This window comes from Abramis brama (assembly GCF_963993115.1).
Source record: "Abramis brama genome assembly, chromosome: 3".
Classification (NCBI taxonomy): domain Eukaryota; kingdom Metazoa; phylum Chordata; class Actinopteri; order Cypriniformes; family Leuciscidae; genus Abramis; species Abramis brama.
Window position 1 is genome coordinate 21,641,306 of NC_139965.1, and position 70,532 is coordinate 21,711,837.

At 37.1% G+C, this 70,532-nt stretch overlaps 7 protein-coding genes and 1 long non-coding RNA gene across 11 annotated transcripts in view; 6 read left to right on the top strand and 2 right to left on the bottom strand.

Moving 5' to 3' along the window:
- The first annotated feature begins 1,183 nt into the window (after positions 1–1,183).
- Positions 1,184–11,354, top strand: naa40 (N-alpha-acetyltransferase 40, NatD catalytic subunit). Its single transcript, XM_084109089.1, has 8 exons — positions 1,184–1,564; positions 4,002–4,097; positions 4,251–4,303; positions 4,422–4,517; positions 4,774–4,932; positions 9,833–9,916; positions 10,000–10,077; positions 10,302–11,354. Exons 1-8 carry the CDS (start codon positions 1,559–1,561, stop codon positions 10,444–10,446), a joined length of 717 nt encoding a protein of 238 aa, XP_083965215.1. The 5' UTR covers positions 1,184–1,558; the 3' UTR covers positions 10,447–11,354.
- A 798-nt stretch (positions 11,355–12,152) lies between these two features.
- Positions 12,153–17,569, top strand: b3gat3 (beta-1,3-glucuronyltransferase 3 (glucuronosyltransferase I)). The gene is made up of 6 exons (XM_084109084.1): positions 12,153–12,319; positions 12,444–12,635; positions 12,723–12,879; positions 14,184–14,538; positions 15,541–15,831; positions 16,585–17,569. Exons 2-6 carry the CDS (start codon positions 12,548–12,550, stop codon positions 16,681–16,683), a joined length of 990 nt encoding a protein of 329 aa, XP_083965210.1. The 5' UTR covers positions 12,153–12,319; positions 12,444–12,547; the 3' UTR covers positions 16,684–17,569.
- Positions 17,570–19,257: 1,688 nt separating this feature from the next.
- Positions 19,258–23,250, top strand: LOC311079553 (uncharacterized protein). 3 transcript variants are annotated; one of them, XM_084109086.1, is made up of 3 exons: positions 19,258–19,602; positions 20,719–21,372; positions 22,415–23,250. In XM_084109086.1, the coding sequence occupies exons 2-3, from the start codon at positions 20,752–20,754 to the stop codon at positions 22,565–22,567; spliced, it is 774 nt and encodes a 257-aa protein (XP_083965212.1). In that variant the 5' UTR covers positions 19,258–19,602; positions 20,719–20,751; the 3' UTR covers positions 22,568–23,250. The 3 variants fall into 3 exon arrangements, with proteins under 3 accessions (XP_083965212.1, XP_083965213.1, XP_083965214.1); XM_084109087.1 differs by lacking the exon at positions 19,258–19,602 and adding an exon at positions 20,279–20,589 and having other exon boundaries at positions 22,415–23,227; XM_084109088.1 differs by lacking the exon at positions 19,258–19,602 and adding an exon at positions 20,516–20,616 and having other exon boundaries at positions 22,415–23,227.
- Positions 23,251–24,968: 1,718 nt separating this feature from the next.
- LOC311079558 lies at positions 24,969–29,490 on the top strand. Of its 2 annotated transcripts, none has more exons than XR_014605421.1 (15): positions 24,969–25,016; positions 25,510–25,551; positions 26,160–26,206; positions 26,512–26,558; positions 26,741–26,787; positions 26,962–27,010; positions 27,201–27,249; positions 27,420–27,471; positions 27,660–27,686; positions 27,908–27,933; positions 28,169–28,231; positions 28,530–28,582; positions 28,811–28,924; positions 29,084–29,130; positions 29,224–29,490. It is a non-coding gene; the product is annotated as an uncharacterized lncRNA (long non-coding RNA). The 2 variants fall into 2 exon arrangements; XR_014605422.1 differs by having other exon boundaries at positions 28,530–28,578; positions 28,881–28,924.
- Positions 29,491–29,883: 393 nt separating this feature from the next.
- On the bottom strand, positions 29,884–31,528 carry arl2 (ADP-ribosylation factor-like 2). The gene is made up of 5 exons (XM_084109090.1): positions 31,300–31,528; positions 30,975–31,085; positions 30,593–30,755; positions 30,363–30,443; positions 29,884–30,259 (listed from the first exon to the last, which is right to left on the bottom strand). The coding sequence occupies exons 1-5, from the start codon at positions 31,362–31,364 to the stop codon at positions 30,125–30,127; spliced, it is 555 nt and encodes a 184-aa protein (XP_083965216.1). The 5' UTR covers positions 31,365–31,528; the 3' UTR covers positions 29,884–30,124.
- Positions 31,529–33,311: 1,783 nt separating this feature from the next.
- batf2 (basic leucine zipper ATF-like transcription factor 2) lies at positions 33,312–35,463 on the top strand. The gene is made up of 3 exons (XM_084109091.1): positions 33,312–33,958; positions 34,218–34,322; positions 35,116–35,463. Exons 1-3 carry the CDS (start codon positions 33,881–33,883, stop codon positions 35,452–35,454), a joined length of 522 nt encoding a protein of 173 aa, XP_083965217.1. The 5' UTR covers positions 33,312–33,880; the 3' UTR covers positions 35,455–35,463.
- Positions 35,464–39,759: 4,296 nt separating this feature from the next.
- ppp2r5b (protein phosphatase 2, regulatory subunit B', beta) lies at positions 39,760–66,007 on the top strand. The gene is made up of 13 exons (XM_084109082.1): positions 39,760–41,417; positions 48,287–48,483; positions 50,327–50,428; positions 50,581–50,673; positions 53,333–53,463; positions 53,571–53,630; positions 55,106–55,214; positions 60,103–60,156; positions 60,242–60,292; positions 60,894–61,013; positions 61,173–61,300; positions 61,399–61,500; positions 64,266–66,007. Exons 1-13 carry the CDS (start codon positions 41,222–41,224, stop codon positions 64,432–64,434), a joined length of 1,512 nt encoding a protein of 503 aa, XP_083965208.1. The 5' UTR covers positions 39,760–41,221; the 3' UTR covers positions 64,435–66,007.
- Positions 66,008–68,548: 2,541 nt separating this feature from the next.
- Positions 68,549–70,532, bottom strand: part of gpha2 (glycoprotein hormone subunit alpha 2) — a 2,822-nt gene continuing 838 nt past the window's right edge. Inside the window, exons 2-4 of the mRNA XM_084107356.1 lie at positions 70,116–70,245; positions 69,835–70,019; positions 68,549–69,537 (exon numbers count right to left, since the gene is read on the bottom strand). Of these exons, the coding sequence (XP_083963482.1) occupies positions 69,433–69,537; positions 69,835–70,019; positions 70,116–70,233 (408 nt within the window). The 5' untranslated portion in view covers positions 70,234–70,245 and the 3' untranslated portion in view covers positions 68,549–69,432. The remainder of the gene's footprint in view (positions 69,538–69,834; positions 70,020–70,115; positions 70,246–70,532) is intronic.

Below are 70,532 nucleotides of genomic sequence, written 5' to 3' on the forward strand. Positions count from 1 at the left end.
TATCCTAGATGTGTGAGGTTCAAAGTTTACTGTAGTGTTCGATGTATTGAAATGAATCACCACTGGTATTTAAACACGCACTCGATGCAGTTCAAGCCATGATAATTCTCCAAGGTGGAGACACACAGTAGCAGTTCCTCCACAGTAGCAACTTAAGTTGCTGCCCTGTATTGTCAACTAGTGCACCCTTGTGGACAAAATAGGTACTGTAGGGTCATTATAGGCCTCTGAAAATACTTCATTCCCTAATAAGGACAATGTTGGTCAGGTGGTGGATCACCTAAAAACATATATATCCATTATAATAAATATATTTATCATATAAATATGATTCCAAGCATTTCTCTAACATTAAAAGCTAATTCATTTCATTTATGACCCAATGTGGCCATTCCGAGCAAAAAATAAAAAATCATCAAACATAGAGACACCATGTTTCATTGTGACCCAATCTTGCATTGTTTTACTGATGCACTTTGCACATAGAACACACAAAACAGCAACTTTCACTACAAAATAGCACAAACTAGGATTCAGAGTTGGCATGGATTATGGAATTCCTTATGAATGAAGCCATGACAAAAAGAAATAATGAGGGTGACAGGCTGGTGCCAAAGGGTAATAAATGTTACACTCGAGTTTACAAAGACTCCAAGGAAACAAATGGGCCTACATCACTGATGTAGTTTTAGTTTTGGAGTGCCAGTATTACATGAAACAAAAGGATAGAGATGATGGATGCCAACAATAAATAAAGACACTTTCTATTTTTCTCCATTTGTAAATCAGGTTGTATTAGCAAGTCAAGATGTCACAGAACTGTCCTGTTCTACAGCTTATTCGGAATACTTTCTTCTTGATGTGATTGAATATATAATTATATATATATTCCAATAGAATATGCAAATGTGATTTAAAAACAACGTTTTATATAACTTGTGCACAATATTTATTTTGTGACTTTTTAAGTATCCTGTATCCCCTAATTTTTGAAAGAATGTTTTAGGTTGCAAAAAAAAAAACAGCATTCACGATAATCATCAAAGAAAACTGCCATTTATATCAATTACTTGTCATTAACAACAATTTATCTTTACAGCTCTAGGTTACTAAACACCTTTTTCAACATGAGGAAGCATGTGGAGAGAGCTTGACCCTTAACCCCAAACCCTATGTCGTCATTTCCCCAAGACTCAACGGCTAATGCCCAGTGTTGCTGAGAGGGAAAGAAAAGAGTGAAGAGAGGGAGGGAGGAAAGGAGAAGGAGATAAAGAAAGGGAGAGTAGAGCGCGGAAATTTCGTCCCCGCTTCTTGGCGCGAATCTGGCAGGAAAAAATAAAAGCGAACAGCCGTCGCTAGTTCCTATATATATATATATATATATAGTGTTTTTCAAGCTGCCAACCCTGCGAGCTCCTGTATTATATCAGACTAGCTCGCTCGTTAGCATTTTTAACATTCTTTACCACAGACCACATCTCATCTTCTGATCTCTAACTTCTTTAAAGCATTTTAGAGTGCAATAGTCGCGTCAAGGTGGTCGTATAAAATCTGCACAATGGGGGTGAGTTTGTATGTCCATGTTGTATGTTGTTAGCTTTGCTCTTTCTTGGGTTTTGATAAATGTGTGCGGCAATTTGAACAAAGACTGATGGAAGCAAATCATGATCCCCGGAAAGAGTGTATGTGAATGCATGTGTGTTGGGTGTGTGTGTGTGCTGGAGGTAAAAACCTGGAGCTCATGAATAACGAGGGGGTGGTGGTGAACATTTGGTGGTTTAAAGATGTTCTGGTCCCGATTAGATTCTTGTAGTGTCCATCTAAGTACACAAATGTCCACCTCAAATGGTTTCTGGTTCATTTCAGGTGCCTCGTCGACTGCGCCATTTCTTTAACACTAACGTTAAGCACAATAACACTGATACATGTAACACGGCAAACTGTTGCTGTTTTCATCAAACTGCCTGTATTATCAGTTTCCAACAGTCGATGCATCAAAGTCATAGTAGGAGCTGGTCAGATATGGTGTATTTGAGCTCCATGATACAGGCTTTTAATTCGCATGATGCCATTACCAACCGCGAGATCAAACCTTTCACGGCAGCGCTAGTGCTCGGTCCGTAGGGTTGGAATGATACATTTGTCTGGCACTGGCAGAAGTGAACTTTATGTACTGATCCCTCCATCGTCAAGCCCTTAGAAAACTATTATTAACCACGTTCATCTCCACGTGCTTTGTGTTCTCAGCACCTGTTTCCTGCTTCTCTTGCCATTACTATACTTTGAGCTAAAGAAAAGCTTGCTTTCTGCTCCTCGAGCTAGATATGTACTCTTCTTGATAATATAGATTGTAATTTTTTAAACAGGCTTTAAATCTTCACATTTACAGACATACCACTATCTTATGATGTCCACAAATGGGTCACTAACCTCCATGAAGTAACGTGGATAGAAACAAATGCAATTTGCTTGCGATGGATGCATATTGACCTGGATAAATATTTGTACAATATTTTGAGATTTTCAGCTTTTGTGAAATAATTATTTTTAAAGCTAAAATAAACTAAAACATTTTGTAAATTGCTAGCTAATATTTTTTATTAATGGGTAAATATGATAAAATAAGCATTTAATTCCAAATTTTTTGGACAAGTTCAAAATAACATTTCGAGAGTATCTTGTGCTTCAATGGAACATCTGACCATCTGTGCAAAATGTACTTGATTTGATGATCCATTTAGACTTCCATTTAATATCAGATTGTTTTAAGTTTTTCAAAAAGCCTACAAGTTCAGGACAAAAGATCCAAGATTATCAAATGTCTCAGATTTTGAGTCAAGTCACATTTTTCTATACTGTGCTTTATACAATAGTCTTTCAAAGCAGCTTCAATGTAATAAACGGGAAAATAACAGTCTTAAAGGGATAGTTCACCCAAAAATGATAATTCTGTCATTGATTACTCACCCTCATGTCTTTCCAATCCCATAAGACTTTCGTTCATCTTGGAACACAACATTTTGATGAAATCTGAGAGTTTCTGTCCCTTTGTTGACAGTTGCGCAACTACCAATTTTATGCTTCAAAAAGGTTCATAAAAAAGATTGTAAAGCTAATCCATATGAATTGAGCAGTTTAGTCTGAATTTTCTTTAGAGACTTGATCGCTTTATATGATGAACAGATTGAATTTAGGCTTTTATTCACATAAATATTCATCAAAGCACACATCAGTTGTGGTGAACGGAAGCTCAATCATGTTTGCTTGATGTGTGAGAACTGATGAGGTTCATTCTCGCGTTACGCAGCACGCTTGAGCTTCAGCTTTCCCGAAGTTTGTTCTCGCGTGTCAAGCAGGTTCAGATGAGCTTCTTTTTATGTTCGCTGATCAATGTTTATATGTGAATAAAAGACTTAATTAAATCTGTTCATCATATAAAGCGATCAATTCTCTTCAGGACTGAACCGCTCAATTCATATGGATTAGTTTTACGATCTCTTTATGAACTTTTTGAAACATCAAAGTGTCAGTTGCGTAACTGTCAACAGATTTTATTAAAGAGATCTTCATTTGTGTTCTGAAAATGAACGAAAGTCTTACAGGTTTGGAACAACATGAGGGAGAGAAATTAATGACAGAATTTTCATTTTTGGGTGAACTAACTCTTTTTAATGTTGTAAAATCAAGCAATTATGAAATTACTTCAATTTCAGCTGTAAAGCAGCTCTACAGAAAACAATAGTGCCATTATTTGGCTTAATTTAAACCAGTGTTGATTCAGTTCATTTCAGAACTCACTATATGTCTATTCATATTATTCCGACCATCAACCACCCTGCTCTCTAGAGTAGAATTATTAAAAACTTTATGAGATGTCTGTTTATATTTGCTCTGAAATTTCCCAGATTTGTTGTAATATGAAGTATGCATTTTTCAGATGGTTTTGTTCAGTCTTTATCTGAGGGTGGTGTTTGACAGTATGTCTTTCCGTTACCATTTAGAGAAAATCAAACCGAGCAAAGGAGAAAAAGCAGAGAAGACTTGAAGAACGGGCAGCTATGGATGCAGTGTGTGCTAAGGTGGAAGCAGCCAATAAGGTATGACGAATTGAGAACATCTAAAAGAAACATTTTCAAAATATGTGTGGACTTGCCTTAAAATTGTGTATGCAATGTTTGTTTGGGCTCTTGTGATAGAGAAATATTGATGCAATGTGTGTCCTATATTTTTTTTTTTTACTTTTTTAACAGCTTGAAGATCCTCTGTCTGCCATGCCAGTGTTCAAAAAGTATGACAGAAATGGGTATGTTGTCTTTGTTTTCCCCTTTACCAGATGTGTCTGCCTGTAAACTGGTGAACTAAAAATTTCATTTTTTTTTTTAATACTATACTAATATTGTGAATGTCTGAATCGGTCACAGGCTAAACCTGGTGATTGAGTGTAAACGGGTAGCTGCATTGAGTCCAGATACAGTGGAGTGGGCCTATGAGTTGACTAGAGCCAACATGCAGACGCTGTAGGTATTGAGCAAGTCAACATGTGGGGTAATCCAACATCCCATATTGTTACTGCCTTTGTTTATACTGCTTTAATTGTCAAATTTTTAGTGTCTGGCATCTTGAGCTTTCCCGTATAGCTTCTTAATGGATGCCTGTTAGCATTTTGTGTCCCTTTGACATTCAGTTTTGTGAGAAATGTCCCTGTGAACAAGTATATAAATGTACATGTGCTGCTTCTGCGAAATGTGAATTGTTGTTCCATTGTTTTGGCAGATATGAACAGAGTGAGTGGGGATGGAAGGAGAGAGAGAAAAGGGAGGAGATGAAGGACGAGAGAGCATGGTATCTCCTGGCCTTTGATGCTGACTCCACGCCTTTAGCATTTTCCCACTTTCGATTTGACGTGGAGTGTGGAGATGAGGTTTTATATTGGTAATGTTGCTTTAATTATTACTGATCACACGGGACAGCTATGAATTTCTCTTTGAGGATTATTAAAAGTCTGTCAGTTTATTAAGGGTACGTTTACATGACAGCGATGTACTAAAAACCGAAAAGTTTTTCCTTCGCGTTTTTCGCGTACAGACAACAACGTTGTCAAAACGATCCCTGTTCCCACGGTCCTCGAAAATTATTACATTTTGTATTCATGCCAGGCCAATAGTTGGCGACATCACTTTGTAAAGAAACACTTGGTGCCCATAGACTGAACAAGTCATACACACGTGCATGACGTCACGGTTTGCACAAATTTGCGTTTTTGTAGTTTACACTGAGACAGTAACGGTTATTGAAAACATTGAAACCAGTTTAAGGCCCCAAAACGCTGTTGTCATGTAAATAAACGACCAAAACGCACAAAAAGTTTTCTGTTTTTAGTTGAAATCGGTGTTGTGTAAACGGCCCCTCACAATGCACAATGTTTTAGTACAATTTTGGTTATTGGCTGATAGAGGTGGGAGTTGTTGTTGTTGTTGTTGTTGTTTTTTCAAACACGGAACGATTTGTCGCAGGAACTTTTTTCCCCCCAGACCTGTTGCTGTCTGCGTTTCCACCGCTGTCTAAAGTAACGTGAAGATTAGGCAAATTAGTCCGGTGACGCAGGACTGCGCGCTACTTTACTTCGCGCTTCCCACTGGATTTCATCCTCTGAATTTAAGCTTAATAAAGCCTGAACCTCGTCGTCGGTCCATCTGTCTTATTTTTTAAACTCCATTGTTTATTCGAATAGCAAACAACTGTTACTGCACGCACCGCAACAGATGGTGGTTGAAATAAAATGCTGCGTGGAGTCAACCAATCAAAATGCGGCATGAACTCAACCAATCACCATGTTCAGCGCCCAAGTCCCACCCCTGAAAGTTCCTGTACTTTGAAAAAGTACTACCTCGCAAGCAGAGACTTTCGTCGGAGGACATATTTACACGGAACTTCATTTAGACCCTGGTTCCTGTGGTTGAAACGCACCGATTACCACCCCAAAGTCCCTAGTTCCTGGGGAAAGTTTCTGCGGTGGAAACGCGGCTTAACGCTAACTTAGGACGTGTTTACACCTTTTTATTACACCCAGTATTAAGGTTGGTCAGATCAAAATAGACGAGGGAGACATATTCCCGTTTACACCAGGGGCCTCATTTATAAACGTTGCGTACACACAAAAGAAGGCGTACGTCGCTCTCTACGCAATAATTGGTATTTATAAAAAGCAAACTTGACGGGAAAATGTGCGGTCCTTTACGCGAACTCTGACCCAGGCGTACGCACAAAAACGGGTGAAATGAGAAATGGCGACACCGTCGGCAGATGGAAGAAACACGTGAAAGTGTGTGAAACTAGACCGTTGTGTAAAAGAAATGGCAATACTGCCTCTCATAAATAACATGAAGACTTCACAAAGCAAGTCTTACAATTAACAGCCTCCACGAACACCCGTTTGATCGATCTGCAGTGTAAAACAAACAAAATCAAACGAAGATTACAACAGAAATACAATTTAACACATATTTGCAAAAAGATATAAATATGTTCTGCAATAATATTAGCATGTTATGCAATTCATCCTCATAACACATCTGTAGCTTGTCAGATGCAATCAAATGGATGGTAATAAAATGCCATGATGCCATCACAATGCGTAATGACGCACAATGGCTGATCATGTGCTTCACGCTTGTGCGTGAGTGAAGTTACGTTTCTTGGTTTTCCTCTGTGTTTGCCATGATTTCGCAATCGATGAATATTAACTTGTGGGCGTTTCACGGACTAGTTATGGGCAACTATGGGCGTGACATGAAGCCGCAAAAGCTGCGCTACATTTAGAATTGATTGTGATTTATTAAGGGAAAACTGCGTAGGATGTGCGTGCGCACGGTTTTATAAATCCGAATATTTCTGTGCGTACGCACGTCCTATGTTTCATCCGTACGCCACTTCTGACGCAAATCCTACGCAAAGTTTTATAAATGAGGCCCCTGGTGTTTTAATCTCTTTTGTCCACTTTCAACCACTTCTGTCCTGATTTCTTCAAAGGGAGAGGTGTATGGGTGGTTTTCAGATCTTTCGATCTAATGGACAAAATTCGTTTTCGGAATGTCCAATGTAAATTTGTGGTGAAAAGTGGAACTGCAGCGTGCTGTAATTGAGATTTCAGGCTGCCCCAATTATTTTCACGTTACCTTGTGTGAACCTTGCTTCAGACCAAGACGCTATCATTCAGCTTCAGCTATGTGTCTGCATCAGGTTATTAAATAGTTGGCATGTCTGTTCATCCTATGTGGAGTAGCGTATCAAATGAATGAAAGTATAAACCCTTTAATTTAATCTTGCTCATGTGAATAGCCTTTATACACAGTAGTTCTGATGTTTGTTTTATGTTTGTTTTATGTTTGTTCTGAGAATAGACATTCCTCACTGGAATTCCTACATACCTTGCAATATTTTAAAACGACATTCAGACGCAATAAATACTACATTAAAGCAATTCTAAGATGGCATTCTATGCATTTGTTGTGTGTACTAAAGGCTGTCAATCATCATTAGAGCGCCACCCTCAGGCTGAATAACGCAAGGACATTAGAATTCTGCCAAAAGTGTGTCTGATGTGTTCAGCGATTAGGAAATAAAGCTTACAAAATGTTAATCATAAACTAGCGCTAAGACCAAGAATCTGCCCTACCTAAATTAAAGCGTAACTCTCGCCAAAATGCAACCTAGGGTCGAAAATACAGCACTTTCAAGATTGACTGTATTTTCGTTTTTGGTAAAATGGCCTTTTGAATGGGAGTGCTAGGGGCACTTCTATGATAGCATCAAAATCGCTATTTTTAAAACACTAAGAAGGCTCGACACAACATGAAACTTTGCTCGAAGTATCATCAGGGGCTCTACACGTGAACTCGAGCATTGAGAACATTGTTTGTGTACATAGTTTACTAAAAAAGGTTTTGAACAACTCACTGTAGCTGTTGTTGTTTCCGGCCGCCGGGATTTTGGCAGCCAAAAATAGTCGATCTCCGAATGCAAATGAACTGACTCCATAGGAGGAAATGTCATGAAGTTGTAATTTCAATGAAAAGCATGATAACTTAGCCACTTAGCTCATGGCAATATCTATTCAAATAATAATAATAAACAAGGGGTTTCATTCAATATATCAGTCTAAATAATGTAATCTTAGCTGACGTAAACTCTCGCGTGAAGCTTTGTTGGCGGATTACGTGAGTGAGGTTAGAATGCAGGAGCCTTGCAGGAGACAGGCGTTCATCGTTTTTTTTTTTGTGTAAATCAAGATGGTTTGTTTTTGTGCTTTTCCTGGGTGTAAGAAGATGAGAAGAAACATCCCAGAAACGTTTCACCGACTGCCGTTTCGGTGCACAAGGGATATGCTAAATATGTGGCTGCTTGTTTTGCAAGTAGACATCAACACGCCGACCGAGACGCTAAGACAGAAGGACTACAGAGTTTGTAGTGACCACTTTGACGATGGTGACTTCAGGGTGCCTACAACAAAAGGAATACCAAAGAAATCGTTTTTGAGGGAAAAAGGCTATTCCAAGAGCTGTAGGCCTACAAGTTGCTGCAGAAAGAGTGGAGGTAATGCACTTTTGGTTATATTCTATCGAAATGTTAGTGACGACAGCTTCTAGAAATGGGATGTGGTACGTGTGCGGGGGGGGGGGGGGGGGGGTCTTGTGAGTTGCACAGGTAGCCTAACCTGGATGTGTTACAATAGGAGTCATGTTGAAATGGGTGGGGGATGGGGGATGGCTGTACTTATTATTGCTCATGCTGAGCCCAACAATCTTGGACGACTGACCAAGATTCCCATGATGCCAATAAAGGACAGTAGTAATGTAATTTTGATTACCCAAAGCTCAGCATGTTGTAAAATTAAGTGGCTAAGTTATCATGCTTTTCATTGAAATTACAACTTCATGACATTTCCTCCTATGGAGTCAGTTCATTCGCATTCGGAGATCGACTATTTTTGACTGACAAAATCCCGGCGGCCGGAAACAACAACAGCTACAGTGAGTTGTTCAAAACCTTTCTTTTTAGTAAACTCTGTGTACACAAACAATGTTCTCACTACTCGAGTTCATGTGTAGAGCCCCTGATGATACTTCGAGCAAAGTTTCATGTTGTGTCGAGCCTTCTTAGTGTTTTAAAAATAGCGATTTTGATGCTATCATAGTAGTGCCCCTAGCACTCCCATTCAAAAGGCAATTTGACGGAAAATGAAAATGCAGTCAATCTTAAAAGTGGCGTTTCCATCCTAATTATGCTTTTAAACGAAAGTTTGCCTCGGTTAGATTCACAAAAAGACCCTAGGTTGAATTTTGGCGAGAGTTACGCTTTAACGGCCAGGAGCCGCTACTTTAGACCCCGTTTACACCTGTATTTAGCAACGTCCACTTGTGATCGGATTGATGAAAACTTTCTTAATACTAGGTGCAAACACTAATAACATTTTTTAGAAAATCTAAAAAAATTATATCCATTTTCCCGACAGTATATTATACTGTTATGCCAAAATTAACATCATTTAAAAGTATTGATTTCATTTTTTTGTTTTATTTAACATTTTAGACAAAATAGGATTGAATTAATCAGTTATTGTCCTTAACATGAAAACAATTATCAGCTTATTGATGTATTGTGCATGTCTGTCCATTTATCATTGCACATATTGTTTTTGTGAGTGTGTGGGAGGGCTTCTGTCTCGATTGTTATTTTTGCAACGTGCGACTTCACTGATTCTCTGAGTCATGTAAGACACATGACCTCAGTGATTGCTGTTTGTTTCTGACTGATTCGAATTATGTTTCCTCAGTTATGAAGTCCAACTGGAGAGTAAAGTCAGACGGAAAGGCCTGGGGAAATTTCTCATCCAAATCCTTCAGCTTATCGCCAACAGGTACCACAACAGACACAGCACTCCAAGAATTTATTCCTATGTAGCACTTTTACCAAAACTCATAATTCACTCTCTTTCCTCAGCACGCAAATGAAAAAGGTCATGCTGACTGTATTTAAACACAATCATGGGGCTTACCAGTTCTTTAGGGAGGCTTTACAGTAAGTCCTGTCCTTCTGGACTAAAACACATTCAACACTTCCTCACAATGAAATTCCTGTTCCTCCTCTGAATGCAGATTTTTATACAGGCCTCTGTGATAGACCAAACACTGGATGACAGCAGTTGCCATAGCAACAAGTGCCTAGCCAACTACTGAAAAAATCTGCAATGCTTATTCAGTGTTAAAATATGGATTCACCAATGGCTGCCCTCTTTCTTTCAGGTTTGAGATTGACGAAACGTCACCCAGTATGTCCGGTTGCTGTGGAGAAGATTGCTCCTATGAGATTCTGAGCCGGAGAACAAAATATGGCGACGTGTCGGGGCATGCGCATGGGGGCGGCCACTGTGGAGGCTGCTGCCATTAAAAGCAAGCCTTCATGTGTTCTTTCAGAGCTTCCTCATCCTCATTCCCCACATCCCATCACCCACAATCCCCTCTTAGAAAGCCCTTAAAACAGACTCTCCTGCCCATATTCATCAATGAAACCCCCTCTATGCTTGCTCTTGGTTTTTAACTTAAAAAAGCTCATCCAGCATTTCACGTAATAAGCGATAGTATGCTTTTCTCAGTTACATAAAGGTTTGAATGACAAAAAATAGCGGTAAAAGCCACTGTGAGCCAAATGTGACTTCTCTCACCTCAGGTATCAGCATGGTGAGGGTCATCCGAAAAAAGCCTGCTTTTTTCTTGTTGTTTTTTCAGAAAGTTTCCCTCACTCATCGTCCGTTGAGTGAATGCAGGTGTTGGTCACAGTGGTTATTACAGCCATTTTACTCTATACCACTTTTCAGGGTAAATGTATTTTAACTAAAAGTGGAAGTTTGCTTCTCACTTCAAGAATATGAAAACTACAGTCTGTACTGTTTATAATTCGTAATCACTTAGACTGTCTCAGGTCATTCAACAAAATGTTTTATAACAGCTATATTAGGGAACTGATGGATGAGGATTATGTTGATGTTTGATTTGATAAAGAGGTTGGCATGTTAGCTATGGTAGATATATACTTTCATTTTACTTTTTTATCATAACATTCTTTTATCATGTCATTACTGTATATTTCCATTTTTTTCTTCACTGTATATAATCTGTTTGCCATGTACATTTTATTTGCCTTCAAAAACATTGGAAAATGATATACAACACTTAACAGTTTGAGAGATGAGTGTTCCTGTCTTGTGCTCTCCTGTTGAACTGAAACGAAAGGTCATTCCAGCTTTGTTACGCGTTTGATTTGTATGCAACAAATAAAGGAATCTTGTTTGACTTCTTGATATTTGGTGGACTGATTTGTTTTACTGCGTTTCAAATGTGTCTTTAAAAAGCTGTTCTTAACTATTGATTTTAGTTGGGGGAAAACTGATAGACACTGTTATCAGCTGAGACTCTTAATAACCAAATCCCCACCCTCAGTTTTATTAAGAAAGGCTGCTTTGTTGTTTGAGTCCTTTGAACTTCAAGAGAGAAAAAGCATCCTCATGCTTATTTTAAGGAATGTTTGGTTATGGCACTATTTCAAATTTTACATTAGAAATTAAAAAATATATTTAAGTAACGGATTTGAGAAATATACTCTACCAATTCAAAAGTTTGGGGTGGATAAGATTTTTATGGTGGTTTTGAAAGAAGTCTCTTATGCTCATCTAGGCTGCATTTTTTTTGATAGCTACAATAAAACAGTAAGATGCATGTAAGTTCTTTCCGCCTGAATAAGCAATAAATGCTCATGTGAAAGTTGTTGGAATAAATTAAGAGTATTTTATTATTAAATAGAAATGTAATCAGCTAAGTCAGACCCTTGGATATCTTTTAATCACTACAATGACATTTCAAAATCAGTATATTCATGGTGGATATGATAATGATGAAATGCACTTTGTGTTTTAAAGGTTTTACCTTTTACATTTTTTCACAATAGATCATAATACAAAAAAAGTGAATCTGCTATTTCACTCACTGGAGTTTTTCTTATAAATGGATAAAGGTTTAACGTCCTTGGAACAAAAGTTAGAGGGCGGAACTATGGTTTATTTCCATGCTTCAGGAGATAATTTACCGTGTTACACATTCAGAGCGGAAGTTGTTGGTACTGCGCAGTGGATGAATGGGATCGCTGTACATCATATTGCGCTTGTCTAGTATGCATAGAGACGCACATCGCTGCCTGTAATACACAAAATGAAGCGACCGGAAAGGATTTATTCATCTCAACTTTACCTTAATGCACATCATTGAGCGTAATTTATTAAACTACATTAGTTGTTACCGTAAATTCATATATACTGAAATTGATATCTGATTTTATTTTCACTGGAAGTATTTGGGAAGCTGCAAACCATCTCTATTTTTTTTTTTCGCCAGCTGTAGTCTTGGTTGTTATGATGCATTCACATGGGCTGTCTTCATGATCACCGGTTTCATCGCCCTTTCTCCGTCAGTCTTGATTTCTGCATCAGCAGGTCATCATGAGAATGAGGCTGAAGCTGAAGACTGTGTTTGTCATGTACTTCATGGTGTCACTGCTAGGACTCATCTATGCGCTGATGCAGTTGGGTAAGACTGGAATCACTATCATCATTACCTTGTTCATTCGGCCTTGAATCAGCCATTGTTAACCATGACAGTGAATCTTCTCTGCAGGTCAGCGCTGTGACTGTAGAGATCATGGCATGTCTAAAGATCAGCAGATCTCTCATCTGCGAACGGAGCTTCAGAAGCTGCAGGAACACATAAAAACATCAGAGCTGAAGAAAACTGATGTGCCCAAAATTTATGTGATAACACCCACATATGCAAGGTATGTAGGCGGCTGTTTCAAGATTACAAGTATGCAGGCATGTCATTCATTCCTGTCAACTAGTTTTACTGAAGGACATATAAAAGCTGGCAAGGCATCAATAGAAGAGTGTTTTTGGGACTGTCAAGGTGTCTTTACACAGCCGAGTTAAGGCTGGTCTGTGCCTGCTCAAAATTCAGTGTAAAGACGCAATGCCGGATAAAAGCAAGACTAAATGATGCCTGCTCTGACCCACCTCAACCCCTAGTATTATACCGTTTATATACTGTTTATTCCGTTATTGCTGTGTAAAATGCATCAATGCCACCTCTGAGCAGCATTAAACAGTCTGTGGAAAGACACCTAACTACCACTTCAGAAGCACTTCTGTGCCACCTTTGCAGTGTAAATTTGGCACTACTATTTGAAATGCTACATCAGAGACGTCCTAAACTTTACCAACTATATGATGCTTACGCCATGACATAAAGAATCGTTTTGAACCGATTTTTTGCAACCTACTGTTAAAAAGAGCCAGTTATGGAAATGAGTCAGTGCTCATGTTCCACTGCTCATATTTTTCATAGCAAAAGTGCATTCTGTGTGAACAGCCCCTAAGCTTTGCAGTATGCAAATACTGTATACAGATACATGATGAACATTCTTAGGGAGCGTTCACACAGAACACGTTTTTTCATTCTTTTCCATTTTATTTCTATGTAAACATGCGCTAGACTGACGCGTTTGACCATTGTCGCTTTTGTGTCTCGTGTTTCTTTCAATACCTCGCTAATGACACGCATTCAAAAAACGTAGTGTTCAAGTTAAAAGAAGTTCAACTTTTTAAAAAACGTCTCTAGAACTTGCTGTTTTTACTTCACTACCCTGCATCTCACATTCTTGCAATCCACAAATGCGTTCTGAATGGCCCTTCATGCATTAAAGGGATAGTTCACCCCAAAATTTACATTTTGTCATTACTTATCCTCAAGTTGTTCCAAACCTGTATGAGTTTCTTTCTTCTGTTGAACACAAAATAATATATTTTAAAGCATGTCGGTAACCAGACAGTTGACGGCACCTATTGATTTCCATAGTAGGAAAAAAAAATTTTTGTGTTCAACAGAAGAAAGAAACTCATACAGGTTTGGAACAACTTGAGGGTGATTTTGGGGTGAGCTATCCCTTTAAAATATCTCCAAAATGAGTTTTAATGAAGTTTGCATGTTTTGTGGATAAGAATAAAAAAATCATTTGAGGAAAGTGTCACCCTAAACTGCACAGAATTTAATCTCTCTCTTTCTCCCTCTTCATCCTCTCTCCAGACTGGTGCAGAAAGCTGAGCTCACTCGTTTGTCTCTCACCTTCCTCCATGTTCCTCAGCTCCACTGGATCGTGGTGGAGGACGCTCCCCAGCCAACTCCGCTCGTCACAGACTTCCTGGCCGCATCTGGCCTGACCTACACCCACCTGCACAAGCTGACCCCCAAGGACAGGAAGCTCCAGGAAGGGGATCCCAGCTGGCTGAAGCCTCGGGGAGCTGAGCAGAGGAACGAGGGTTTACGCTGGCTCAGAGAGATGGGTGCTGCTGCTGAGGGAAAGGAAGCGGCTGCCCTCGAGGAGGCTGTGGTGTACTTTGCCGATGATGACAACACGTACAGCCTGCAGCTTTTTGAAGAGGTGAGGTGTTTTAATGGTTAAATATATACTACCGTTAAACAGTTTGGGGTCGGCAACAGTTTTCAATGTTTTTGACAGTCTGTTATGCTCACCAAGGTGATATTGTGAAATATTATTACAATTTAATAATACATGTTTTAAAATGTAATTAATTCCTGTGATGGTTAAGCTGGATTTTTCAGCATCATTACTCCAGTCTTCAGTGTCACATGATCCTAATATGCTGATTTAGTGCTCAAGAAACATTCTTATTATCATCAATGTTGAAAACAAACAGTGATTCATATTTTTTTTGGAAACTGTAATACATTTTTTCAAGGATTCTTTGGTTAACAAAGTTCAAAAGAAAAATGTATTTGAAATAGAAATCTTTTGTAACATAATAAAGATGTTTAATGCATCTGTACTGAATAAAAGTATTCATTTCTTTTAAAAAGAGATCGGGTTTCTCAAGTTTTGTCGGAATATCTAAACTATTTCTACTATAATTTTCTTTATAATGTTTTAAAAATATATATTTTTTAACAAACAAATAAATAAATAATGAACAAAAATTTGTATCACTACATAGTTCCTGTACTTCCATGTGTTATTTAAAAGATCGTAATGACGTTTTAATTAATTCTATTATTCTTATATGTAGAAAATGGTACTAATAAAGTTTTTATTAGTAGATTTAGATGCAAAACTTCTCCAGATGTGAAAGTTTGTTCCAGATTGTATTTTAATGGTTTGGAGAATTTCAATGACAGCTGAACTTGGGATCATCTCAAGTAATTTAATGGGTGTTTACAGGTTAAACCTCCAGGTGGAGCTGTGCTTCAGGTGTAAAAAGGTGTAACAGATGTTTTCTTTTGGAGTCTCAATTACACCAACCCTTCTCAAAACCATGTTGGGTCTGTACATAGTCTTTGCCTATGGACACAAGGCCTCCTGATTTGTTTTTTTGTTGTCTATATCATACTTCTTTTCCATTCACACTCTTCTTCCTATCATCCCCAGATGCGGTACACATACCGTGTCTCTGTGTGGCCCGTGGGTCTGGTGGGCGGGATGAAATTTGAGCGGCCCGTGGTGGAGGATGGGAAGGTTGTGCGTTTCCACACTGGCTGGCGCCCCAATCGCCCTTTCCCCATGGACATGGCTGGTTTTGCAGTGTCCCTGAGGTTGGTAATGACCAATCCCGAAGCACGGTTTGACGGTGATGCTCAGATGGGCTTCCTTGAAAGTAGTTTCCTCCAACACCTGGTTACTATGGACGACCTTGAACCCAAAGCAGACTTGTGCTCCAAGGTATATCCTTTATTCTGCACCTAGTGTTTGGAGATTAACCAGCATTGCTGCATATCATCTTATTTTATGGCTATTTTGTTTTTGAGGATTCTGTTTATTAGCTGTTATACATTTGTTTTTGTCATTTTTATCATTTTTTTCATTTCTGAATAGTATACATTTATTTGTATTTCTGTTTTAGTTTTAGTTTAGTAATTTTATCACTTATTTCAGTTAGCTGCCAAGGACACATTTCTAATTTTCATGTAGTTTACATTTTTCATCTAATATTTAGATTTAATTTGATTTAAATCAACAAAAAATAAAGTATTGGCTCCCTTTCAATTCATGAGTTCCTCACAGGAAGTTGAATAACAGTGCAACAGTTAGATTCCGGATATGTTTTTAAATAGTTCTAGTATATTTAGTAACTACATCATGGTCAGTCATGTGACATGCACAAACCTAAATGAGATTCAAGAGCAGAAGGGAAGAAATCCACTTTTGTTGGAATCAGGGTTGTACATATGTAAATAAATTAAGAATTCTTTTTAAATTCCAATTCAATTTCTGAATCCCATGACCTGCTTCTCTGAATTGTTATTCAGGGATTGACACTTTTTCCAATTCAAATTTATGTGTGGAGAATTCATTTTAAATTCCAACTCAAATTAAAAGTGAGCCAATTCTTAAAATCTGAATTTTTCCCAACCCCTTTTGGAATGGGTCAACTATTCCTTTACGTACTATTGAAATGATTTTCCTCTTGCTCAGGTGCTGGTGTGGCACACCCGAACTGAGAAGCCAAAGATGAAGAGGGAAGACGCTTTGCAGAAGCAAGGGTTGGGTTCAGATCCGGATGTGGAGGTGTGAGCACCACCTCCTCAGAACATGCCTGAACTTTACCAAACATCCACGCTTCCATTGTGCCAAACAGATTCTCTTATTTAAATGGCAAGAGGTAAATTGTAATGTACTGAAGACACTACTGTAAGTGTGATTTCTGGGCCGCACACCAAAGACATGAGGTGATGAGTGCAGGGGAATGCAGGGACACAAAGAAACCTGCAGCTTAAAAGGAAAAGGATTGTTATAATTCATCATGCACCCCATAAACCATCCTAATCACCTGTTCACTTGAACAATATTTAAAGGGAATTGTACATATGGTATCAATCATTAAGATGATGAGCTTGTATTTATAGATTAGAAATGTGAGGTTTGCTTGAAATATATTTATTATAATATGAACTCATTATGTCTATGCTGTCCATGTCTTTGTCTCTTTAGGTGTACTTGTCTTATGTCTTGATAATAAAGACTTTTTTCACTGAAAAGTGGAGGATATATATAAAAAGGTCAGATATGGTGTCTATTTATGCCATTAATAATCTCTTGAATCACAATGGTGTGATTATCTTTAATCCAGTGGCATGTTGTATACGTGGCAATGGTAAAGCTTCAGGAGACATGGTGTAAAGTACAGATGATGTCACTTGACCCTGTGAAACAACGAAGAGTGAAAACAGTTAAAGAATGTGATAACATTTCAATCATACTGGTGGTGATGTAAAAACTGTAGATAGCAGAATGAAGCAGATAAATTCAGTTTCTGAACAGTTCGTCATTCCATGTGCTGGGAAAGGTTTCTGTTCTGTGCTTTAGAGGTCTACCTGTTTTACTGAATCCAAATGTAAGAATGTAAATATGTCAATCAAGATGTGAAAATTTCTGAATTAAAGTATTGACTCCCTTCCAATTCATGAGTTGGTCACTTCACAGGAAGTTGAATATAGTGCAACAGTTTGGTCCCTTTCACTTTCTGTGTAGGGGAATTGATATTTAACGATAACTAATAAACTATTAAAGACAGTTCTACCCTAAACCACAAGGTTGTTCATCTATTGTATATGCTTTTGTTGAAGCAATCAGCCTGCATTATTTCAGCTTATTTTAAATATTCATGTTTAACAGCAGAATTCCTGGTGAAAAACTTCTTTACTGCAAAGAAATCTCCACAATCAAAGAGTCGCAACACGCAAACTGAACTCTTTAGCGCACACCAACTCCCATGAAGCACAGCAAATTATATAATAGTCTCCCTACATTCTTAAACTATCTAAATATTTGTATATATGCACATTTTGCAACATTTATTTCCAAATTCTTTTTAGTGATTTGTTCTAGAATTTTCTTTTGTTATGCTGGTTGAGAGTCTCTTCACATCCTGATAGCAATCACAAAGTTAAGTGGTGTAAATGTATTTATATGTATATATCTGGTCTGTGGAAGGCGTAGGACCATGAAATGTTTGTCCAATCATTGAATTCGGTCTAAATGCAAAGATGCAATGTCCTACCTCCCTGTCAATATATGTATTAAAATTGCCTACCCAACCTTTAATCAAAGTTCGCAATGTTATGATTCATCTCGTAGCTGATTTGGTTCATGGCTTATAACTCTTCAATGAAGACTCTGTCAAGCCATCATTCAAAGTTTATCTTGACTTAATTTAAGTTAATCTACCTCAAATTTCACTTCTGCATTCTGTTTGTGACTAGCAGTAGCAAACAGAATTAATTTGCTACTCAATTCATTTCTGAATGGTGAACAACCCTGATGTCAAAGCCCCTTGAAGCATCACGTGTTAGCTTGATGTTCAAGCACCACCTGTTATGTCATGACTCTCGCTGTAAACAAAAGAAGATATTTTTCTCAGGCATTTATCTCAGATGTTTTTGAAACAAATTCATCCTAAACTTTTTATGAGTTTGCTGTCTTTCACCAGCTTTATCATTATTTATGAATAATGTTTCCACGTGAGCCTCAGAAACCAGAAGGATTGAATAAGCAGGCAGTAAACTCCCTCTACAATGATTCAACAGTACTACAGCAACATGTGCCCTCTTAACCAAACACTCAAGTGAAATCACATCTGTGAAACAGCTGTTTCTCTATATATCCTCGGGGGTCATTACCACCGGGCAATGACGTTAACTCTTCTTCAGTTTTCTGTCTGTAAGCACAAAGATAGATGATTCTTCAAACGACTACTTTTAAAGAACACGAGATCCAAAGATAGATTTAGACATCACTCCGACGTACAATTATATGTGAATACCCAAGTCTACATGCACTTTCTTAAGTATTACCTTGTAGGAGTCACTTAGTCTTAAATGCCACACCTAATGTTTCCAGGCATATATTCATTCTCTTTCCATCAGTTACTTTTGTATTTTGAGGTCCCTTGGCCCTATTTTACTCAGTTTATTTATTTCAACATCATTTTTTGAGGGAAAAACATAAGCAAGAACATTTGGTAATATGTGTAATGAGTGTGTTCTTAGTGGATTAGTATTCCTTTTGGAAATGAAAATCCCTGACCGTGCATCATGTTCCCACCCAGTGAATAATCCCCAAAAACACATTTAAGAGTCCTGCTCAGGTGAGTCAGTACCTCTGATAATGGTTCTTGGCAACACTTATGCTTACAACTTTACAACTTATGGAGTAAAAGTTTGATACTGTTTGTGTATTTAGGTCTTAGTTGGCTGATACTTATTTTGTAGTTTTTGTAGGCTGCTTCCCTTCTTCAGTTCAAGGCTGCTTCCCTTCTTCAGTTAATTAAATGAAACAGAGAGAGAGAGAGAGAGAGAGAGGGAGGGAGGAATTAATGTGCTTGAATGATGACAGGTTCAGACAGTGTGACGATTGTGTGTGTCAGATTAAGGTGAGTTGTGCCCAGAACACAAAGAGCGAGTGAGAGAAGAGTCACGCGAACACAGCCAGCAGGTAAGTCGTTCAAACTTGAATGCGCTTGTGTTATGTGTATTTTTACTGCTGTTAATCAGTTTTTTCTGTCATTTTATGTATGTTTCTTTTTCTTTAAATGTATGAATGGGTTAAGCTTATTGTGAAGCAACCTTGAGCTTGGGATAGGGTGAATGATAGTTTACACATTAGAATAAGAAAAAGAAGAAATTTTATGTATAGGAAAATACAGATTTTTCTTTTTTATGTGTAAACTATAGTTTATAATACCAAATTATATACCCTGACATGGTTAAGTCTGAACGCTGAAGTTAGTCAGTTCCCTTTCTTCTAAACAGAAAAAGCTTTTAGTAAAAACAGCTTGACTTCAAATCTTCAAATCAGCATTGAGAATATGGGAAAATAGCACCTTTTCCAAAGAGTTGAAGTCTTCAGCACGGCCTGTAAATATTTGCTTGATTTATATATCAAGTATTGCATATATCTGGAAAACTGTTAGTTCCCATTTTTGACATACTGTATGTAAGTTAAAGGCTTTACTAAAAGTTTTCTGGTCAAATATTAATAGCTCTTTATCTCAGTCCATTTCTTTTGAATAGGCCTATATGAATAATATTAAAAACATGCAATAATGACTTTAAATCTCTGTGCAGTATGACATATTTGTGAGTGATATTGAGTCATCTGTCTTGGCACCAGCTGCAGTTCCAGCACAACCAACTGGAGTCAAAGTCAATGACAGACTTGAGCTCATCTTATCAAAAAGTCATAAAGCAGAGGGTAGTCTGTTGGTTTAGGAGACACACTGTCCCTAAATAGGAACTTACTGATACGCTGTATACACACAGAATGAACTTTGAACAGTGTGTCTATGATGACATGACTGATTAACACACATTACAGTGGGATGGAGGGGAAAGATAAACCTTAGGCCATGTAGACTTCATTTCGACAGTATCCTCGAGGAAGCCTGCTGCTCTTCTTCCTCTTCTTCTTTTGTTTGATTATGTAAGGAATGTTGTGGAACAATTTAATGTAAATTCTCCATGACAAATATTTGTCTGATCTCTTCCCAACATTTTCAACAGATGACCACGTCAAAGTCACATGTTTCCTTCTTCCTTCCTTCCTCTTTAGATTGCAAAGACTGGATTACCATCTCTCAAGACCATGACTATCGGCAAAAGCTCCAAAAAGAACAAGGCCCCTCGTTCTCCTCCTTTCCTGGACAAGGCTAATGGATTCTATGGGCGCTTGGATGAGATGTTTGGAGACGATGTACAGATGGCGGGAGAACCCACACCCACAGAAGAGCAGATAGGAGCCTTGAACAGGAGCAGCCAAGACAATGGGTCAGTTCCAGGCTGGATAGAAGAGGATGACCATGTGGTTGATTTCAACCAGGGTATGATGGATGATGATGGGACCACTTTACTGAAGAGAAAGCCCAGCAGACTAAGTCGCCGCTGGAGCAGGATGAGCTCCAGGAAGGCAAAATATGACAAATTTACATCAGACAAACAACTGGGTAATGAGACCAACAAATCCACCTCTGTAGATCTAAACCCAGAGGTGCCACCAGCAACCCAAACCCTGGAAAACAACGGAGTACCAGAATCAACACTGGTCCATTTCTCTATGAGGGAACACGCTGATGACCAGATTCTAATATCAGGAAAGAAAGAAGGAGACGGGGAAATGGATGACGCAAGAAAAGAAAAAACAGAAGGCAGATTGAAAGGAGAGGCAATGGAAATTGTAAAGAGAAACACTCTCAAGAATTATCGCAAGGTAAGATTTAGCTGTAGGCTATTGGGAACTTGCTCTGAATAAAGAACCGGTACTGAATGACGTTCGGGACGGGTTCGTTTCGTTAGCGGTTCTCACGTTCATTCTCCGATGCGGACGGAATACCGTAGGCTAATAAAATACCCTGACTGAGTTCTTGTTCAGCGGCGCCGCGACACCGGTTCTTTTTAGTGAATAAAAACATGCACGCAACCAGCGTAGTAGAGAGTGTAGCCTACATCGAACAAATGACTCTAATGAGTCGGTTCTTGTTATTGAATCAAACACAACAAGGTGAGACTTAAAGTTATGGTTAATGATTGGCTGTGCATAACAACGTGTAGCCTAGATAAATATATAAATCATGCGTTTGCTCACTATTTTATAAATATTAAAAAATATATGTTTCCATATTTTTGTTTGTTTGTTAGCCTATTGTTGTTAGACCCCAGTTAAGGCCACATATTGGATAGCTTTTTCCGTCACTCGAGTTGAGTAGGCAGGGTCATGGTTATTCTGAACCAATCTGGTTTGGAGAGTGAAAATGTTTTGGAGAGGCATCTGGGCTAAAGTTCCTTTTTCTGAATTGTGCTGAAATAAGCAGTCTGATCACCCCATGAATGTTTATATTTGCTTTAATAGCCTATAGCATGGTTATGGTCCACCCTAGCACTAATAGCTTCATGTATATCCGTCCCCCACCCCCCTGTTTTATTAGGCCTAGTCAGTTTCTTGATCCATCTGTTAACTTACGTCACTATCCGTTTTCTGTTTGCACCTGGTCAGAGGAAAGAAGCAAGCAATACAAGAACAAAAACTCTTTTCAGTCATATGCAAGGTGACCTTGTTTGGAGGAATGTCTGCAAATAACCAAACGAGCCTGTCACTTCATCTACATTCCATGTATTTTAGTTTAGCCAATAAGGGCACATTCTTTCATTCAGAGCAATGACCCAGTGAACAAACTTTTAAGATGCATGTTCATATTATATAAAGGATATTGTTTTCTGAGATAAATTGACTTGATCATTTATTTCACTTTTAGGCCGTGGACAGAGCTTTCCGTCGAGGATGGGAGACTTTCGTTGCCAATCTGTACAGTGTGACACTGACACCTATATCGTCAACCTCTTCTTCATCAACACCATCAGACAAAACTGAATTGAACAGGAATCGTGTTTTAGCAGAATTCATTTGAACAGAGTAACTTGTATATATTTTAAAATTAATGAGTAATTTCATTTATTAATTGAAATGTGCTCAAATATTTAATATGCATTGTTGTTCTTTGCATAAAACTGATCATTATGTAACCTGACATGAGAGGTCAATATTTGAACTTTTTATCAGTGTATGAATTTGTTATCACAGCACTAACTGAGGCATGTACCTGATCTTTGTTCCCTTGTTAGGAAACATGATGCATACTATTATTATCCATGGAAAGTTGTTTTCTGTGTGTGTGTGTGTGTGTGTGTGTGTGTGTGTGTGTGTGTGTGTGTGTGTGTGTGTGTGTGTGTGGATGCAATAATGTTTTTGAGCTGTGAACAGAAGCAGAGTTCCTGTACTTTGGCCATGAAAATGTATTCTTCAAGGCTATGTAACAAAGGGTTAACTCTTAAAACTAATCTGGGAGCTCAAAGATTAAAAAAAGAAAGCCATCAACAGGTACAACATCACTGGCAGTGAAGTATATAAATAACTGAGCTAAGAGATGGATTTTGTGATCTGTATGTATTTATCTCCTGTATCTTACCTACAGAACCCACAGTTTCATAATGTCACAGGCGTAAGTGAAATTAGTTTTTGTTGTTGTTGTTGTAATGTCTTGTTTTATTTGCATTGTGACATCAAATCAATGCTAATAAAAAAGGAAAAGTGAAAAAAAATCAACATGTGTTACTTGATTCTGTAAAAAAAGTATTGTTTTGAAAAGAGTAATATTATGCTATTCTATGGCAAAAGAGTCAAGAAAGAAATTTTTAACAATGTGGTTGATATGGCTAATTCATCACACTAGAAATGGAAGGTCAAATCGGATATGCCAGCAGCCATATCACCCTGTAGCCCAAGACTGGTTGCCCACTGAAGCCAAGCAGGGTCGAGCCTGGTCAGTACCTGGATAGGAGATTCCTGGGAAAACTAGGTTGGTATTGGAAGAGGTGTTAGTGAGGCCAGCAGGGAGGTTGCTCACCCTGTAGTCTGTGTGGGTCCTAATGCCCCAGTAAAGTGATGGGGACACTATACTGTAACAAGCACCATCCTTCGGATGAGACGTTAAACCGAGGCCCTGACTCTCTGTGGTCATTAAAAATCCCAAATTTGCCCTTTGGCCTCTGTCTATCATGGCCTCCGTCCTAATCATCCCCATATATTCTTACTGGCGTCATCACTTTGTCTCCTCTCCACCAGTAAGCTGGTATGTGGTTGGCGTTCTGGCGCAAAATGGCTGCCGTCGGTGGTGGTTGAGGAGATTCCCCTCTTCTATGTAAAGCGCTTTGAGTGCAGAGAAAAGCGCTATATAAATGTAACAAATAATTTTTTTTATTATTAAATAATAAATCAATTATTCTATTTAAAATTGAATTTTGACTATTTAGTTTAATTGAATAACTGTTGACAGACAAAGCAGAATCCCAGTAAAAGAGATTAATCTGAAAGGTAAAATTATTCTGTGACTATAGGCATATGCATATTTACATATTTAAATGGCAATATTTGAATTTAAGATATATGTCATAATAACATAATAACAATAAACATGCAAATGGAATGATTTCACTCAACTAACCTATAGGATTAAATGAAAGTGAAGTTGTCTGAAATCTAATTCAAGGAAATTCTGAATAATAACCCCATTAATTACAATAGTTATTACATTTAAAAATAACAACATGCCACTTTGGGCCTTCTGTGCCAGTTCTGGGGGGTCATCTTACCCCAAGGGTCTAATTTTATCTTTCTACTTTAAAATAAAGAACTATAACTGTTAGGCTACTCCACAAATCTAAAAACATTAATGTGTCCACAAATAGCTCATTAACAAATAGACACAAAAAACTTTGATATTCAATATAATACAATGTCATAGATCACTATTTTCCAGAGACACAAAATTAGATAATTTGAACTCAAAACTGTTTCGGCTATTCAGATTCAGGGAAAAAAAGGTAAGGTGGGGGAAGGCAGCTTCTCCATGTAACCTTACGCTTGTATCGCTGCAGATATGATGCCATCTAGTGGAAAATGTGAAGCTTGAAAAAAAAACCCCAGTTATGATTATCATCTACTTTACAAATTATAATGCAACAAAACGCACTAGTTCTACAACTTTACTTATGTGATACTCGTATACGTTCAAATAAGCAGCCTACATTGTTTTGCCTCTCAGTATATGCTGCTTTTATTATTTTGCTATTTAAAATGTGCATTATGTGCACTAGAATAAACAACTTTTGCATCTACATTTTGAGCAGTTACAGTTTATCCATTTTATTTATTTTAATGCACAAGCAAAAATGTATACTGGCGCTTTTAATATACTCAGTAACCTTATTGGTTGTTGTAAAATGGGCGTGAACTTTCGCGACTAGAATAAAAAGCGCCCAGACCTTCTTTTCGTCCATTTTGAAGCAGCTTCTTCATTGGTAAGGGATTTTACTGTTTTTTGTTAACTGAAGTGTAGTTATTTTATTTTTTTAAAACGCCTTTTTCTAAAGAGGGCCTAAATTATAAATAGTCACCTTTTCTTTGTTAGTAGTATGCATTTAAATGTTTATTTCTGTACAGTGGCCCTTAGCAGACAACTGCAGGGTGTTTGCAATCCATTAGCCCACGAGCCTCTGAATCTCATCTGAAACCATCCTGCCTCACTTATTGCAATTATTTGAAATGTTACTACTTTTTATAAAAGTTTACATGATACTGTATCGCAATTACGATATATTTACTGCTGGTCTGCTTTTCTTTTATGGCACGATCTCTCAATGATGATAACTTTCACAGACCTGTTCTGAAACCCTGTGAATGCACTCTTATATATCTGAAGAGAGATTTCGCTTGAGTTGTATTCGTAAATCTTGCGCGTTCTGGAAGTTTCATATGGGAACACGTGGCTCAACTACGTTTGTTCTTTTGCAGCAATGGCCACGGCGAGCATGAAGTCCCTGCCATCTTGGGAAGGTAAGTTATGTAGTAGGTGCACTTACTAAAGCAAAAATGGTAGAGATCGACAGATATTGACAATTTAATGAATTTTTGGCTAGTTTTTCATTTGAATGAATGAATGGCATTAAAGTTATGTAAAATATTACATTAAGGAGTTCTGCTTATGAGTGTAGTGAACTTAAATTATTGGATGGGTTTTAGAGCAAACTTTGACACTTGCACGTGGATCTGGTTGAGGAATTCAATTAAAACAAGTGTGAAATAACTAAAGTTGATCCCAAAAGATCAGTGCATGTTACTTGTTTTATAACTATGCATGTTTCTTGAGAATTTCATTTTAAGGAGAGCTAAAATATAAGTGTTCTAGGATACTATTAGTAGGGTTTATGCCCTATTTTTGTCTACCACACCCAAGTAACTGTGGCCTTTGTGCTGAGTGCATGAATTTTATGCATTCAGTGTTACTTTAGCTTATGAATTTTCTCTTCCTGAATTGCTTTGATTGTAACCACTCTCTAAGCGGAGTAGCATTGCACTCTATTACAGATTGTTAATTTTTTTTTTTTTTTGTATTTGTGAATGCAGGCTCTTGTATAATTAAATCTTTACATTTGTTTTTGCAGTTTCCATGCAGTCTGCTGGGATGAGGCAGAGGCCTGTTAAATTCAAGGTAAACCTTTCAGTACTGAAGTTCCTGTTTTTAAGGCTAAACCTTTTAAATGATGATTACAAAGACAAGCATATGTCTGAATTCCAATGATGTTTGCCTTTTTATTCTGACATAATGTGGGTGGCTTGTGCTCAGTTTAGTTACATCTACAAACTGTAGGCGTCCAGTAGTACTATTGTGACTCTGAATTTTCTCTTCCTGAGTAGTTCTGTAATATTTCTAAACTGAGTAGCAGGCGTCACACATTGCCAAGCGTTTCTTTTGTTAGTTTTCGTATTTGTGAATGTGGGCACTTGTTTTTGCAGTTTCCACGCAATCTGCTGGGATGAGGAAGAGGCCTGTTAAATTCAAAGTAAGTTTTCAAGTATTGAGGGTCCTTTTTTAGGATAAACACTTACATGATGATTTCAAAGACAAGCATATGTCTGAGTTCCAATGATGTCTGCCTTATTATTCTGACAATGTGGATGACTTTGCTCAGTCATCACCTACCCTATTGTAGCTTTAAAAATAATAAAAATAATTGTATTTTAGGATTGCCTGCACAAACTCTGTGTACGGTGTCCATGGATGCTGAATTGGTAAGTGGTTTTCCAAAATTCAATTTGTTTCACAATTCTGAAGTGATTAAGTATTTACAACGTAACAGGACGACAGATTTGTCATGGCATTCTAGTCACCAGAGTCTGATCAGACCATATGACATGCACCATATTTGCTTAATTCTGTGTTTACTGTGCCTGTTACCTGTCTAGGTGGTTCCACTTGTCCTGGTGGCCATAGTATGGTCAGAATGACATTCAGGTGAGCTTTCTTTTTGAAGTGGTGTTTGCTTAAATAGTCTGAGAGGATGAATGGTTTATACCGTTTAATATCTGGACGGCATTATTGCTCCATGGCATTATAGTCACCAAAGCCCTGATCGGAACAGGTTTAACATAATGGTTTTGTTTATTGTAAACTAAATATTAAGTCTCAACCTTTGGTTTATTAGGTGACGTCTGCACAAAATGGCCTTTCACCAAGGATTGTCATCTTTCAAGGTAATTTTATTGTTTATATATTTAGCATTTTGTGCAATCTCTGTGATGAAGATACTTAGCTCACTTTGAATCCATGTGAAAAGTAACGAACAACTGAGAGATTGATGGATTTTGTTACTGTTCTAATTTTGTGAACTTGCCAGACATAACCTCTCTTGTTTTCTCTTCAGGACTAATGTTTGTCCAAGACTAATTGCGTGGAGTCCTCTGGTGGTACTGTAGGTAAGGTTACTTCCTGCTCCCATGTGTTTATTAATATGCAGTCCCTCTGTAACTAATGATGATTTATTGGAATCTCGTTCGTCTGAAACCCTGTTGATAAATCTTTATTACTGATGTTACACTAAATGTTTTATCTATTTTGAGTGGTTTGTTCAAATGATGCTCAGGTTTGTTTTTGCTCCTGACAGGTTGCATGCCTGAAGTGGTCTCAACAGGTAAGATTGTGCTTCCTATATCAAATTTAACTTGCGTTAACTTGCACTTTTAATGCTCAATACCATCTGTAACCTATGATGATTCTTGCAGTCTCGTTCGTCTGAAGTCCTGCTGATAAACTTACATCTTGTACTGATGTTACAGAACTAGCACTTGTGTCTCTACACATGTGTAACTCGCCCATCTGAAGTTTTTTCTTTTCTTTTTTTTTCCCCCACAGATGGGTGGCACCTGATGTCCAAATGGGTAAGAATTCAGTCCCAAATATGTAATGTTACAAGCCTTTCATCCTTTTATGATGTAACTTGCGCAAGTCTTACGCCTTGACGATACCAGAACCTGAAAAGGTGAACCCACTGGTGTTGCCTTGGCAATAAGGGGATGATCTGTTGGGGTTACCAACAGTCTGAGAAGGACTAGTGTTAGTGTAGAGAAACGTCTTCCTTTTGTGAGATACTTACTTTAGTTTGATTCCATGCAGGACTACAGTGGCAGTTCTGTATCTACCCCCTGGAAGTTCTGGACCCACTTCACACTGAAGTTGGTATGTGCTTGTGTTTTTGACTTTAATTACATGTGAACTAGTAGGTGTGATGCGTAAGATTTACCGCCCCATTCTGATTTATCTGACTGAATGGTAGTCCTCTAACCTCAATTGGTTTCATTTTAAATTTGTTCTAAAATGTTAGGTACCTAAAATGCTTATTGGTATGCATTAGTATGGATGTGATGAGTGATTACCGCCCCAGTCTGAAAAGTCATGACAGATTGGTATACCCTCTGATCCATACTTCATGTCTATCTTTTTCCTTATGCTTTAATTGTTGCTACTGTCCTTCCAGGTTGCCCCAGATGTCACATTATAATGCTGGAGTTTTGTTGACCTTAAAGGTTTGTACTTTGTTTTATCTTTTATTGTCCGTTTTATTTTAAATGATGATTTCTTATCGCCCCAGTCTGATGTGTCATGACTGATTGATGACTCTGATAAATGTAATGATTCAAAGGTACTGATTTAAGTCGACTTGTACTGACACTTGTACTTTATTGTAACTTTTTTTTTTTTAAAATGATTTCTTATCGCCCCAGTCTGTGTCATGACTGATTGACTCTGATAAATCAGTACCTCTGAATCACTACATTTAGGTTGATTTTGTACTGACTTCCCCTCTCCCCTCTTTTCTCTTCCTCAGGTGGTTCCATGCCTGGCTAATTAAGGATGGTGTCCTTTGTACAGGTACCTAAAATTCATATTTGTACTCATTAGTATGGATGTGATGAGTGATTACCGCCCCAGTCTGAAAAGTCATGACAGATTGGTATACCCTCTGATCCATACTTCATGTTTCTTAATTATTATTTTTTTCTTGTGCTTTAATTGTTACTGTCCTTCCAGGTTGCCCCAGATGGCACGTGATTGCTGCTGGTGTTTTGACCTTCAAGGTTTGTATTTGCCTTTAAGTTTATTTTATTTTTTTTATTATAAATGGTTTTATTTATTACCCCAATGTACTGACATCCCCCTCCCTCTTCCAGGTCAGTTAAAAAGCATCTGGGAAGTTGAATTGTGGACGACAGCTTGATGTTAGCTCCTAAATCCTGAATATCTGAATTTGAAGTGATTGAATTTGATGTGATTTGAATGGCATGTTTAAGACTGAAAATATAAGTGGGTGACGTTTCCACTTTGTATACCACCTATAATTAAATCACTTTATTTTTTTATTTTTTTCTTGGAAATGTCCCCTCTACTTGTTGGCATGTATTAAGTGGTTTGCTAAATAAATGGATTTGCAAAATTAAGTCAATCTTTTGAATGTTTGTATCAGGTTATTTTCAGTAAACTAATTGGAAATTGACACTTTACAGTAAGGTTGTTCACAAATGCTTTAGGCAACATTAACCAGCAATAAACATACTATTTTTCATTAATTCATTGTTACTACACTGTTCATGATGGTGTATAAGGCTGTCTAATAGATTAGAACTAAATGAGCTGTGAAATACAGCAAACTGACCTGAAATCATGAGATTATACTAGCCTTTAAATGGCCTTCAGTGTCCTGACAGGACAAAATCCAAATGAAATTGTTCATGGATGTTATTTGTCTAGTTGAGAGGCAGCCACTCTCCAAGAACTAATATAAAAAGGCACTTTTAAAGCAATTTTAATAACCAGGTTTGTCAAGGCAGAAATGAGTATTCTTGGCAGATGTGATGTATCTTTATTTATGCAGCTGAACAAATGGTGCTGAAAAGTACACAATTGACTTCAAAATGGCTTCCATTTCAGGCAAGCAGCTTTTAAAAACACAAAGCATGTTGGTAATACATCTACATTAACCATCTTAAACATTAAAGATAGTTGTATTGCAAACATTTGCAGTCCAAAAAGATCCTTTTTGGGGGGTCCATTATCTGCCAAATGTGTTCACTATCAGTCAGCTGTAAAGATCCGAGCTGCTATATCATCAAGCAGCCAGTCCACACCTGTAAGCAGGTTCTCGCCCGTCACGGCACTGCATCCCACTATGCACCAGTGATGGGTCTTGATGTCATCAAGGGCTAAGACCTGCACAGAGAAAATTCAGAAAACAAGGCCATATTCACTAATTACAGTTGTGACCGGTTATGCAAGTCAGGTTCATGTAATTACAAATTAACTGAAGGCTCACCTCTCGAATGGCATCTTTTGATAAAGAACCAGGTAAGTCCTGTTTGTTGGCAAAAACTAACAGTGTGGCTCCTGCTAATCGCTTTCAAAAGGAATAATAAAAAAGTAATCATAAACCTATGTAATATGAAGTGTATAGAGAAAGACTTACACATTACATTTTATCCATCCATTTAACTTCAAACACTGTGAGACATTATTAGGTCCAAGTAAAGATATTGTTCATCTCACCTCCTCTAGTAATAAAGTACTCAGCTCTTTCCTGCAGTCCTCCAGTCTCAATCTGTCAGCGCTGTCCACTACCCACACCAGTCCATCTGTACTCTCGAAATAATTCCTCCAGTATGATCTCAATGACTTCTGACCACCCACATCCCAGATATTCAGTTTAAACCTACTCTCAATGTGAACAAAATGAGAAAAAAACAAAGACATTGCACTTGGGAATTATTTGAAATGCATCACAGTGATAGTGGTAAATAAACAGTCTGTTTATATACATATTAAACAACTAGTTACATTAACAATCAACAGAGACCTGTAATAAGTTAAAAATATCTTATGACGTTCTCAACTTCGTACTGATGCAAAACTACATAACACACAATCATACCCTCTATGCTCAAGCGTCTCTATATTGAAGCCTAATGTTGGGGAGATCGTGCTGACATCTTGGCCGTTGAACTTCTTTAGGATGGTTGTTTTTCCAGCATTGTCAAGTCCACTATAAAAGAACGGTTAAGGGCCCACAAGAGTCTTCTGTATCACAAGCGATAAGAACTTTACATTAAACTAGCCTTTTTGAGTAATCGACAGTCGTGAATAGAGTAAGCTGATTATATACACTTTATAAAAAATACAAACATTTAAAAACAACATCGGTGTAAAATAAACTTATCTGAATGTAAACATTTGAATTCAGTTCTATGAAAAGATACAGCATCAGTAGACGCATTTCACGCTCCTTGTGCTTCATTTTCTTCAAGATCGTCAGTAAACCCATCGTGAACGTTTAAATGTAAAACACTGAAGTGGCCTAAAGCCCGAATTTGCACAATAACTGTTGAAACGCAATCAAAACGGAATTAATTTCCTACATAAATATCACATGCGTATAGTGCAAAGCCATACTGGAAACAAGGAAGCGTTACTATGAGCTAACACAACACATTGAAGTATGATTGGTTAGAGAGTACGCAAATATTATGTTGAAGGCATATGATTGGCTGTCTTAACTGTCAATTATACTTGGGCCTTTTCTATTGGCAAAGGAGAACAGCGGCAAGGGCGTGTTCGCGTTTCTAATAGGTGAAGTAAGCTGACAGTTAAAATCCGGTCGTAAAATCAGTCGTTTCTATTGCAGCGCCCCCTTATGTGCATATTTCAAACATGTGTGAGCTACTCCACTAAAAAGACGTGCAAAGTAAGTTCATCTCCCTTAGGCTAATTTTGTCTGTCTGGTTGTATGATCGGTTGGTCAGCAATGCTAGTTTAACCTTTTCTTTGACTGACTTAACACTGACTGCCAAATAATAATTTTTCTCGTACTCAAGGATGGGCTTTTACGTTGAAAATATAATCAGAAACGGAATGAGCTTTACTGCCAATATGGTTACACACACACAAGGAGAATTTTAATTACATTAATTCGAATTTGGTTACACACACTTTTAAGAATTATTTTTTCATCATTGCATATAAGCTTGGATATTTAATCAGCTCCTAACAAACACAAAATATTATTTGAATTATCACTCGGTGAGTCATTTAACTATGTATTACTTTGTCTTTGGAAGGCTTTTGTCTTTCAAACACATTAAAGTGTACAAATTCATGTCATTTCATATAATACAGGGATTCCCAAACTTTTTTTTGTCAGCTGAACCTCTTTTTCCTAATATATTTTTTATATACATTAATTTATTTTTTTTACGATTTAATTACTTAATAGCTTTTCATTAAACTCACAAACCTGCAGTTCCATCACGAACCCCCAGTCTGGGAAACTCAGAGGTAATGTAGCCTAATATTTTATGCACTTCATGTTGTTGATAACAACAAATAATGGAATATGTTTTTTTTCTCTTTGTATTTTTATATCAATATGGTACAAGATTATCCTTTTCAAATCAATGTGATAAACAAGTTAGGTTAAAAGTAATCTAAAAAATAATCATAAAGTAGTCAGATTACATTACCTAAAACAATTAATCTAGATTACATTAACTACAATTTTTGTCATGTAATTTGGAATCAGTAACTGACAACAATTTGTGAGAAATGTACCCAGCACTGCAGGTATTTTATATTCAGTGCAAGGGAATGCTAATAAACGTAAAATAAATGATAAAATAATAATTACAAACAAGAACAACCACAATAACATTAGAGAACATTTGTAATGATGGTTAATTACAAGCGTAAAAAAACATGAGGAATTTGAGGAAGTTTATTGCAGCGTAGTAGCCTATGCTTATGGTAATAAAAAAAAAATGTTTTGGTGCTGTGGGGTATATAGCCTAATATCTCATTATAAACAATTAATTAATTAATAAAACACTGTGACCTAACTATGTAACTGAATAGAATGTTTGTAAGTTATCCATTGGCTTTCATCCAAAGTCTAAACAACCAGAAAAGAAACCTTACGGTAAATGTCTAGTAGTCTGTCTCAAGTTACCTATCTGTGTTTCCCCTTTTGAATTTGCAGCCCTCATGTTTGCAGCATAGATCTTTATCCATTCAACATTCACCATTAGCCTACCTATAGCCAATGAAAGACGTTACTCCAAACTTTTCTCCCAGCAGACCCCCACTGCTAAATTTTAGGCTACTTGTAAATATACAATGTAAATATACTATTATAGATAGCCTAAATTATTTGTTTGTATGTATGTGTGTGTGTGTGTATATAGCCTATATATATAATGAATGATGGCTAATATAGTATAGGCTATATTAGCCCACATTAATTTTAGTAATGAAATAAAGTAGCTTAGCCTTACACACATTGTAAAGCCTGAATATCCCATAAAAAAAAGGAAAAAAAAAAAGGAAAAAAAAGAATATCCCATAAAGAGTTCCATCCGTTTGGACTTCCGGATAGGAATTCCCAGTAAACTGTAGAGCGGGAAATGTTCAACCCAATTACTGGCATTTCTGTGTGGGAAGCGATGATGACCTCCAGTCTCCGCTAACCGGGCCGTTTAAAATAATTCGAAACCGAAAACACACTAGTCCACCCCTCTGTTGCGTCACCTCATTGCCAGAACTATTGGCTCATTCCACCGCCCACTGCTTACATTAAAGACCTCAGGAGCAGTTTAAATCATGACCAGGCAATGTAGTTTTGCAGACAACAGCTGCCTCAAGATTCTTTTAACGCGCTTGCTTTTCAGTTCGACGAATTTTGTAGCCTATAATACGGAAATATTACCAACGACTGATTTATTCTGGAAGTATATATGCAAGCATTTTGTTCTGATTTAACTGTCGAAGAGGGCATCCGTGTTCTTGGAGATGCCAGCTGCTGTCATGGATAACTTTGACCGGGGAAGTCCTTTCTCGCAAAGTGATTCTCAAAGTCCTCAAGATTGGGTAGGGAATGAATTAACTTATTTAATGTAATTGTACTATGTACATATTACAAACAATAAAATATTTATAAATAAATATTTATGTTTATAATATTTATTTAATTATAGTTTAAAACATTTATATATATATAATAGAATATTATATATATATATCGTAATATCTAATTACGAACAATAAAATATTGAAACAAACATTTATTTATACATAAATATCGATCAATTATAATTCATATACCTGATCTGCTGATGAATATCCTCAGAACACACAGTCAGATGGCCATGGGCACCATCGCAAAGAGAAAAACAGAGATGCAGCACGCAAGAGTCGAAGAAAACAGACAGAAAAGGCAGATATACTGCACGAGGTCAGTGGCATATTGTGACCTTTCACACTCTCTCTCTCTTTCCCCTTTTGAATGTGTAACTTCTGCTTTGTTACTTGTTATCTTTTGATATCTCCAAATCCTCACATTTGTTGTACATGTATCTTTTCATTCATGTTACTCGCACAAATATATATGACATTGTTCTTTATTACTGTAATTATCATACACATAATCTGTACCTTTATAATTACTTGGAATTTAAAGTAATGTGTCATAATAATAACCTTCAGCAGAAGTTGTGTATTAAAAATTAAAAATTGCAGCTGTGTTTGTTTCTGTAAAGGTTAGGTTTTGTGTGTGTGTTTGTTAATAATTACTCTGTAGTGTGTGTGTGTGTGTGTGTGTGTGTGTGTGTGTGTGTGGAGGAGAGAGGAAGCATTAGTATTGCACAACTTCAGTTCAAAGCAGGCATTTCTTGGAAACATGACTGGGACAGCATACAGATTAGTTGCGCTAGTGCCAGGCTAGTTATTTTACCTTCATTTTCACTTTCATTCTCTCTTCAGATGATGTACAAATCTTGGACTTCCCCTTTTCCCCAACCCTAATCACAACCGGTCTTAGATTAACAGGAAGTCTGAATTGTTTTTTTTTTTTTTTTTTTTTTAATGGTGTGTTGTGTTTTTCCTCTGAGCTCAGGTGAAATCTATTTTAAACTACTCTGTATTTTACTGTGCCTAATTTTCTTTCACTTCGTAACTTCTGCATTTCAGTATCGTAATGTTTGTAAACTCTTATTTTTCAATTTTTCAATTATTTTTTTTTTACACAGGAACTCCAAAATCTAGAGCAGTCTAATACCGCTTTCCGAAAAGAAATCGCTGATCTGAAGAAGGAGCTCCAAATCTACACCACTGCTTTGGAGCAACATGAACCTCACTGCACAAAACTCTGTCCATATAGACCATCAGTTAGCGTTCCAGCAGGTCCATCCACAGCTGCACCCTCTACCTCAGATTTCAACTTTGTCCCTGAACCCAACCTCTTTTCGGACCTTTCATTCTTACCAGACACTAATTCAGTGGACGTGCCTCTAACAGGGCTCCTCGACAGTAGCGATTGGTCTCCTTGGGACACATTTAATGGGAATGGGTGCCTACAGCAGTTTTGAGGTGCAGTACAGTCAGTTTCGTTCTTATTTAATGACAAAACACACTACTACGTACTGAAAACAGCTATTTTTATTGTGTTCTAATGCAAGCTGTGCCAAAATCTATGATCCATTAAGGTGTAAATATGTTAACTTCTAATTTATTCAAGCAAGACTTACAGATGGCAAGATTTATTTTTACATGTAGCAATATTTTATGTATTACAAGACCATCGCCTTATGTTGGGCTAAGTGACTCCTTACTTTAATCATTTTGTGATATTTGATTTGTGATTTAATATGTGAGAAGTTTAGAAGAATATCAGACAGTTTTTGGGTCCCATTGACTTCCATAGTAGGAAAAAAATATACTATGGAAGTCAATGGGACCCAAAAACTGGCTGGTTACTGACATTCTTCTAAATATCTTCCTTTCTGTTCAGCAGAAGAAAGAAATTCATACAGGTTTGAAACAACATGAGGGTGATTATATGATGACAGAATTTTCATTTTAAAAGTGAACTTCTCCTTTAATCAGCTAATTCATAAATTATTTTTTAATAATTTCAAATGTTATTTAAGGAAATATCGTTCAGTGTGACTTACTGTTGTCCATATACAAGTTATTCAAAAATACATTACAAAATAAATTTCTTACAAAACAAGATACTACACCACTTGTGTTTGAATTAGCCTGTTTTTAATTTCTGATTTATTTATACACTGTAAAAAAAACGGTAAAAAAAACCCTGGCAGCTGTGGTTTCCAGAAATTTACTGTAAAAAATATGGTACCACTATTTTAGTTTTACAGATTTAAATGAAACTTTCAGTTAAAAAAACATATTTCATTAACTGATATAATTTTTATAACAGTTTTTCTTTGATTGCTTAAACACATTTCTTGAAATTATTCCTCCTTTTCTCAAAACTCTAAACACAAATCCAGAATTTCTCACGCAATTCCCCATACTTCCTATTTTCAGGTCAAAATGAAGCTCTCCACTCAAAACCATTCAATCTTGCTGAAAAACCAAACTTTGCCCTCAGACATGACACACAAGCCCTCAAAAGCACACACACGGCAACACAGTCTTAAACACTAGTGAGATCAATTCAAAACACTGTTACAGAAACCTCCTTTTGACAATCAGGTATCATTTTACAGCTCAATTTACAACATAAATAGAGGGGTGCAGATACAGTGAAATTCAACAATAAGCTTTAAGAAAAGCTTATTTTTATTACACTACTGAAAAGAGATCTGGCATTAGATGAAAAGCACTAGAAAGGAAAAGTTGAAATACCAAAGAATTGAACATGAACTTGGAATTGCAATAAAATACAGTATACTCTCAATACAGTACAGTAAAAAAAAGTTAAATAAATTCTGCAACCTCGGCCAAATTCTATATTTGCCATACTAGAGCCGTTTTTTTAGTCTTCTGACAACAGAATTTCTCTCCCTCCTAGGCAGTCATCTCAGTTCTGCAAAAATATAAAATGTAAGAAGTACTTGGCTACAAATCAGTTTGACAATTACGAATTGTACAAGGTGTGCTCCAGAATTTGCTGTAGTGAAAGTTCTCCCAACTAAAGTACTGCTATGTGTACTGTATGTGTAAGTAATATAAAAACCCTGTAGATAAGCCTGAATACCAACTTCCCTCATGTTCATTCCATGCACAAGAACATGGTCAACAATATAGTGCTTTGTATTTCATCAGGAACAAATGTCCTTTGACCCCGTCCCCGTCATTTTTCTTTTCCTCTCCTCCTCCTCTTTGTAACCCACCACTAGAATTAATTTCCCAAAGCACATATAATCACCCGTGGCCCTATTTATATTATCCTGAGATTCTGACTGGCGTGTCATCCGTTTTGCTACTTAATGTTTACACATGGATAAATGTGTGCTATTTCCGTGTGACACCTGAGGTAATCATTTTAAGTGTTTGTGTTTTCTGAATGAGAACATGGTTAAACCTGTGCAAAATGAGGGCATTTTTGTGTAGAGTTTTGCAGAAAACATTGAGAAACTTGAAACGTGTTTGAAAACAGGTGAAATGTGTTAAATGGTTTGGGAAATTGGGCCAACTGAATCAGTTATATGGGTTAGCAATCAAGAAAACTGTAATATACCAGCATATACCTGTACAATATCTGTTTTGTACCTTTGTACACTGGCAACAACCACAATCAGGTGGTGATGTGAGTCACATGATGAATCATAAAATTAATGCAAAAAAACATTAATTTAAATGTAACATAAAACCCTAATGTACATAAATGATTAGAAAAAACTAAGGAACATAGTTATTTCAAAGAAAATACTGTACATCAAATGGGAAATGTCACGCAGGGAATTCTGGGAATGTAAATTTACGGGGGGGTTTTTTTCACTGTAAATTATACAATTACGTTATTTTTCAATTAAGGCTGTTTCAATTAACAGGTTTACTAAGAACCAATTAACAGGTTTACTGTCGCATTTTAGTCTTTTACTGTTAAAATCACGTTAATTTATTACTATACACAGTACCAGAAAATCAGAACCAGAATCCTGAAAAAAATCATTCCACAAAAATATTAAGTAGCACAACAGTGATGTTAATATTTTTGTGGAAACTGATTTTTTTTAAATATTATTTTTATTATAATAATCAGAAATGTATCTTTAGCACCAAATCAGCATATTAGTATGATTTTTGAAAGATCATGTGAGATCATATTTTTCATCAAATAAATGCAGTCTTGGTGAGATTAAGAGACTTTTAAAAACATTAAAAAACATTTCTAGACTTTTGGGTGTACGTGTGTGAGTGTGTCCAGGTGTAACTGGTTGTATATTGCCAAAGTGTCATCAAAAATAAATGGCATGAGCAGTTTGGAGTGCATATATATATATATATACAGTGCAATGCATAAGTGAATACACCCATGCTAAAGTTGACTAAAAAGAGGAATAAAAAATCATATTTTGGAAATTGAACTTAATGCCTTAATTTAAAAAATTAAGAAAAATCCAACCTTTAAGGACACCAATTTTCTTTGTGAATGAATAATGTATCGTAAATAAATAAATGTTCTTCCTTAAAATACATGGTGCATAAGTGAGTACACCCCTATGTTAAATTCCCATAGAGGCAGGCAGATTTTTATTTGTAAGTATTTTTTGAATTTTTTTTTTAGGATACTATGCATCCTGATAAAGTTCCCTTGGCCTTTGGAATTAAAATAGCCCCACATCATCACATAGCCTTCACCATACCTAGAGATTGGCATGATTTTATTTCAGTTAGCCTAAAAGCTAGTTTGATTTGCATTGAGAGATGATCTTATGGAAAGTACCCCATGCCAATCTCTAGGTATGGTGAAGGCTATGTGATGATGTGGGGCTATTTTAATTCCAAAGGCCAAGGGAACTTTATCAGGATGCATAGTATCCTAAAAAAAAATAAAAAAAAATACTTAAAAATAAAAATCTGCCTGCCTCTATGGGAATTTAACATAGGGGTGTACTCACTTATGCACCATGTATTTTAAGGAAGAACATTTATTTATTTACGATACATTATTCATTCACAAAGAAAATTGGTGTCCTTAAAGGTTGGATTTTTCCTAATTTTTTAAATTAAGGCATTAAGTTCAATTTCCAAAATATGATTTTTTATTCCTCTTTTTAGTCAACTTTAGCATGGGTGTATTCACTTATGCATTGCACTGTATATATATATATATATATTTTTTTTTTTTGTTTGTTTGTTTTTTTTGTGTGTGTGTGTGTGCAAATATCATGATTTTTTGAGTCATCAATATCAAGACATTTTCTTGGATATTAGTCCACTCTATTTGGCCTCAACAAAAAGGTTCCTCATCATAAAAAGATCTGAATATCTGATTTATTTATTTTGCTGTAAAATAGAGTAATGTCCAAGAAAATGTCTTGATATTGGTGACTCAAAATTTGAAGAAGAAAAATAAAAATAAAATAAAAAAAAATAATAATAAATATATATATATATATATATATATATATATTAATGAAAATATGAATTTTATAGGTAGGCTATGAATTCATTATGAATTTCAAGGTAAATATGAATTTACCTTGAAAAACGTTTGAAAATGTTTTCGAACAACTGGACATTTTTAGAGACATTAAATCATAAATATTAGAAAATATAAAATTTTTTAAGAACTTGATTGTTAAAATAATTATTTTAGTTCTATTTATATTCTTCTTTATCATTGACTCATTCATACACTTAAAACGATCAATCAATAGCAAAAGCACTCAATCCTTCTCAGTGGTACAGCAAGGGATGGTCTCTCGATAGCCAAAACGCCCATAACGTTGAGCATCACATTTAGTAGCCTAGTCTTCTAACGTTAGGTAGGTCAGCGACACGTCGTCGGTCGGTTAATATCACAAAACGCGTGTTGGAAAAATACTTAGCGACGGACTGAACAAAAATCAGCGGTTACAGCGACGGGTGAACGCGCGAAATAATGAACGAATGAAGCAAGAACAATGGCCAACCTGACAGTCCCAAAACACAGCGGCTAACAGAGACTGTGTCAGCCAGTGAGAGAGGGAGGAGAAGGAAAGGGGCTGAGGTAGAAAACAGCTGTCTGATAACGATAGAAATGATATAAAAACAAATAGCACATATATGGTCGCTTAAACGGTGAATAGAGCAAACGGTATAACCATAACATCGCGACGTCTAGAAACGGATCGCGTAAATGTAGGATGAGTAAGTAAATAAATAAATAAGAGCGCGTGAGCGTCATCTGCAGTGTGTAGCATCTACATCTACTTGCACCACCTGAAGACAACGACCGACACTGGCTGCTGGGAAATAAAGAAACGGGGGAAAAAACACGAGTTATCAGCGGAGAGGAAGACCGACGGACAAAATCAGCGAGACTGTCCTTGTTATATCCTTGTGATAGGAGTAATTGAACAGCGGTTCCTTGTATTTGAGAGAAGGAGGTAGAAGGGGGTATCAGTGCTGCAGCGGCCGCCGTGATGCTTTACACATGTAGGCACGTTTGAAGCAGTTCATCCCCGCCCTGTGTGGATCTGACCGAACCGAACCGACTGTACAATAACGGATGTAATAGGGGGACGCTGGACGGCTCTGAAAAGGACTTGAGGCGCAGAACTGGGGACTGGTAATATGACGATAACATTTAATTAATAAGAGATGCATTTGTACCTGTATGGAGGAGATAAATGACGGGATTTAAATCGCCCATTTGTTTTTCAACATGGATTAATTGGCCCATGATCACTGGATAGAAGGCTTATTACGTCCGAGTTTTAATACAGTAGCCTACCGATTTATGCCTCTAGCCTATAAATATTTAAATAAAGACCAAATTTAGGCCGATGACTTTCTGATGACGACAGTACGGCAGAGATGTCTTTATTGTAGAAATATGTGTTCACACCGGTATCTCTTCATAAAGATATAGTCAATTACATTCACCCTTGTGCTTATTTCCACGTCTAATCTCGTTTTTTGGGGGGTTTTAATGTAACACGAGCGAGAGACGCGTCAAATTGAACACTGATAGCTTTTACTTCTACCATCCCTCTGTCTGCAATTTAGACCAGGTTAGATAACTTCTGTCTTTAGTCGATCCCTGCTTGTCCATTTGACTTTTTCAATCCAAGAAAAAAAATATTTCTGACTCAATAACAAGGCGCTTTGGGTGCCTATTCCGGCTGTTGGCTTCCTCCTTCGAACAGTCTTCTGCCGAGAACCACCTTTGCAGCGATGGAGACCCCCACGAAGCTACCTCCGTCGAGCCCATCCTCGCCGACCACGGGCTTCTCTGTGCCGAGCGCGGAGAAGGTAGACGGCTTCCCCCGCCGCTCGATGCGCCGTGCCCGGCAGCGACGGTCCCACAGCTCCTCACAGTTCCGCTATCAGAGCTCCCAGGTGGAGCTCACGCCGCTGCCCTTACTTAAAGGTAGGTTCCTTTAACTGGGACGTGAGGTGGTTTGTTTTTAATGTTTTAATGACATGTTATTTAGCAAGTAACGAGAATAGTTATTCATTCCCTGATACAAAAATAGACTATTACAGCCATTTTGGTGAACTCCGTGTCTTCTTGAGCATCCTTTAGAGATGGTACCTCCATAAGGACTTCAAATGTAACTAAATCTTCCGAGGAGCACAGCTAGACTCAGCAGATTTTCCTTTAATGCTTCCATCATTCAAGGGTACATCATTTAAAAGATGTACACTTTTTTTTTTTGACTGAACTGAACATATGGCTATACTGGAAATGGGGGGTTGTAACATTAAATTCAACTCAACTTAAATATATTGTGTAGCAGAAATTTAACTAATACCAATAAGATTAGATGTATCAAAGTAACTCAAATGAGTCTATTGCAGTACTAGTTAGCATGATAATCTGCAAGAATCGCAGGAAAGAAGAAACTGTTCATTGCAGTGGGATTTGCATAGTGATCATTAAGTAAAACAACATAAACCATAGTAGTATCTGGCTTGAGAACACATTGTATAACATCTTCAGTCAATCATAGTCCCATGCAAAGCTTGCTGGGAATCTGAAATCCATTGTGCAGTTTTAATGAATGGCAATGAAAATTATTCATTAAGTCCAACACAAATGCATTAGTAAATTATTCACAATGATTCACAAATGCACAAGTAAACTTCTGTTTTACTAATTAAAGGGATGGTTCAGCCAAAAATTAAGATTCTGTCATCATTTACTCACCCTCAAGTTGTTCTAAACCTGCATGAATTGAGGGTATGCATTGATGTCACTTTCCCGCCGGACACCCCCTTAGTGGCAAAAGAGCCTGCTGAATGACTGGATTTAATAGGGAAAACTGCAAAAACGAGAGTAAAAAAACGATTATTAGTTTAAACTAAAGGTTGGACTCGATATAGTGTTACTTACAAATGACCAAAGATCCAGAAATACATAAAGCAAATTTGCCTGTGAACGCTTTATATAAATACAATATAGGTAAGTCTAAATCCAGGTGATCACTTATATCAATGTTATATATATATCTTCATATCGTCCAGCCCTAAAACTTTTATAGTTTTTGTCAGTGTTTATTTAAAAATATTCAATTATGCAGAATATAATATCGTAAATATTTAAGAAGAGTTGTCAATACAATATATAGGGTATGATTTAACCCCAAAATTCAACATATTGACCAGAGCCCGTCTACGGAGAGCCTGCCCACTCCCTATTAAGTCCTATTGTACTGAATTTTGGTTGTAGTTCCACCAGAGTTCCACTGGGGGCGATCGCCCATGAGTGCAAAATGAATGGGAGTCTATGGGGCTAAACGGCTAAATTTGTCTCTTTCATCCGATTGCCGTTGAGAAATCTCAGGTTTGATTCTAGGTTTTGCAAGTTCAACATGGGTTATAGGTCATGTTGAATGAACGAGTACTTATGTCCTTTCGATTTCTTACAAGTTGAGTTGTTGTTGCCCATAACACGCTAGCATTCTGCTAATGAACGCTGATTGGTCAGTGAAGGACTGATTACGACCAGAGATGCCGCTTGATGGCATCGTGGCATCCGAAGCGGGACCAGAAACAAACAAAACAAAAACTCTTCTAGCACGTGTATTTACCTGTGTCAGCTGTGTTGTCGATGCCTCGAGAGAAAAGAAAGTGCAGAGCGCGAACGCAACAGAGTGACTGAAGGATTGCCGTAAAGCAGCATCTCTGGTCGTACGATGTGTATGACGTCATTGACATTTTAAAAGACTTTTTAAAACAAATAAGTGACTCTAAAAAGTCGAACACCCAGCAATGTGTAATTTCTTTGCATCTCCTTTTGAATACAACATTCAAATTACTAGACAAAAAATTATATCCTGAGAAAAGTGGATTTTGATGTGTATAGCGCCATAGACCTCCATTCATTCTGCACTCGTCCTGTGAGCGCCCTCATATGGAGCCAAAGTGGAACTGCAACCAGTTCAGAAGCCGGAAGTTTACTGAGAGTGAAACTTCTCCCCTTATTAGACATTCTCTGATATTGACACAAAATGATAACTGCAAATCAACGTTTCACTGTCTGGAGTCCAGTTGTTTCTGTGAATTGCAGGGATACATTTGCTTCTCTTTTCTCTATGGCACTCTGTAAAAATATACTTCAGATTTCTTGACAAATCTATTTGTACAGTCAATCTCAAAGCTCTTTCCCGTTTTAGATGTGTTTTGTGTGTTTTTCGCGGCATTCACGCTGAAAACCAATGCTGCCACTCAGTCTTTTTGTCACTCAGTGGGCGTAACCGCAGTCACTCCGGCTGATGGTGATGTCACGTGCATACCGTCTATTTCATTCTTCTGCTGAACACAAAAGAAGACATTTTGAAGAATATTCGTAACCAAACAGTTGATGGGCTCATACAGGTTTGGAACAACTTGAGAGGGAGTAAATGATGGCAGAATTTTCATTTTTGAGTGAACTGTCCCTTTAAGTGGATTGAATGCAATGAAATTAAGTAAGAATTGTGTTGCATTAAACGCAATTTAACTAAAGCAAAACAATGTTTTTGAATGCAATGTTCTTTCCAGTTGCATTGTCTTAGTCATTGCCAAGTTCTTTGCAAGTTTATGAATCTTTGTGGTTAAAAGCATCCTCAGTCTGAAGACCCTGATATTTACACTTCCATATGCTCATTTCGGTAATCCACCTGAAGTGAGAAACTCTTAAGTGTCTGGGAAGCTACTGATCATATTTGTGGAGGGTAAGTCTTAAATAAGCAATTGGATCATGATGCATAAGAGTAGATGCATCGTAGAGTTGCTATGAATAACCACAAATAATACAGTGTTGTCCCACAATATTTCATGGATGAAACTAAATTTCATTGGTTTTCCAAGTTCTCACACAACTTCATGATTCACACTTCAGCAGGATATGATTCACTTCCTCTAATGCAGCAATCATCTGAGTTACATTTCCAATGAAGTAAGATTTAGTGGTGCCAGTTTTAATGAGACTCTCCAGCTGAGGTTTTGCTGCCAGTTGGTGTGTCACAGGGGGTCCAGACTGAGCCTCTGTCCTGCTTAACCATCCAACTGACCTGCTTTTAGTCATTCACATGACACTGAGATACATCTCCTGTGTTAATCAGTGTCTGTCTCTTTTACTCTTACTAAGTCCAGTAGATTTAACTTCAGCGCTATGACTGGCTGTAGGATTAGCCTGGCTGTAGGTTTTATTTCTTAACCCATAACTGTATAAAATGCACAGTGTTGGTCTATCTTTGTGGTATTCTGGATGCTTGTGTTAGATTATACCTCATAAAACTTGAGTTTATGGCAGTTATGGATTGGCAAACGTCTACTATCAGTGTGCTAAAAAGTTGTGTTTTTTTGTTTAACATGTACCTGCTACAGATTTAAGCTCCATTAATGGCACAGGATATTTAGATGTGACATATATAATGCTCTTTAAACACAAGATTAGCTTAGTGGAGCATGACAGACACTACCTAATATATAACCTGTGAGTGTTTGTTTGGGCTGTGAATTTACCTGTGAGCCCCTGTCTGTGCTTGTGTGTAATAGAAAGTAAGTGAAGAAAACAGCTGAGATGCTCTATCAGTCCAAAACATGACCGGAATCTTTAATTGGTTTACCAGCCAAAAATATGGCCAACACTGCCAGGTTTGCTAGCTTAGGTTATTAGTTACCGGAAAAAAAGACTGCAGGCTGCAGTATTGTGAGCCATTGGTGGTGTTTATTCTCATTTGTAAACATTCAAATTCTGCTCTTCAAGTTCATTTGTGTTGTTGTTTCTACTTAAGTCTCTGGAGTGACTTCACTACTAGTCCTCGTGAGTTTGTGAGCGTGTGTCTCTGTAAATAGCTGTCACTGCTGGAGGGAAAGTGTTTTCCAATTGGACAATGGGCAGCTCAGAGCTCTCAGCCTCATTCACATAGTGACTCGTCTACACATTCAAAACTCATCAATTTCATAAGTGAAACAGAAATGAGAGTGCTTGTTGGGTTAGCCATGACAGCATCTCATATCTATTAGCAATAACCTTTGAGTGTGAAGATTACTGTACCGTTATTTTGCAGTTGTGAATCATTATTTCAGGGTAAGAACATAGTGGTGGGTATATATCTGCCTCCTTCTTCCTGCAGGGTCCAGCTGGTCAGGGCTGGTGTAAGGTTACAGTACACAGAAGGCCTGCTCCCTCTCTGGCCTCCTTCGATCAATAAAGAGGGCAAGAGAGGAAGAGGGAGAGAATAAAAGAGTGAGTGAGTGATTATCGAGACAGGGAAGGGAAAAAGAGCATTAGAGAAAGCGAGAGAGTGAAATGGATAAGCATGTGAAGCTGTAAGTGCAGGAACAGTGTACCGAGGGAGTGTTATTGTTGAGGACAAAATGTAGAAAAGGGACCCCCCCCCCACAGTAATATTGTGAATTATTTAAGTATTATTAACATTTAACATAACAGTTTTCTATTTTAATATATTTTAAAATGTAATTTATTCCTGTGATGGTACTTTCAGCAGCCATTACTCTAGTCTTCAGTGTCACATGATCCTTCAGAAATCATTCTAATTTGGTTCTTAAAAAACATTTATTATTATCAATGTTGAAAATAGTTGCTTAATATCCTTTTGTTTTCAGGATTTTTTTAATGAATAGAACTTTCAAAAGAACAGCATTTATTTAAAAAATTTTTTTTAGCATTGTAAAAGTCTTTACTGTCACTTTTGATGAAAAGTATATACTGTATATGTATACATATCTTTATCCTAGGACTAGCAGAACTGCACCAGTCACTTAAACTGTTTTGCAGTTAAATGATCAGATTAACATCATGATGTCCATATTATTTGAAGACCATTCCACATTCTCAAAAAAAATCTCATGTGAGATGAGGCAGTTCAAAACTCCTGTTTTGTCGTGCATTATTTTTGCTTGGCTGTTTTATGGGTTGTGGTGGCTCAAAAATACAGGAACTCAACAGCCACACAAACACAGTAATAACTCTTTAAACAGAAAGACTTTACCCATTAAAATCACAGTACCACAGAAAGAGATTCACAGAGAGAATGAGAGTGAGAGAGGGATGGAGAGGAGGGGTAAAAGGAGATCATGAGGAGAGGAACAAGGAAGAGGGATGACATCATCTCTCCTGCTCTCTCTGCACTGTTTTCTTTCCCTATACTGTGCATCTCTCTCTCTCTCTCTCTCTCTCTCTCTACGTCCCACTGTTGCTTATTGGCCACTATATTTAGCAGCTTTGCATGTTCAACATTACAGCATGTTTAGAGTGACGACTGGTCTGACTAGAGTGATATCATATAACTTTAGACGTAAAACTGCTGCTATGTTTTTCAAATTAATCATTATAGTTTTCACATTCTTTCCATGATTTAAGCTCATTTCAAATACACATTTTATTAATTCTCTCAGTTCTCAGCTTCGCTCTTCCTCTAATTCGCTGTACATCTCCAGTTCCTCTTGTCTCCACCCTCTTTCTCTCTCTCACACTTTTCCCAAGACAATTTCGTTTTTCTGTTCAGACTGCTGTGGCTGTGTCATGCTCTTTTGCACCTTATCCTTCCCCCTGACTACAAACAATCACACCAGCCTCTTTTCATCACATTCACTTTTCGCTTTGTTGATTTCTTGGTCTATCTGTCTCCTTTGACTTTACCTGCTGCACTCTGACTCTAGGTTGACTCTAGCTGTGGCAGACTGTGAATGTTAAGACTAATCCATTTTTAATGGAGAGTAATTGTACGAAGTAGCAGGCTGAGGCTAAAGAAAAAGAGATATTGAGAGACAGAGAGAGAGATTCACATGTCGAAGTACAGGAACAGTAGGGTATGTAGTTGTGTTGAGTTTTTAAAATGAATGGAGTAGATTGTCATGGTTATTGTGCCTCGAGGCGCTATGTCCACAGAGGGCCGAGACAGCGCAGGGTTAAAGATAGCACCCGCTAATCCTGTTAGCACCACACGCCTCCACTCATTTCTCATTAGCATCCCGTCCATCCACTTCAAGAAATCTGCATTAATATACTCTGTCTATAGCTCCAAGTGTCTATAGATCCAACCATCTTTAATGTAATTGTTCTGTTGGAGAGCATAAATATAAAGGTTCTTTACTGGCATTGATGGTTCCATGAAGAAACTTTAGCATCCATGGAACCTTTCCATTGCACAAAAGGTTTTTTATAGTGAGAAAAAGGCTCTCAAGATGATCAAAAATGTTCTTCACTACACTAAGAAAAAGCTGTTTTTAAAGACTGTTCACAGAAAGGTTCTTTGGGGGACCCAAAAATGTTCTTCTATTGCATCGCTTTACACTCTTAGAAGAAAAGGTTCTGTTAAACTTGAAAGAATTATGCAATCATTTAAGACATTAGAATCTTTTTTGCATAAAACGTTGTTTAAATTGAGTAAAGAACACTTGGGTTCTTTGTAGAAACCCACTGGACTTTGTTTTCTAAGAGTGTAGCATTACAAAAAAGTACTGTGGTGGTACCATGATACTGTTATGGTCATATATCATATTTACGTGCATGGGATTTCAAGATTCTTTCTGGTTTTATCATGGTATGTTTTTTAGAAAAAGAAGAAAAAACATCACATTTACATTTATGCATTTAGCAGACACCTTTATCCAAAGCAAACTACAAAAGTGGAACATAAGAATTAACAATGTTCATAGTATACAATGCCTGGCTTATTGGGAAGCTAGACTAGGAAAAATATAGTAAACTCATGGTAAATATGCAGTATATTTGTGTGTATACATGTATATTAGATTACATGTCCTCTCCTTCCTGTCCCTCAGATGCTCCAGTGGCAGAACTTCATGACTTGTTCTGTAAGAAGCTGCAGCAGTGTTGTGTGCTTTTTGACTTTCTGGACTGTGTCGCCGACCTGAAGGGGAAAGAGATCAAACGTGCCGCGCTGAATGAGCTTGTGGAGAGCGTGGCCACCAGTCGCGGAGTCCTCATCGAACCCCTTTACCCAGAGGCTATTAAGATGGTGAGATGAATCGCGAAACAGAGAAAAAGTGATGGAGTAGGATGGGATTTGATAAAAGAGCAGAGGGAGATAAATCATTTTGAGGGATGTACAGGATCTCCAATGCACTAAAGTGCACTTTAAGACTCAGAAGCATTTACGTTTCTTTGTGTTTAGCTACATTAGCTCTGTACTGTATGTAGCTGAAATACAAAAACACCTTAATTGAGGAGCAATTGATTTTTGTTAACTGGTCCTTTTATGTTTTGATTTAAAAGACAAAGGGGGGAATTTACTAAGAATGAATTTACAGTGTCTGATAGTGCTGTTTATTTGCATATGCTTGTTTGTTTTAGCCCCTTGTTTACTAGAGGAATTATGCAAATCAAGTAACAATGACTGTTGCTCTGATCAATAGAAAATGTACTCAAATATCTTTTAAAAATTAATTCCATATACTTGCATTCTGTCTACGGAAATGGCACAACATTGTGCAATTGCGCAAAGTTTTGAGAATAAGGGTGGAACCTATACTGAGAAGTAGAGTTCTCAACGGGCCTGAAAATTACAACCCGACCCGACCCGGCCCGTGGCTTTTAAAGCCCGGACCCGATCTAACCCGACACATCAACATAATTATCTGCCCGAACCCGGCCCGCGGCCCGACGCGCGTCGGATTTTTTTTTTCTCTCATACACGTATTATCATGACCAGCAGACGGGAATTCAAACCAACCTTTAATGTTCACGCCTTTTAATAATACAAACAATACAAACAACTGAAACAATAAACTTTAAAATATCTAAATAGGCTGTAGTAGCGACGGTGAATTTACCTGCGGCAAGTTTACTTTTCACCAACTCCATCTTCTTCTCTCCAGGCTAAAGGCGTGCACGCAGCGGCGTCAGGTCTGCCCCCGCCCCTCTCCATAATGCACGTTGCACGCAGCAGCCAGACTTTCTTTACGGTGAACAGCAGCGATGATTAATAAATGGTTTTTTTTTCACTGAGCGGAAAAGATTAAGCCCGAGGTCCGACCCGACCCGAGTCATTTGATTATATTTTCGACCCGAACCCGGCCCGAACCCGCGGGTCCCGTCGGGTTTGTCGGGCCGACCCGACCCGTTGAGAACTCTACTGAGAAGTTCCAAAGAAAAGCAGCACTGAAAAGAATTACAGTGATTTAAAAGGACAGTTTTATTAAAAATGACAATTCTGTCATAATTTACTCACCCTCATGTCATTCCAAACCTGTGTGACTTAATTTCTTCTGTGGAACATAAAAAATGATTTCAATGGAAATCAATAGTAACCAATGCTGTCTGGTTACCAACATTCTTCAGAAATATATTTTGTGTTCTACAGAAGAAAGAAAGCCATGTTTGGACACAATGTTGTGAAAATTATGACAGAATTTTCATTTTTGGGTGAACTATCCCAAAAATTAACTATTTAATTTAAATATTCACAGCATAAGGGAACAATTGAATATGATGATACAGTCTGCAGAGGTTCTCAACTCTGGCCCTCGAGGTTCAACTTACCTGCAGAGTTTTGCTCCAAACCTAATCAAATACACCTTAAACAAGATAATGAAGCACATAAAGATTAATAGACAGTTATAGGCAGTTGAGTTTGTTTAAAGGGTTAGTTCATCCAAAAAGGAAAGTTCTGTCATTAATTACTCAGTCTCATGTCGTTCCAAACCCGTAAGACCTTCGTTCATCTTCAGAACACAAATGAAGATATTTTTGATGAAATCTGAGAGATTTCTGACCTTAGTTCTTTACATTTCATTTGCTATGGGGAAGCAATGGTATTGGGGAAGCAAAATACAACTTTTCAACCCCTCTTCTTCCTGTAGATCTCAGTGAACATTTTTAGAACCCTCCCACCCAGTGAGAACCCTGAGTTTGACCCAGAGGAGGATGAACCAGCTCTGGAAGCCTCCTGGCCACACTTACAGGTACATGTACATCTCAAATTCTCATACTCACAAACACACTAACACATACACAGCATGGACTGAGTAAGCATTATGAGTTTTTTTATAGCTTGTGTCCCAGCTCCGATGTCATTTCCTCTCTCTTTCCCTCCTATACTTTCTTTTTTATCTAGTTGGTGTATGAGTTCTTTTTACGCTTTCTTGAGAGTCCAGATTTCCAGCCTTCTCTTGCCAAGCGCTACGTGGACCAGAAGTTTGTTCTACAGGTACAGAGCTAGTATAGGTGTAGAGGTATAGGTATAGAGGCTTTGTGTGATTTATAACATTTGAAAACCCTATATATATATAGTCTGCATATGTTTAATATAATTATATATAATTCAGTTTAATTAATAATACAATATATATATATATATATATATATATATATATACTTATATATATATAATTATATATATATATATATATATAAGTATATATATATATATATATATATATATATATATATATATATATATATATATATATATATATATACTTATATATATATAATTATATATATACAGTGAGGAAAATAAGTATTTGAACACCCTGCTATTTTGCAATTTCTCCCACTTAGAAATCATGGAGGGGTCTGAAATTGTCATCGTAGGTGCATGTCCACTGTGAGAGACATAATCTAAAAAAAAAAAATCCAGAAATCACAATGTATGATTTTTTAACTATTTATTTGTATGATACAGCTGCAAATAAGTATTTGAACACCTGAGAAAATCAATGTTAATATTTGGTACAGTAGCCTTTGTTTGCAATTACAGAGGTCAAACGTTTCCTGTAGTTTTTCACCAGGTTTGCACACACTGCATGAGGGATTTTGGCCCACTCCTCCACACAGATCTTCTCTAGATCAGTCAGGTTTCTGGGCTGTCGCTGAGAAACACAGAGTTTGAGCTCCCTCCAAAGATTCTCTATTGGGTTTAGGTCTGGAGACTGGCTAGGCCACGCCAGAACCTTGATATGCTTCTTACAGAGCCACTCCTTGGTTATCCTGGCTGTGTGCTTCGGGTCATTGTCATGTTGGAAGACCCAGCCTCGACCCATCTTCAGTGCTCTAACTGAGGGAAGGAGGTTGTTCCCCAAAATCTCGCAATACATGGCCCCGGTCATCCTCTCCTTAATACAGTGCAGTTGCCCTGTCCCATGTGCAGAAAAACACCCCCAAAGCATGATGCTACCACCCCCATGCTTCACAGTAGGGATGGTGTTCTTGGGATGGTACTCATCATTCTTCTTCCTCCAAACACGTTTAGTGGAATTATGACCAAAAAGTTCTATTTTGGTCTCATCTGACCACATGACTTTCTCCCATGACTCCTCTGGATCATCCAAATGGTCATTGGCAAACTTAAGACGGGCCTTGACATGTGCTGGTTTAAGCAGGGGAACCTTCCGTGCCATGCATGATTTCAAACCATGACGTCTTAGTGTATTACCAACAGTAACCTTGGAAACGGTGGTCCCAGCTCTTTTCAGGTCATTGACCAGCTCCTCCCGTGTAGTTCTGGGCTGATTTCTCACCTTTCTTAGGATCATTGAGACCCCACGAGGTGAGATCTTGCATGGAGCCCCAGTCCTAGGGAGATTGACAGTCATGTTTAGCTTCTTCCATTTTCTAATGATTGCTCCAACAGTGGACCTTTTTTCACCAAGCTGCTTGGCAATTTCCCCGTAGCCCTTTCCAGCCTTGTGGAGGTGTACAATTTTGTCTCTAGTGTCTTTGGACAGCTCTTTGGTCTTGGCCATGTTAGTAGTTGGATTCTTACTGATTGTATGGGGTGGACAGGTGTCTTTATGCAGCTAACAACCTCAAACAGGTGCATCTAATTTAGGATAATAAATGGAGTGGAGGTGGACATTTTAAAGGCAGACTAACAGGTCTTTGAGGGTCAGAATTCTAGCTGATAGACAGGTGTTCAAATACTTATTTACAGCTGTATCATACAAATAAATAGTTAAAAAATCATATATTGTGATTTCTGGATTTTTTTTTTTAGATTATGTCTCTCACAGTGGACATGCAACTGCGATGACAATTTCAGACCCCTCCATGATTTCCAAGTGGGAGAACTTGCAAAATAGCAGGGTGTTCAAATACTTATTTTCCTCACTGTATATATATATATATATATATATATATATACGTATATATATATTGTATTATTAATTAAACTGAATTATATATAATTATATTAAACATATGCAGACTATATACTGTATATATATATATATATATATATATATATATATATATATATATATATATATATATATTGTGTGATTTCTAATATTTGTAAACCCGTTGTAAACCGAAAAGACTGCATAATAGTGAATATATAGTTTGCATATGTTTAATTTAATTATATGTAATTCAGTTTAATTAATAATAATAATAATAATATATATATATATATATATATATATATATATATATATATATACCTGTATATATATTTTTTTCTGTTTTTAATCATAAATAAAATAAATATATAATGAAACATATAGTGATATAGTGAATGAAAATGGACAAGTAAAGTGAAGTCAAGGCAATCTTAGTCCATCTTCAAGTCCAGTGTTTGGAGACAAACATTGCTATTTTGTAGTTTTGCCACACACTGTTGAACATTTTATGTTATTTTCTTTTTCTTTTGGCCTTGATATCTTAGAGCAGCAATATGATATGTTAAATCATATCATAGTCAAAACACAACAGTCTACCCTCCGGGTTTGATTTTAAACTTTATCATTCACACTAATTATAAACATTCCCTTTAAGTGTCAGGACATATGATTAGTGCTTTTAATAAAGTGCAAAAAGGCTGACTTGTATGTGTGTGTGTGTGTGTGTGTGTGTGTGTGTGGATGTAGCTGCTGGAGTTATTTGACAGTGAGGACCCCAGAGAGAGAGAATATCTGAAGACTATCCTGCACCGTGTCTATGGCAAACTCCTGGGCTTGAGGGCCTACATCCGCAAACAGATCAACAACATCTTCCTCAGGTCAGACACAGTCATGTAGACAAAAAGCATGACCAGTATTGATATTACACAGACAATAACTGCTCTTTGTTCGCCTCTAAAATGTCATCTTTTTTTAAACTCTGCAGGTTCATCTATGAAACTGAGCGTTTCAATGGAGTTGCTGAACTTCTGGAAATTTTGGGAAGGTAGATACTCTTTCAAACTCATAATAGAAAGCACACTACATTTGCGTTAAAAATCAGCTCAGATGATTTTTATATAGCAAACCAATGTAAATTAGAATATTATAAGGTAGATCCCTGTGGTTTATTCATTGTTTCCAGTGTTAGGATGTACATATAATATCGACATTTACATTTACATTTACGACATTTGTACCATAATCTATCTTGAATGAGTAAATTATAGTTTTACACAACTTAATGTGGCAGTAGATTACTGGAGAGATGCTTTATGGTGGTGATTCAGACAAAGATCTCCGACATGAGCGCTTGCTGCATGTTCCTGCTGCCTGTTCCCCAGTCATATCTCCCTTCTTTAGCGTGTACAGCCATGTAAATCACAGCCATGTTCTCTGTCTGCGAAACCAGCGCTGCTTTGCATATTGGGTTCAATGTACACAAAATGGTGCCTCAGTGTGTTTAATAGCATAAACAAAGCAAACCTTTGACAGAGAGAAACAGGGGAAGAGAGAGACAACCAGGGGGAGGCATGAGTCAGAGTGTTGGGGATGGAGGTCTAAATTCAGGTTGATGCCAGTAGTATTTATAGTTTCTCCCACCCACACATCTCTCTGATCACTACTGAAGAGAGAATGAGGTAGAACGAGGGAAAGAGAGAGAGAGAGAGAGAGAGAGAGCGTGCGGTGTATATATATATATACATATCTTTACATAACTATATTTTTTTATTGCAATTTTTTTCCAATATTTTAAAATCTTTACAATTTAAATATATTTCAATATTTATAATATTTAATATTAATATTATATTAATATTTAAACAATAAATAAAATGTATATTTCATAAAATACAGGAATATTCTACAAAATATATTTAAACAGCTTTATCGATGTTCCTTAGGAATAGAGATTTCCGAATTATTCAATTGTTTCAATTGTTTTATTTAATATATTTAAAATAATTGTTTTATTTTTCAAATAATATATATATATAAAATATAAGATATAAGCAAAGTAAAAAGAAGAAAAGAGGAAGAATGCAACAGAAGGAGAGATGGGGAAGATAACAGGTAGAATTAGAGAAAGATTGAGTATGTAAAATGAGAGACAAAGAGCGAAGAAGATAGAGAGTTGATTGTAGCATAAAAGAGAAACAGAGCAAGACAGTGTAGATGGAATAGAATTAAATTACAGTTAAGCAATGGGAGGAACAGAGCAAAGTAGCAGAACAAAGATAAAACTAAAGAATTTTGAGAGAAAGCGAGGAGGAGACAGGCAGAAAGAGAGGAAGGATGTGGGGTGGGGGGGTTAGTGGGAGATTAACTGATGAACAATAATGTGGTGAATGAGTGTACAGAGCATCATCAGGACGACTGATACTAATCCTGTTTATTCTCCCTTTTCTCTTTTCCGCCTCCTCTCCTCTCCTCTCCTCTCCTCTCCTCTCCTCTCCTCTCCTCTCCTCTCCTCTTTTCCAGTATCATAAATGGCTTTGCTCTGCCTCTCAAATCAGAGCACAAGCAGTTCCTGGTGAGGGTCCTGATCCCCCTGCACACTGCCAAGTCTCTCTCCATTTTTCATGCGCAGGTTAGAGTCAGACACCCAGACACAGCCACACTGGGGATGCACATACAGATCTCATGCTGTTAATTAATGAACTGTAATGGGATATTATACCACAAGGGGGGGCTAAATACTAATGAAAATTGACTTCATACATCCACAAAAATGATCAGTTGGTTTAAAGTCATTGCTAGAATTTTTTTTTTTGATATTTTCTATGCATTAACATTAATACATTTTTAGTGTCCAAAAGTAATTTTGGACACTGCATTAAAGTCTGAACTCATCTTGCCTTGATGTGTGTGCCTATGACTGTTTACACATACAAAAGGTTGGGGTCAGTATGATTTATTAACACTTTTATTCAGCAAGGATACATTAAAGGGGTGGTTGATTATGATTTCACTTTTCTAACTTTAGTTAGTGTGTTATGTTGCTGTTTGAGCATAAACAACATCGGCAAAGTTATGATGCTCAAAGTTCAAAGCAAAGGGAGATATTTGCTTTTAAAGAAATTGCTTTTTAAGGACTACAACAAACGGCTGGTAGGGACTACACAAGCTTCCTAAAATTTACATAACCCCCGGGAACGCGATTTATAGATTATCATGATAGAATATGCTAATGAGTGACTAGAAGATAACTACACATAAGCTAGCTAAATTCATCAACTAACCATTCAGAAATGTCCTGTTGCTTTCTACATGTTGTCACTTCCTCTTGAGTCTCTCCGTTGTTTGACTCCGGTTTGAACATAAAAGGCTAAACGTTTTTGAAATTTTCAGTGCATGTCTGTGTGAGGTAAAAGGACACAAGCTGTTGAAGCTCCGCCCTCTGTGCCGGGAGCAGCAGCTCATTTGCATTTAAAGGGACAGACACAAAAACAGTGCGTTGTTATTGCTCAGCCTCAAACAGTGACAATTTTAACATGCTATATAAAAATATCTGTGGGGTATTTTGAGCTAAAACTTCACATACACACCCTGGGGACAACTTATTTTACATCTTGTGAAAAGGGCATTATACCACCCCTTTAAATTGATAATTTGCTTTATTACAAGTAATTTATATTTCAAATAAATTCTGTTTAATAGTTTAATCAAAGAATAAAAAAAGTATCATGGTTTCCACAAAAATATTAAGCAGCATAACTGGTTTCATCATTGATAATAATAAGAAATGTTTCTTGAGCTCCAAATAAGCATGATTTCTGAAGGATCATGTGACACTGAATGGAGTAATGATGCTGAACATGCAGCATTGCCATCACAGGAGTACTTTTAATTTTAAAATATATTAAAATATAAACAATAATTTTAAATCGTAATATTATTTCATAATATTACTGTTTTACTGTATTTTTCGTTTTACTGTATTTGATCAAATAAATACAGCCTTGGTGAGCATAAAAATCTTACCGACCCCAATCCTTTGAACTGTAATGCACATGCATTCTTACAATAGATTCAGTATATTATTCCTCACATTAACAGCATGTTATGTCTGAAAATTGCTTTAGTAATATTAGTACTGCCTGTTTGTATATGTCTATAAGTGTGTGTGTGTATTCTGAAAGTGCTTGTCCTACATTCCTACACTCGCCCTTTCCCTTGTCAATATCACCCCATCCATAATTCAGTGCCCACACTCCGGGCTGTTTATACTTCCTACTTGCCACAAGGACATATAGAGCTCTCCCAGGGAATGCCTTTGGGTGGCCAGACTTATTTTATGTAGCTTCCATAGAAACAGAAGGACAGCGCAGCCAAATCCTTAATCACACTTCCCTCAAGGCTTCTTCAGAACATCACACGTTTCTAGAGAGCTCTTAGCGAGATGAAAGGCTAAATACCGAACTCTATTTTTATAAACGGTTTTGTCACCAGTATTAAGTGTGCATTTCAGTGATTCTTTTGCCCTCCGTGTAACCCGTGGCTGTTGTGATTTGGTTACTATTTTATTTGTTTGCATAGGAACTAATGGTGAGTGGTTAAGTCTGGGGGATTTATCCTGGATGATTAGAGCTTAGTCCCCATTGAGCCTCAAACTACTGAGTGACACCAGGGGATATTTTTTCACTGAGGTGTCTCTAGGGTATGGGATTTTTATCTCGTGCCAAGTTAAAACATACCAAAGCCTTGTAAAGTGTTGAGAGTTAATCTTAGTTTTACCTTAATTGCCAGTAATTTACAGTTTACGGTTGGTTCTCAGGTAGACAAAATATACGGACATGTGCACACACACACACACACACACACACACACACACACACACACAGACTTATGTTTCCACCTCAGAGTTAAAGAAAATACAATTGTGAGATCAAATTAAAAAGATGAATGAAGTGAGAATTACATCATTTTCACAACTGTCAGATATAAAGTCACAATTATGAAAAAGAAAGTAGCAATTATGACATAAAGGCACAAAAGTGAGATGTAAAGTTTCAGATTTAAGATTAACAATTTTGAGATATAAAGTTACAAACTATTTAAGTTTAAGTAAATTAAGTTTGCAATTATGATTAACAAAGTTGCAGTTGTAAGATATGAAGTTATATAATTGTAAAAGTTATTTGTAAGATATATTTGTGAGATTTATTATGCTGAGAGCAAACAGGCTTCCATGATCTTCTATAAAGATTCAGACACATGCACATAAACAACCTTGCAAGCTAAACATCTTAACCTTTTTGCAAAGCACTGCATATACTGAAAACTAAGAGGATAATTATGATGTTCTTGTTGAAGAGAGAGAGAGAGAGAGAGAACAGGAGTTAACAGGGCTCTCACCCCCTGGGGAAAGACATAGGTTTTATGTGATATCAGCCCTTCCAAAGTAGACACGCACACACACACCATTACCATCCTAACAGCTCAACCAGGCAACGGTGGGTGCAGAAGGGCTTCCCTGGCAACAAAAAACACACTCGTGGCCATATCACATGTGTACACTAACACACACACACACACACACACACACACACACACACTTACGTACATAACCTCCCTTTAGAAAAACATCCTTTTCTCACTCTTTTGCCTGTAATCTCTGAGGCTCAGGTGCTTTGTGACTCTTTCCTCTTCAGGGAATATATTAATCTGGAAATAAATGCAGCATGTGTGTGCAGACTAAGGATGTCATCATTCAGTTATGTATAGTCTCATTGGTTTTTCCTGAAGCTCTTAGTTGCTTTGTTGAAACTATGAGTCTTGAATAGGTTGTTATGCTGAAATCACTTTAAACCCATTGAGTATATTGTATTGATAACCAGATTTCAGTTCCTAATCAGCTACCACATTAAAGAGGTGGTTGATTATGAATTCACTTTTCTAACTTTAGTTAGTGTGTAATGTTGCTGTTTGAGCATAAACAACACCTGCAAAGTTACGACGCTCAACGTTCAAAGCAAAGGGAGATATTTTCTTTTAAAGAAATCGCTTTTTAAGGACTACAACAAACGGCTGGTAGGGACTACACAACATTCCTCCCGGGTTAGTGACATCACAAACCCTAAAATTTACATAAACCCCGCCCCTGGAACATGATTTATAGATTATCATGACAGAATATGCTAATCAATGACTAGAAGATAACTAACATGAAGCAAGACTTTGCAAAGAATGACTGAACACACAGGGCTTATATAGAAGAACATAAACGAGATACAATGCAACCAGCATACAATGAGTACCGGCAATGAGTCATGGGAAATGCAGTTCATAATGCGATAAAGACGAAAGGAGGAGTGCCCTCTGGTGGCTCTCATAAGCACTCCGGCTGGCAGGCATGACATGTAGTTTGCCTTTTTTGACAAATAATGTTATCAGATAATATATATATTTGATGTTTATATTTTATATTTTTATCATATATTTTATATATAATTTTTTTATATAGTACAGTACCTATATATATATATATATATATATATATATATATATATATATATATATATATATATATATTTATATATATATATTTGATGTTTATATCTTATATTTTTATAATATATTTTATATATATATATATATATTTTTATATATATATTTTTTTTATTGATTTTCATTTTTGTAGTTATGGACTTTATCTAATTTCTAAAGCTTGCACCTAACCCAGGCTTTCTCACTTCTCACTTACACCCACGTACTAAAAAGGCAAGCTCCACCACAGAGAAGGTGTCTGGTGTGATGCTCACAAGGAACAGAACATGTGCCATCACCACTGTGCCCTTGAGCAAGGCAAATAATACAAGGTTCTTCCAGGGGACTGTCCCTGTTAAAAGTTCATAAAATTGAACAACGTTTAGGAAAAAAGTACTGTAATGACATTTACAAACATGTCTGCTAAATGACCATTCACTACATCTAGCCAGCTTATACTGCAGTTTTGCTGTAGTGCACAGCACCTACGTTTTATACATGCTACACATTGGGTTTAACACATTTGTTGACAAACATCTAGCAGCTATGCCTACATTATTGGCACTTACATATGTATTGTTCAGTATAGGTATGCGCCAATGCATTGACTGCTGCAGAAACTCCCGTTGTGGGCAGATTGATGATAAAGCCATGTGGTGGCATTTAGGATCTTGATTAGAAGAATGGTTTATTTGTGAAGTCGGCTCAGTGCTTCAGATCAAACCATAAAAGGCAGATAAGGGCTGTAATCTTTTTCTCAGTGTCACACACACACACACACACACACACACACACACACACACACACACACACACACACACACACACACACACACACACACACACACACACACACACTAACACACACTCATACCCTTTAATCAGAGGCACCTGCAGGTAAAATCAATAAGCCTTTGAAGTAAGTGAAGTAGTGTGTAGAAAGCCTGGAAGTGACTTTATTAAAAATCTTTTTGTGCTCTTTTCATGCAGCTGGCTTACTGTGTGGTGCAATTCATGGAGAAGGATGCCACAGTTACAGAACACGTACGTCGAATTTTTTAATAATGTCATGCAGCTTCATATACGTACCACTGCGCCGTCACACCAAACTTTTCCTGTACTTCATTAGATCATCAGGGGGCTGCTGAGATACTGGCCAAAAACATGCACTCAGAAAGAGGTAAGAAGAGCACTGCATACATATACTTTTACCTCTCAGACCAAACGTATTTTGTCAGATGAACCCAGATGAAATATTTACTTGAAGTACCCCCTGAGATTTTAATATTAATGTTAATATTTTTAAATAATTTAACAACTCATTCACATGTTCATGGAACTCTGATGTTTATAATAACTATAACTATAATAATAATAATTATCATTATTATTAGCAGTAGTAGTAGTGTTTTAAAATAAAGATAAATATATTACCGATGTAAATTACAAATGTACTGTAAAATAAAAAATTAATATTTGATAATTATAATGATGAATCACTCGGAAACGCAGTTATTTCATTAAATTGCAGCCTTTGATTTGCTAATCGCTCTAAGCTATATACGATTATTGTGACGCCGCCCCATTTATATATTTTATTTTTTACATTCTGTATGTATTAGTTGTTATTCTGTATATGTATTATTTGTTGTTTGGCAATGCCGTTGAAATCCACTCACGTTTTCTGATTTCAAATAGACTTATGACTCAAAGAGTGTGTTTGCCTGTAAATGTTTGTTAGTGTGTTTGTACAGTATATAACCCTGTCACGTTGAACCCAGGTGATGTTCCTGGGGGAGATCGAGGAGATTCTGGACGTGATTGAACCCTCTCAGTTTATCCGTGTGCAGGAGCCTCTATTCAAACAGATTTCTGCCTGCATCTCCAGCCCTCATTTCCAGGTCAGCTTCCTCTTTCACACCGGAGCATTCCTCCCACACTGTGTCATTCACCAGCGCTGCTTGTCAGGCGTCTGCCTGTAGTACTTGTGAACACGCGGTGGTGATGAACACGCCTGTTTATGTTCTCTTCCCTCATTCTCTCTCTTTATTCTGCCTCAGGTCGCAGAGCGGGCTCTGTATTTCTGGAATAATGAGTACATTCTGAGTCTAATAGAGGAGAACTGCCAGGTCATCCTGCCTCTGGTCTTTGGCACACTGTACAGAGTTTCCAAAGAGCACTGGAACCAGTCAGTATCATTCTAACATACGTCTAGAATAACGTTAATGCTATCGACATCAATCAAGACTGTTTTGGCATTGGACATTTCTCTGTTGTCTTATTTAGGACGATCATCTCTCTTATCTACAATGTGCTGAAGACGTTCATGGAGATGAACAGCAAGCTCTTTGATGATCTCACTGCCTCCTACAAAGTGGAGAAACAGAAGTGAGTACAGGACTGTGTTAAAGTCAACATGAAACATAATTACAACTATTTTACTGTAGTATGACATGAAACTGGATCTTTCAAGTCTGACCAAACTGATTGGTTGCATCAAGTGGCCATAACATACAAGAATGAAGCCACGTGGTTGGAGAGCAGGAGTTAAATTAAATTATAAATACTGTAAAAAAGAAAAAAAGAACAAAAATTGTGACGTCACATTTTACAAGTCAGGTTCAGAAATTAACCAGTGTTTGGGGGTAAACGTAGACAGTAGAGAGCTGAATAATACAACATAATGAGCAATTATTTAAAATCTGTTTCAGAAGAGCATTTATTGTGTATGATCTCTGACCTGATTTACAACTACCTTTCTGTTTGATGTTTATTTCAATTTAGAGGTAAAAGCCTATTTCTCGTACACCTTTTGGCTTTAATGGACGGCATGCTGTGCCTGATGTTATTGTTTACTAAAACTAAAACTAATAAAATAATTTGTATTCATTAAAATAAAGCTGATATAAAATGAAATCTAAATAATAGATGAAAAAACAAAAAAAATTCAACGAAAATAAAATAAGATTAAAGTACTAAAATGGCTAGAACTAAAAATAAAATCACACACATAAAATCACCAACACTAATAAAAATGACAAAAGCACAACAACATTAAAGGGGTCATGAACTGCTTGTTATCTGTAATGTTATCAAGATTTTTACACCAAAAAAGCATCCTAATTTAGAAGTAATAAAACTATTTACAATCCTGTTTTTGACCCTCTCTTTCGAACACTTCGTTTTGATGGGTGTGCCGAGTTGGACTTGGAGGTAAAGGCCACTGCTACGATTGGGTAACAGTTTTGCATATTAAAATAATTGTCAACATCTACGCCATTACACATGTGGAATTGTTTTGAAAAGTTCCGTTGTTGAAAATATCTTGTTACCTATAGTTGCCAACAGTGTGAAACATTCATGCGTATTACATATGCTTGGTCTTGGTTGCCAAGTCTTAACTGTTTAAGTACTTGGAGTTACCACAGTTATAACTGACAAAGGATGACTTACAGTGTTTTGTGTAAATGGAATTATGAATGAGTGTACCATTGTTTGTCATACTGTCGTTCTTATATACTATTCATAGTTCATCCTTTTCATATATATATTGTCATTTGCAATGTCATGTTTTATATAAATTGAAACATTTTGTAATGTCTTACTGATGACAAAATAGATGTCGCTCACTGAAACTTTTATTTAGGATTACAGCGAATGGCTTAACAAAAGCAGCGTTCTCTACGTCATTTCGTCCGTATCCGGATAATTCAATTATAATAATTCAATGCATTAACCCCATAAATGCCGAAGCAATGGAAAGAACAGCAAATCACAACTATTCAGTTTGACTGCGGCGCTGCAGTATAAATCCTCAGTACATATCAAAAGGTCTGTAGCAATAGTGGCAGTGGCACAAGGTAAAAACTCGGTTACTCACACTTGTGTGTTGAGACATTACTGTCGGATCAATTGTAGTTGGCACTGCATCTTTTATTTTCAGTCTCTCCGAAAAGCCTGCGTGGCTGCGTCAAACTGTTTCTTGTTTAAAAACGAATCTGCAGTAAAATGAAGCGAACTAACCCAGCAAGCAATAGCCGCAATTTCACCGTCTAGGTTAACTATAGACCCGATATAGTCCGGCTATGAGTAATCCACTTCCAGCCAAAATTACCGTGAATTTGGTCGTTTTTGCCAAATAACTTTTCATATTCCATCATGTAAGCAGTCAACAGTGATTACAAGGTGTTTGGTTTCATTTCTTTGACATGTTCTATGCGTAGCCTGTGCGTCTATTCTTGGGCTAGACGTCAGGGCTGTGTTTGGACGGCTATTAGACGTCTTTTAACTGGAACTTCGCTTTCTTAATGTTAGGATCACAAGGATGCCAACGCAAAGACTGTTGCTGCGTCCCAATTTGCATACTATCCGTCCTAAATAGTATTCAAAATGAGAATTAGCGTGTCCAAAATTGGAGTTGCATGTTGACATGAGTATTCCAAAGATACCATGATAATCTACTTTTCCGGTTAGAATCCGAAGTGCAGATCCATGCACACTCTAATGGCTAATATTGCCCACAACTCATTGTGTGTTGGAGGACAATTCGTTCAGAACTACAAACACGAATAAAAAGTGTTAAAAAATCCGAAACAAGTCGTTTTCTGAGCTTGGTTTCAATAAAAGTGTTTTTTGGACTAACGAGGAAGTTTGGAAGTTCTTGCAGGATCATTTTACAGTCACAATGATGACCTCTTATACGTCAAAAGATCAATGAAAATTTTACTTCTCAATTCATGACCCTTTTAAAATGAAAACTGAAAATATAACAATAAAAGCTTTAAAATTTAAAATATCAATAAATACTATTATAGCATATGAAGTTAACTAAAATTAAAATAACATTGTCTGTATATTTTTAGAAAAACAATATGCCCTCATAACAGTAAAAATGCCACTGAAAACCAATTCCATGGGGCAATTGTATTTAATTTAATTTTATATTTTTTCTATGATTTGATTCTCTGGGATTAAACATGCACCAATGAGACCAGGATTGTGTATTAAAAAGGTAAATGAGTTTTGATTTCATGATGACTTCACATGTATTTTTGTGAGCACAGAAAGTATTTCAATTCTTTTTATCTTCGTTGTATCTTTATCTAAACCCTTTTTACACTCATCCCTATCCCTCTTTCCCCTCCTTCCCTTAGGGAGCTGAAGAAAGAGAAGGAGCGAAACGAGCTGTGGAGGAATTTGGAGGATCTGCATGAGAGGCGACTGCAGAGTCTGACTGAGGCCAGCAGAAACCAGAAGAACCTGCAGGAGAGAGAGAACACTACCAAGAGCCAGTCAGAGACCAGTGCTGCCAACACCACCTAGAAACCACACGCGAACATACAGACACACACACACAGACACACATACAGTATCAGAGCACTGTAAAACACAATAATTACCTGACTTGGGAACCGATCAATGCCTCAATCGCTGTCTGAAAACACACACACACGAACACATGCACACACCATGCAGACACGACCGTCACAAGCACATGTACGACAGGCTGTCCATATGTAGATATCTGAAAAAACACTGAAGCACACATCACACACAACGAGTGAGATATAAAAGAGAAAAAAATTAGTACCTCTCACATGCGTCCTACTCTTTCATATGCTTCACACACCTGCCTCTCTGCATCTTTTCTTTCTATTCCTACACGCACTGGGATCATCAACTTTAACATGACTGCATGAGGTGACACACATGCGCACACTCGAAATCAAACACGTACATTGTCCATTACTGTCATTCCAGAACTGGCTCTGTTTCTCGGGCCCAATCCGAGCCCCCGTCAATCAACCAACAGACTCTGCATACTGTCAAACTCTGAAGAGGAATGAATAATGATGATCCTAAAGATGGAAATTCTTTAAAAGTACAGATTATAATGTTCCTACTTCTACAGCTTATTCTATAAGTACTACTTCTATGCTAATATAACTGATGTTTTTATATACATATATATATATATATATATCTATATATATATCTATAAATATGATATCTATGTCTGATTATAGTGTTGGTGGGGGTATTCTAGTGTAGCACCTCATAAACATGACTGAAGTATGCTGCTAGGTAAAACTAAACTTGTTCTGAAGTGACAACACTTTAGTCTGTTCTTATGTTTTTTTTAAATATAACATTCAAAACATTTTAGTTTAGCAATATTCTCATCTGTTTCGAATAATGTGTGTCTGGCTATTTTTGATTTATTTCAATATTATTTATTTCATTTAATCAAATTGCTTGCAAACATTCTCTTTTTGTGTTTCAGTACAATTTCAAGAGAGGACAGAGTCTTATTTATGTCTTAATTTTTTGTATATTTTATGTCGCTTATATTTATTGATGTAGAGTATTGTTAATGGGAAGGAACTGTGTGTGTAGGCATATTGAGAAAGCTTAGGAAGAGACTGATGCGTGGATGTTGTAGAGAAGTTTATTACAGTTTAGAAGAAAACAGGGATTAGATCAGAATGTACCATTCACTTTGAGTGTGCATCAACGCTCAAATGAACTGCCATTGTTGATTATTCATTTACAGTAGTCTGTCTTATTGAGAAAAGGTTGAGAAAAGCAAACAAAATGTTCTTGTTCAAAAGAAAGCATCTGGATTAACACACTTTGTTTGACCTCTGAGAAAGCTGGTATCTGCAGAAACATCTCATTTCATAGGAACAAAATGGAAAAGAAAAATGAAATAGAATAGACACGGCAATAAATATGGACTGAAATTGTATGCATACGTAGCATCACTTAAACTAGAGTTGCACTGTCCTTTTGATCAATGTCTTGTGTTTAAACATAGCAATGTATTTTTGGGGGACAAGCGTCTTTGGGACAGGCCTATGAATGTATAAAAGTGGGATGTAAACATGAAAACTCAGCATCAAGAACACTTGTCATTATTTTTACTCAAAACCTTTGATACATCTGGGTTCTGTGGCCTACAGTATTGATACCTTTTCTTCTGAAACGTGTTGATTCAGAGCTGGCCCTTTCCTTTAGTTTTAGTCCAGCCGATAACATTAGTTCACAGCATGAAGCTGATGTCATTCAGCTCATTCCTAAAACACGAGCAGATGTTTAAAACTTGTTTGGTTAAGTTTACATGTAGTGTGTTGTAATGTTCCAGGCTAGATTAATGGGAATTGTAATTAGAGTGATGTCAGACTGTCCTATAAACGAGCTTTAAAACGGCGAGGCAGTCGGTGAAGCGACTTCCCAAAAGCTTCTGGCTTCTGCTTGTGGACTCAAACAGGTGAGTGTCTTGTTTTATTGCTATTTTGTGTAGGTAATGCTATACGGATTAATTAATTTCTCGCGTCAGTGTCATTAACGTAGGCCTATTTAATCCCAACGCATTATCAACTGTCTTGTCAACTATACATGGAAGAGCAAGTGTCTTGATTTCATGTAAACGCGTTTTTACATGGCAGGCGTCAATATACTCGCGTGACCAGAGCTCTTCCACTTTCCCCCTCAGACAGATGATGCCCTTCAGAAAGAACGACGATACACAGGTTAATTTAAAAGGGTTATAATGAATAATTAAGACTTTCTCTTACATTATAAAACAGAGCTTTTCAAAAAATATTGTTAGATTAAATGAAACAAACAATTTTTTTTAAAATAATTTGTTCTTGGATTAGTTCCCTCCATAACTGCCTGTCAGTCTCGTTTCATAAATAAATAAGTAAATTAGTTTCATAAATTATATTAATTTAGGCTACATCTCGGCCTAACAACATCTCGGCCTGTTACAGTTAATATGTAAAAAAAATTCTGTTTAGCTAAATAGTGATTATCGTTACACAATTTAGCTTGTTCATTAGTGTGGATTTAGTTATGTTATGAGTTAGTAAAGCACTTTGAGATGCAAGCTATTTTTGTGCTCGAAAAAGATGACAAATGCAACGTCTTGTATGTCATATTTATTTCGAAATAGGGATTTGTGAAGATTTTTACTAGTAATGTCTTAAAAAATAGGTCTTACCATACAAAACCCCCGGAATACCGCACGCTGGCGACGTCTGCTGGTCACATGTATGTAATTGCAATCAGTGGACCCACTACAAGAACACCTACAGCAGGGATAGGCAACTCCGGTCCTGGAGGGCCACTGTCCTGCAGAGTTTAGCTTCAGCCCTGATAAAAACTCACCTGCCTGTATATATCTAGTAATCCTGAAAATGTTGATTGCCTTGTTCAGGTGTGTTTAATTAGGGTTGGAGCTAAACTCTGCAGGACAGTGGCCCTCCAGGACCGGAGTTGCCTATCCCTGACCTACAGGCTAGGCCTACTCGATTTGGCAACAAATAATTTAAGGTCAGTTACGCAGGGTGTGTATAGTGGTAAAGTAGGACAATGTCTTTATAATTATGCGTATATTGTAACATTACCACATATCAATATTATATTTTTTTGTGAAATATGTAGCCTATAGCTACATACGTGTCATCATACTTTGTATAAAGCTTAAAAGGTAGGCTTATATGACTGAATAGGTATATTTTTTCCTTTGGGGTATTCGTTCTTATTGATTAAATAGGTAATTCTTTTTTTTTTTTAATGCTAAATGGAACAGGTGAGGAAAAATAGTCCCCAGAAAACGTCTGTGAATCCTTGCTAATAATGTCCAAGATTCTCCCTAAACATAAAGAAAAACTTTTTAGCAATGCGTAAATAGTAATATCACGTTATCTTTTATGATAAGCCATCATAATGTCTTTCAGAATGTGCGTCGACCGCTTCTCAGTGACCGCTGTGACCTTTCTGCTCCTGTTTCTTGGCTTTTACTCCACCATGGCCGTGACGACCTTACAGAGTTTTCGTGGTTGCGCGGTACGTGAATTTACTTTTGTGGCAAAGAAGCCTGGATGCAGGAGTCTGCGCATAAGCACTGAGGCATGCTGGGGCCGCTGCCACACCTGGGAGGTGATGGAAACCTGCTATAATATTACTTACTTATAGAACTATTAAAAGAAACCAATACGAGAGCATGTGGGGTAAATGTTTGTGTAGTGACATGTGTTCTTGCGTGTTTTGGCATCTCAGAGGCCAGTCCCGGAGCCGCCGTATATCCAGAGGCACCACAGAGTCTGCACCTACAGCCGTACACGCCACCTGACAGCACGTTTACCAGGCTGTGGCCCTGGCATCTCCCCCATCTATCATTACCCTCAGGCCTTACAGTGTGACTGCACCTACTGCTCCTCAAACCACACAGAGTGTGAGAGAGTTAAAGGCACACACACAAACCATCTTTGCTTATTATGCCAAAAATGATCATAGTTATTATTGTTATGCATTAGAAGTCATATATATATATATATATATATATATATATATATATGTGTATATATATATATATATATATATATATATATATATATATAAAACATTATTTAACAATACAACGCAGAAAATGTCATGTACTCCTTTATTTCAAAAGATTAGGCACATTTTGTGCAAACATCACCTTATAAATATATATATTAGGTAAGATACATTCTTTATGTCATTAGGTGGCACCGACATTAGACAAATGATTTGTTTATTTCAATTATTAGAGAGTATCTGATGCTTTTTACCATTGTTTTATATTGAATTGATGATGATTTTCTGTCTTTACGCAACATTCAAGAACATTTCACTCATGCTGTGTCATCTTAGAACTTTAGATAAAAGATAAAAAGAAAAGAAGATGATATAAAAAAAAATGATATACCGTTAAAAAGTTTGGGGTTGGTAAGATTTTTAAAAATGTTTTTGTAATAAAATCTCTTAATAAAGCTCACCAAATCAGAAAAAAAAGTAATATTGTGAAATATTATTACAATAAACATTTTTTAACTTACTCCCGTGAATTTTCAGCATCATTACTCCAGTCTTTAGTGTCACATGATCCTTCAGAAATCATTCTAATATGCTGATTTGCTGCTCAAGAAAGAGTTATTATATTATCAATGTTGAAAACAGTTGAGCTGCTTAATATTCTTGTGGAAACATTTTTCCAGGATTCTTTTGAACAGAAGGTTAGAATGGCATTTATTTCAAAAATGAATCTTGTGTAATATTATATATATATTTACTGTTACTTGATCAACTGAATGCTCTCTAGCTGAATAAAAGTATGCATTTTTTAAATTCTTACTGACCCCAAACTTTTCAGTGGTAGTGTATTTCTATGTCAATTTACAAGTGAAATGAAAATGGTAAAATCAAAAACGTATTTGAATAATAAAAAAAAAGAAGCATATTTTCATAATTGCACAGCAGTACAGCATGAGTGAGGCTTCACGTGGGCTCTCAGTAACGGGATTTGTGACACATGTTGCACCGACAGGCAAGTGCAGTCAAGATCTCGATATCATCATGGTGACGGCCTTGAGGACAGTGCAGACGAACTTTGACCTGAGAAAAGACAGACACAATCAGGTGATAAGAAGAAAGCATATTCTAATTCATAAATCTATATGAATTTACTTTTCTTAGTAACATTTTTGTCAGTAGCCTATATTTTGAAATAATTTACCTAATGGAATAAAATTATTATTGCATGACTGGGCTGGTGGAAATTATGTTCTGAAACCCACAGAGGACCAGATTCATTAAAGTCTTTAGTCATAATAATTCATAATTGGTTCTTCTGATGTAAAATTGGCCGTAGTAACATATACGAATGGTTGGACCACGTTCACAGTGCTGTACCTTGGCATCCTTGCTAATGGTGCAGCAGCGGGAAGCAGACGTTATGTTGTGGGTGAAGTTGGACGCCAGCAGCACAGAGTAGCGTGAGGGGAACGCGCTGGACTCGCAGTAGCCCACACAAGCGTACACCACTTGAGTTCCTCGACATGTCCCTCGCTTGTCTGTACGTATGGTCACGTTAAATGCTGTGCGTAGGCGTAGACAGAGGGATGAATCAGTATTTTATTGTTTAGGAATGAGTTGGGTGCTTGCTTGTTAAAAATGAGGTCTTTTCCACTCACGGTAAAGGTGGCAGCCTGGAGTCGGGGCTTGAAAACTCCAGCTGAGGGGCATCAGCAACACCAACAGAACCACAGGCAACATAAGCAGTACCTGGTTAGATGTAACGCAGCGGAACATGGTGATGTTAACCTGCCAGAGGTGAAGAAATGTTAGGAAATTCAATCATAGTTCACTTAAAACATGCTACTATATAAATCACCAGTATTATCATTTAGCGTTCTTTCTTTTCGTACTCTGGACCAGTGGCTAAACCTGAGGTCAACCTTATGACACATCTTTTAATCTTTTAGTGCATAAATGATTTCATACCATTTACATAAACATTTAAGTCATTCGGCCCTTTACAAGAACAATTTCCCTAATTGAGAAATTGACCAGACTTTCCTGACTATTGTCTTGGGAGTTCATTATTTGGA

Coding starts and splice junctions, on each gene's coding strand:
- ppp2r5b (XM_084109082.1), top strand. CDS start 41,222: ATGGAGACCCCCACGAAGCTACCTCCGTCGAGCCCATCCTCGCCGACC. Junction 48,484..50,326: donor ACCCAGAGGCTATTAAGATG/GTGAGATGAATC, acceptor TTCTTCCTGTAG/ATCTCAGTGAACATTTTTAG. Junction 53,631..55,105: donor CTTCTGGAAATTTTGGGAAG/GTAGATACTCTT, acceptor CCTCTTTTCCAG/TATCATAAATGGCTTTGCTC.
- LOC311079553 (XM_084109086.1), top strand. CDS start 20,752: ATGACTATCGGCAAAAGCTCCAAAAAGAACAAGGCCCCTCGTTCTCCT. Junction 21,373..22,414: donor CTCTCAAGAATTATCGCAAG/GTAAGATTTAGC, acceptor TTTCACTTTTAG/GCCGTGGACAGAGCTTTCCG.
- b3gat3 (XM_084109084.1), top strand. CDS start 12,548: ATGAGAATGAGGCTGAAGCTGAAGACTGTGTTTGTCATGTACTTCATG. Junction 12,880..14,183: donor ATAACACCCACATATGCAAG/GTATGTAGGCGG, acceptor TCCTCTCTCCAG/ACTGGTGCAGAAAGCTGAGC. Junction 14,539..15,540: donor GCCTGCAGCTTTTTGAAGAG/GTGAGGTGTTTT, acceptor TATCATCCCCAG/ATGCGGTACACATACCGTGT.
- naa40 (XM_084109089.1), top strand. Junction 4,304..4,421: donor AAAAAGTATGACAGAAATGG/GTATGTTGTCTT, acceptor AATCGGTCACAG/GCTAAACCTGGTGATTGAGT. Junction 4,518..4,773: donor AGAGCCAACATGCAGACGCT/GTAGGTATTGAG, acceptor TTGTTTTGGCAG/ATATGAACAGAGTGAGTGGG.
- batf2 (XM_084109091.1), top strand. CDS start 33,881: ATGCCAGCTGCTGTCATGGATAACTTTGACCGGGGAAGTCCTTTCTCG. Junction 33,959..34,217: donor CTCAAAGTCCTCAAGATTGG/GTAGGGAATGAA, acceptor GAATATCCTCAG/AACACACAGTCAGATGGCCA. Junction 34,323..35,115: donor AGGCAGATATACTGCACGAG/GTCAGTGGCATA, acceptor TTTTTTACACAG/GAACTCCAAAATCTAGAGCA.
- arl2 (XM_084109090.1), bottom strand. CDS start 31,364: ATGGGTTTACTGACGATCTTGAAGAAAATGAAGCACAAGGAGCGTGAA. Junction 31,086..31,299: donor GAAATGCGTCTACTGATGCT/GTATCTTTTCAT, acceptor GTTCTTTTATAG/TGGACTTGACAATGCTGGAA. Junction 30,444..30,592: donor GTACTTTATTACTAGAGGAG/GTGAGATGAACA, acceptor TCCTTTTGAAAG/CGATTAGCAGGAGCCACACT.